The following is a 72,089-nucleotide window of genomic DNA, read 5'->3' as shown; positions in this document are numbered from 1 at the left end:
TTGAGAAGAGGTACGTCATACACATGGAAAACTATTCTCTCTCTATAAGAGATGCACACGGGAGACTTGTGGCTCAAGTCCATATGGCAAAGAATCGCATGTTTCCGGTCCATATTAACACAAAGGCCGAGAAGTGTCTCTATGGACTCGTGAAGAATGATTCATGGAGATGACATCTTCGCTTTGAGCATCTCCATTTCAGTGGCCTTAAACTCTTGTCCTCATCAAGTATGGTGCATGGCTTGCCGGCTATTGAAGTTCCAGAACATGTGTATGAGGCGTGCATACTCGGTAAGCAACAAAGGAACTCCTTTCCGAGTGGAGTATCCCGAAGAGTAAGAGAACCATTGCAGTTGGTTCACACTGACATCTGTGGACCATTAGAACCAATCTCTCTTGGAGGTAATAAATACTTTATTACTTTCATTGACGATTTCAGTAGAAAATTGTGGGTGTATGTAATCAAAGAAAAGTCTGCTGCTTTTACTATTTTTAAAAATTTTAAGGCCCTTGTTGAAAAAGAAAGTGGTCTTAAAATCAAAACCTTTAGATCTGACAGAGGTGGAGAGTACACCTCAAATGCCTTTCGAGAGTATTGCAGGGATCAAGGAATCAAGCAACAGCATACTGCAGCCTACACACCACAGCAGAATGGCATTGCGGAACGAAAGAACCGCACCATCCTCGACATGAAAAGAACCATGCTCAAAGAGAAAGGCCTACTAAAGAGCTTCTGGGCAGAGGCAGTTGCATGTACTACCTACTTGCTCAATCGGTGTCCAATTAAAAGCGTAAGAAACATGACACCACAGGAGGCATGGAGTGGCTACAAACCGAGCGTGGCGCACGTAAGGATCTTTGGGTGTGTCACCTGTGCTTAAGTTTCAAAAGCGAGAAGGAAAATACTTAATGATCATGGCGAGAAATGCATATTCATCGACTATAGTGCAGTATCGAATGCGTACAAGCTCTACAGCCCACTAACTAACAAGGTGGTGGTAAGTAGAGATATTGTATTTTGCGAGAAAGAAGCTTGGAAATGGAATGAGGAACATTCGGCCAAAGAAAATCAAGTCGAGGTTAAAGAACATGAAGAAGAGAAGCATGAGAACCAGGAACAGACACCTGCAACACCTCCTTCCACCGAACGGGGTGGATTATGAAGAAGTCTTCGTTCATGTTGCTCGCCTTGACACTGTAAGGATGATTATCTCCCTTGCAGCCCATCATAGTTGGATGATCTACCAACTAGATGTGAAATCTGCATTCCTTAATGGAATTCTAGAAGAAGAGGTCTATGTTGACCAGCCTGAAGGTTTTATTGTTCAAGGGGAGGAATACAAAGTGTATCAATTGAAGAAAGCCCTTTTATGGGTTGAAGCAGGCTCCTCATGCCTAGAATGCACGCATTGACAACTATCTTCAAGAGAACGGCTTCGCCCAATGTCCATATGAGCATGCAGTCTACAGCAAGAAAAATCCTCATGGCGACATCCTCATAGCATGCTTATATGTTGATGATCTGCTGTTCACAGGAAACAGTCAGGCGATGTTCGAAGAATTCAAGCATGCTATATTCAATGAATTTGAGATGACCGATGGTGGATTAATGTCCTTCTTCTTGGGCATCGAAGTAAAACAACAAGTCAGCAGCATTTATATATCACAGAAAAAATATGCTAAGGAGCTGCTTAAAAAGTTCAAGATGGCAAATTGTAATGCCGTGAACACGCCTGTAGCTGACAAAAGAAGGAGAAGGAAGAAGTGTGGACTCGACTCTATTCAAGAGTTTGATTGGAAGCTTAAGGTATCTCACAATCACAAGGCCGGATATTGTTTACAGTGTTGGGCTTCTAAGCAGGTACATGGAAGCGCCAAAAGAATCACATTGGCTAGCCGCAAAAAGAATCCTCAGGTACGTCAAAGAAACAATGGAATTTGGTCTTTTCTATCCATACAAAGATGAAGCAATACTATATGGATACTCAGACAGTGATTGGGGAGATGACCAAGATGAAAGGAAAAACACCACAAGATATGCTTTCTATCTTGGATCGACTGCTTTCACATGGAACTCAAAAAAGCAAAGTGTTGTTGCTTTGTCCATATGTGAAGCAGAGTACGTGGCAGCATCGTCCACAGTCTGTGAAGCGATATGGTTGAAGAACATGCTAAAAGAGCTGAAACATCCACAAGTGGAATCTACCGTTATATATGTGGATAACAAGTCGGCAATCAAACTTGCCAAAAATCTGGTGCAGCATGGAAGGAGCAAGCACATTGATACTAGGTATCATTTCTTAAGAAATCAAGTAAAGCAGAAAATGGTGAAATTGGAGTACTGTCACACCACTGAACAGATTGCGGACATATTCACCAAGGCATTACCAACTGATACATTCAGATGACTAAGATCGGTACTTAGAATGAAGCCTGTTTTGGTTTGAAGGGGAGTGTTGGAATGTCCAAACCAAATGGACAGTTCAGATGCTCTAGCAACTTCTAGAAGCTTTCATGGCATTTGAAACGCCACATGTTGTGGTTATTGGAATTTCCACATTTTGCACGTGTTGTGGCTGGTGGATTTCCAAACGTATGAAACTGGTAGAATAAATATAGTTAATGAGGGCATATTAGGTATTTCAAAAGGTAGCAAGTTACTATATAAACAGTTGGGTGCTGTACGTTCTAAGCAAGCAAAGTGAATAGAAAATAGAAAACAAAAAAAAAAAAAAAAGCTTGATTTTTTTTTGTTTTTGTTTTTTTTACAAGTGTTTGAATCATCTCCTTAGGCTTTGTAAAGCCAACAAGAGAGAGAGATAACAAGACTACATTTAGAGAGAGATAACAAGACTACATTTTGAGGAGTTAGTTGTAGGATGCATCAAGAATACGAAAGACAGAGTGGGCTGTTGGAGGATGCATCAAGGACATCAAGGGCAGAGTGCTTCTGTGGTGGGCTTTGTGGATTAACGTGGAGATTGAGGACACTGGTCTGGCAAAGTGATGGCTTCTTACAATTTTTTAATGCCTTGCCCTGCGTGTCATTTTCACTTCCAAATAGGCATAAAATTAGTTTAAAAAATAAAGGATATTAAAATTGATTTAGTGATTAAATTTAAATTCTTATAAATATATTACATAATATAATGGCATAGTTATTTTTAATTAAAAGGGATTCTAAACCCAGGGTGCCAAACACAATCGCAGAATAACGAATTCAGATTATTCTAAATTCAAGGGATTCCCAAACCAGGTATTTCAAATACAGGGCCTGAAACACATTCCATACTTGATAGGTGACTGTTATAAACACTAGTCGCCGAATTTTTGTTGTCAAATGGTTATTGTAAACATTCCATTATAACATGGTTATCACCAGCAACACACCCGGCGCTACATGCTATATTTCGCAGGCTTTAATATGTCATGAAACGGGTAGGGAGGCAGGGGCACGGATTAGGTACTTCCCCGCCTGGAGACAGGCTGAGGCTGTAAGGGGCTATTGTGATGTATGTATTTTCACATGATTCATCAATTTTTTCATATCGTATTAAGTTATGAGCTAAAATACAGGTAGATCCAAGGTTCAAGTGGGCCACACCACAGGAAGAAGTGGTGCTCATGATGCTCACCGTTGAAAGCTTTCTAGGGCCCATTATGAAGTTAATTTACAAGCAACCTGTTAACGAAGGGAAAAAACAAATATCAGCGCAATCCAAAACTTCTATGGCCTTCATAAGTTTTTCAATGATAAGAGTTAATCCCTATTTTATGGTCTCCTTGAGCTTTAGATCCGTGTCATTTTCTGGTTAGAAACTTAAAATGACATGGAAAAATGAATGGACGGTGTGGATAAAACCCATACATCATGTGGCCCTTAGAACCCCAACCTGTCCCATAGTGGGATGACAAGTGGGGGAGTACTAACCGCGCCCTAGAAAAAAGGATTAGGTGTAACTTGGGTAACACATTAGTGGTTCTTACCTTGAGTAGATGGGCCCCACTTTAAGGGCCTATTTGGGATCGTGGATTTGGAACCCCCTGGATTCAAAACCCCCGGGAATAGAAACCCCCTGGATTTGCAATCCTCCCATTGTGTTTGAGCATCCTAAAGTGTGAATCAACTTTTAATCCAAAAGTACCTATCCATAGTGTATTTAGAGGGGTTTGAATTTAATTACTAAATCAATTTTAATGTCTCTAATTAGTGAGACATGTAATTTTTTACACAGTGGTTGTAATAAGCCCGCTGAAATATATGTTTTGCCCGAAAATGATGAAATTCCAAGTCTTGGATGGGCCACAAGCACAAGATCATGTTTGAGTGACTAACTAACAATTTTTAATCGTTGATTTACATGGACGATGTTTGGATGATGCTGGACAATGTTTGGACAGTGCTGATCATCATTAGTGGGCCATGTGCCCAATAAAATGATAGTGTGTAGTGACCACATGTTACACCTAATGAATATATTATATATTCATGCTGTACATCCGGTTTTTCATTTGACTTAGATCCCAAAACTTAAGCATATCCGAATCTCACGTGGATCAACACTATTGGAAACTTATTATTGATCATAAAAAAATTATTGTGCGCGGTAAAAGTTTTTAATGCGGGGGCATTTTCACACCGGGCTCAAGTGGGGTGGCTTGTGAGATGCGGAGGCACGCTCGGGGCAGGCGGCCCTTTTGAGGCAGGTGGCTCGTGAGATGTGGGCCCCATCTGTGTGAATTGGGTGGCTCGTGTGTGGTGATACTCATGTGATTTGGGGCCCACGAGGAGGGTTCGACCGAGGGCCTAACCCATGAGACGTGGGGCCTGGGCAATGAGATAAAATGATTAATTCTTCATACTCTAATAGTTCAAGCTTTTAGAGCAAGTGGTTAATTGTCCTATATCAAATTAGTATCAGAGCAGGAGATCTCGTGTTGGAGACTCCTCACCGGGGGTAATTAATGCCGGAGCATTTTCCATGAGACGTGCGGCTTAGGCAATGAGATAAAGGGATTAATTCTCCATACTCTAACAGTTCAAGTTTTAAGAGCTAGTGGTTAATTGTCCTACATCAGTTTTGGATCAAGGTAATCTTGGTATTTTCCATCATGGCACCTATACGGCCCTAGGTAGTTTTTAATGGTGGACATTCAACCACCACGGTTTCCTATGGTGTGATCCTCCTAAGATTTGGATCTGCTTAAGTTTTGAGACCACATCCTAAAATGATATGGAAAAAAGGATGGGTGGCGTGGATATATAACACATTGATAAAGGTGGGCCCCACGGTCAGGATAACATGCACTAACGTGTTTTGTTACTCGGGTAACACCTAAGCCACTCCCGTACAGAGAAGGCTAGATTTTCGCCTTTTTCCTTCTGTCGTGGCTTTGTGTAGGCATCCTGGAGTGGTTTTAAACCGTTTGATTGATCTCAAATGCAATGAAAGATGGATTAGAGAGCTAATCTTTTATGTGGTAGGAGATGCTTTGGCCCTTCATTGGAGATCTAACTTATTTACGATGGTTTTAACTTCTTCAATCCCCATCAAACTTATGCTCTGGGATGTAGTTCTTGGTGTGATGCCCAACCATTGCATTGAATATCTGAGTTTTGGTCATTGTCGGGGCCAATATATAAAGCTTACTATAGAACCTAATGCAACGGAATAATTTAGAAGAATGATATGGACATTATGAGTGGTCCAAAACAAGTTTTCGTGAAATTTCACCCGTGAATGAAAAAACGGACATGAGCGTCTACAAATATCTTTAAAAGGGAAGTGTGCATGGAACACAAGGACGGTTCAGGTGGACAAGTGCATTGCATGTGCCATACATACAAGCATCTTTAGAAGGGAAGTGTCAAATACTAGATGGGAACCAAACCATTCATCTCATATTTCCAACAGTGAGCATGGCTCAAACACCACAATGTTTGGAAGATTAATTCTAACCCTTCAATCCACCTCATGTAAGTGAACACTAAGGGCCTGTTTGGATCTTAAGTTGCTTAAGATGAGCTACTTATTCCATGAGTTGCTTATTTTAATTTTTACTTGTTAAAAAGATGAATATGTTTGGCCAACAACATACTTATCAGCTTCTCCTTTTTTTGGTCTGTCCTTATGCCTCTCTTTCACTATGTACTTTCAAGTATAAAAGTTACATATAACTAATCATAAACCAAACATACTTATCTAAAATAAGTCATTTATCTACTGTTATAAGTAAAAATAAAAATAAAAAATAAAAATAACTTATTTACTTGTAACACTAGTCATTTTTTAAAAGGTGGTTTCACTATTCCCTATGATGTGGCCCACTTGAGCATTGAATTGCCCTCATTTTTAGGCCCTTGTCCTAACTTCACCCGACAAGACTGATGAACGGTGTGGATCTGTCACATCATTCCTGTGGGGCCCATTCTCTATAAACAAAAAAACAACAACAAATGACGTGTGCACGTCACCCCTCTCACCAGCAACTGACTCCCGACTCCCACTCCTCTCTCCCTTCTTCGGCTATTACCCGTATGACCCCGAGATACAATCATCAACAGTCCATCATGGTGGGACCTACCCATTAATCTGATCCATCCATCAACACCAAAGGTTGGCAAGACCCCAACTGTCAAAGTCTCACCCCAAAATCTTCGCTACACAACCCACCCTAATCATTTGATCAGACCCATTTTCAAGCTCCTATCCTAGCTTGAATTGTTGAAATTGATGCGTAGCTTAGATCTTTCTCTAAGTCATCTCCATGGACCCTACCTATCATCCTGAGTTCTGCATGCATGAGAAAGTCTTACGTTTTTTTAATAACACGCATTCTCTTCCCAATACATGTAAGGTCTTTCCATACAATCTCAACCATTCAAATTCCTTCATCCAATGGCCATTAGCCCTCCAACAGTCCTCCTCGTGACAACCAATCAGAAGCTTGTATATGCCCATGTTCTTCTCCTCTTTACAATTCCTCGAACGTGCAGAAGCCACAACTTCCAAACTTGAAACCCATTGTAAAAACCTCGTTGTACCTCTAATTCTAGGATTCCTGAAGCTTCCTACAATAGATCCAAACGACATCAGAATAAAAAGGAAACTAAAATATGAAGATTTCCCATTAACGTCGTCATCATGCTTACCAACAAGAGCTCGGCCACTGCTTCTCAATCTATCACCAATCCAAGATCGATTCAATAGTTGAAAGGCCCGCCCTAGTAGCAGTAATCACAACCGCCAACCAAGATTAAATCTGGCATATGAAAGTGGAATTCCAACGAAAGTTGTTACATAATGAAACTATGCACCACACCTCGCCAGTGTTTCCTATCACAAGCACGACTCTAGATCGATTACAGGAGTGATTTACACATGTTTTTGTGCACCGAGCATCGGTTCTAAAGAGAAAACAACGAGAAAGAGAGACAACATATATCTTAGTATTAGAAGACATCAACAGATACACCGAGTCGGCTCTTGTAGAAGTATATTGAACTTTATATAACTAGAACTGAATCAGACTGTCTACACGTAATTTCTAGCCATCATACATGGGATCTGTCACACTAAATCAGGTAGGTGATCTTCCTTGTTGAAAATTTTAAGTTAATAGATTGATTGATTTTATTAGTTATCATGTATTAAGTTTATTTAATCATTGTCATTAGTTGCATATTATTTCATTTGATTTATTGGTTGCAGATTGTGGAGATAATTTATTTGAGTTATTAATTGACTTCATTTTATTTATTATGGCGTATTTAAATTACAGTTATTTCCTTTATTATTACATGAAGAAGAATGTATTTCAATTTATGGGTGCTCTGTCCCAAAAGGATCACCATTTTATTTGTTTATGGGTGCTCTGCCCTAACAAGATGATTGTATTTTTATGGGTGGTTTGCCCAGGGTAATTTTCAAAATGATTGGCACGATACGGGTGCTCTGCCCAGGGTCATACCCGAAAGGATCGGTACAGGTGCTCTGCCCTGGGCAATTCTCTAAAACGATAAACACACACGAGTGCTCTGCCTTGGGTATTTACCCTAAAAGTTTATTCATCAGGTTCTCTACCGAGGGTCATTCTCTAAAAGGATCAACACACATAGGTGCTCTGTCTTGAATTGAACCAAAAAGGTTTTTAGATGACTATATTATCTTAATTTGTTATTATGAAAAATAATTTATTTTTTTTTGTTATGAAAAATGTTGATTCAATATTCGTAATTAATCCTATTCATTTTATTGAGTTGTATTGATGTTAAAGTAAAATTTTCAATTTTGGGAATGATTTGTCCGCATGAGCTGTCGCGCTTACACCCATATATACTGTTTTGCAGGATTTGTATAAGAGGAACCGGTTAGGAAAATTTGAAGACTTTTATCTTCGTTTATTTAGAAATTAATTAAAATTCAATGTATGTTCTTATTATTATTATTATTTTGAATGTCAATGTAATTAAAAATTCAATGATTGATTAGTGGACAATATCTAATGACAATAATTAGTATCCTTTTAGTGCTCTGATTGCCTTAAAAATGCATAAAAATAATGAGTTGTGTCGTATATTTTATTTAAATATAACTCACAGTCCTGGAATTCGGGTTCGGGTCTGGCCAACTCGAGTACCGAATTTCGAAGCGTGACATTAGTGGTATCCAAACATGTCCTAAAAGACAAAAGCCAGCAATGGCACTTATCATTAAGCTAAATTTGTCCCTCATTTAGATAGTAAGCAAAAATTGATTGTGATCAATCCACCTGTCGAGATAAAGGATGCCTGGTTTCAATCATCATATGCGTTTTCCATGTGCATGGTACACTTATGTAAAAAACCATCCCCATCCACTCATTGAGGCAGACCATACTTGTATTTTAGAAGTTATCCACTAGCTAGGTGGACCGGAAGCAGACTCTGCTCATGGCTTAGTGGCAAACTCACAAGAGTTTCAACCCAGAGTTCATGGGTTCAAGTACCCAATGTGGTTATATATATAACCTTAACCTCTATTTGGAGTAAGCATTTTTCAATTATAATTTTCTCTTATTATTAACCGTTCCATCTTTGTGGTAACAAAGCTTGGAGGTGAAACAGACAGCACACAGGCCCATCCAATATTTTTTTTTTCCATAAAAAGTAAGTTGACATGACAGCTTGAGACATCTTAATGTGTGCAGGGCATCCCTGCGGTCCCATACACAACTACAAGACACTAGCTAGGAAAAGCAGAGTAAAATCAACCACAGATTGTCGACTAATACGAATCAGGTTGAACTCGGTCAAGTTCAATCCTGTTAGGGGCTACGGTTCATGATTGAAAATAGGGGGAACGGTGCCTGATACCTGGGCAAGTCGCAACTCGACTCAGGACTGAACGAGTCAGTCCGAGTCACCGAGTCTTGGAACCTTTTAAATCAAACCCTTTATTACTGAAGCTGGCACTCGTATCTAAGCAATCCAATCGGCCTTGATAAGGTCGATGTGGACCCCACCAATGCTGACATCACCGACAATTGGGACCAAGCTCACCACCACCTTCTCCGCTCCTTCAGCATTAATCTCCTCCAACAAGTGGGATATACCCAACTTGAGGCTGAATTTCTTTTTCTCCGAATCACCCTTATTACGGATGTGGAAGTGAGGCAGTTTCATGAAGTTTCCTGCGGACTCTCCTAGGTCAGGTCCCACAAAATTCCCTTCGTAAGGCGCTGCCACGTACACCTCAAACGTGACGCGTCCATTGTGGGGGATCTCTATGCCGTTGATCACCAGGACCTCTACCTCATCCTCTTTCTCGCTCTTGGTTCGGGACTTCTTGGGCCTCTGCACCAGAGCCCGGATGGTCGAATCCAGGGGTCTCGGATCGGGTCCGAACTCGGATACTTGGACCATCGAGACTCTGGATCTGGGTTTGGCACCCGACTTAGTCTTCCCCGCCTTTTTCTTGATATTGCGATCAGCCCATGGGAGTTCCACGTCTTCGAAGGTGTACCGGAGTTTCTGCGGATTGAGACAGTCTCTCACCTGTTGCAGTCATATTTCTTAGTCAACGCATGAATGACACATACAGCTAGTTGGACGGTAGCGTATAAACGTAAATATATCAAGTGGGTACAACTTGGGTCACAATGAATATCTTATGTAAATATCAGTGATAAGTTCACTCACCATGTGGGCCACACCTTGTCAAATAATGGGCAACTGTCAATCGGTTCGAAATTACATTTTTGGACCAACACAAGTGAGATGGTTTTATTTTCACCCAATATTGCCTTTATGATGGGACAAACTTGTTGGACGGTTTGGATGTCGTACACACATGTCACATCAGAAATTACACGCTAATTATGTTTTTAGACCCGATTAAATTTTGTGTTTTTGCTGGACAAAGAGGTAGATTCATGGCCCTTAACCTAACTCGTGGCTGATCAGGAAGTTAATCTGATCCGTCCATAGAGTGGTGTCCTATTCAAAGATTGATGGTGGTTGAAAATCTGAACTGTATATGAAGCATCCTAGTCGTCAGATTCTCCTGTCGCATCCAATTTCATCCCGACCGTCTATTTTAAGGCCATTGTAGACAGAGACACGATTGCCCAGGCCATTCATGATAAGCACACAGAAATGGACAGTTGTGGTAAGTACCTATTAAATGGACAATCTGGATCCACCGCACCACATGCCACTTGGCAGTCATTTGCAACAAGCTACCCTAACGCAGCAGCTCTAAGGCGGGTCCTTACCCTTGTTCGGGTGGTAGACTCTCAGGAGTTTCAACTCCCGGTCAAGGGTTCGAATACCCATAAGTGGTGAAATTCGCCTAGCGTGAGTGTGCGGGGTGTGTGTGCGTGTGTAAATAAATAAAAAGCCGCTCTAAGGCACGAAGTAGGGAGGATCAGGGACTAAAGCCATGAAAATACCACTCCAAACCATCGTCAGTACGGCGAACATTTACCACGTAAGGGCCGTTCGCAAATCAGACGGGTAAACATGGCCGTCGCAGAGCCACCGGGATGTAAGGGTTTTATCCACACCGTCTATCCATTTTGTCTTATCATTTTAAGCTAGGCCTGAAAAGTAGACAGATCCAAGGCTCGAACAGACCACATCATACGAAGCATTGGTGATACCGTTGAAACTTTCCTAGGCCATCGAATCTATTTATAAGGTCACATGACCTGGATGAAGGAAAACACAAATACAGGCTTGCTCCAAAAACTACCACGGCCCATGAAGTTTTAATGAGTGTTTAATCCCCACAGTGCGGTACACTTGAGCTTTGGATCTTCCTCATTTTTAATCATATATACTCAAATAAAATGAAAAACTGGATGGACGGTATGGATAAAACTCACACATCACTGTGGCCCCACAAAGGCTCTGCCTGTGAGGGAACGTGCGCGGTACTACCCATGAAAATTATCAGACAATACAGCTCACGTAATAAACAGGCGTTGATATGGGGTCACCAATGGCCACTAGCTAGACGAATGGCCTAGATCTGTGGAAAACCGCATGGGATGTAATACATTACCCACAGCACCCTAGCTCCATGGGGCCCTCCATCTTGTGTGTGTGAATGTGACATCCACTCCGTCCATCGTGTTAGCCCTTATATTTTATATCTAGGACTAAAAATCAGCTCCATCCATAGGTAGTCTGCATCACAAATAACAATGGAAAGAGAGGCAAAAACTAGGGTTTTGTATGAGGCCTACCATAGTGTTTATATTCGATCCAACCTTTCAATCGGGCGGATACCCCAAAAATTAACCTGATCTAGACCTTGAACTGGTCTCAGCGCGGGATCTTACAGGTTTTAAGCATAATCTCACATTTTTTGCCATCCAGTGGCCCACCTGAGTTTCAGATCAGGCTGAATTTTTGGATGTGCTGTGAAATTGAGAAGGTGCACCTGATGGACAGAGTCGATGTAACATTCACAGAAATATGGGTCCCACTGGGCACAGTTGTTTGTCCAACGTAGTGTCGATTTGTTCTAAGTACTCCAGGTGATTGACTAGCTGGACTTTGTTGAATTGATTACTGAAAACCAGTATTTAAAGATTAGAGCCTCAGTGAGCAGCGTCGAGAGTGTTGCCGAGTTATAACGAGTTTTTTCGAGTTTAATTCAAGATTTGCCAAGTTGAGCCGAGCAAACCGAGACTTGAACGAGTCATGACTCAATATGGTTATTTCGAGCAGAGTAGACGGTTATTATTATTATTATTATTTATTATTAAGTTTTCGAATATAGAATGCGCGGGAGAGAAAGGGGGGGATGGGGTTAGTACCTTTACTCGCACCAACTGTTTGTTCTCGTCGTAGAAAACAAAGGATGCGTCGAGCCAGTCGTTATCGTTGAAGTCAACCTTGTTTCCTCGCATCTGCCTGTAGATGTGCCACATCCGGTCCACGTTCGAATGGTGGCTGTAGAAAAGCGGGTCGTAGCCCGACGAGTAGAAGTTGCCCATGTCCCGGTTTGGTGCGTCGGGCAGCCCCACAAACTGGTGTGCAGCGTTATGGATCGACTCAATCCGCCCCATCGTCTTATCGCTGTCAGGCTCCTCACCGGCCCTGATCGCATCTCCCAAGAACAGCTCCGGCAACGGCAGAGACTCCTTATATGTCTTGTTCATCTCATACAGGTTCTTCACCCTTATCTCATCGTCGGTGAGCGTTGTCGGGACTTCGGGGTTGTATTGGTAGTCCAGCACCTTCGATAGGTTAGCCGGATTGCGCAACTCGTCCTTGAGAGACCCCTCTTGAAGATAAATGGGCGGGATCGTCATTCCCTCCGGCGAGTCCCAGTTCCAGAATGGTAGGGCCAATGTCTCGTCACCGATCAGCTTCCCGAGGATCCTTTCATGGAAGTGGATGTAGTAGCGGTGCCACGGCAGGAATATCCAGTTGAAGTGGACTTGCACCGGGACGTTGAACCCCAGCTGGTCGTACGCGCCATTACAGTACTGGCAGTGCACCTTTGCCTGCTGCTCTAAGCTCCAAGGATCCTCTTTGTCAAGCGCTCTCATAAGTCTATAGGCTTCCTTGTACTTGGCCAGGTCCTCAGCATTCAACTTGTGTGCGGGTTTCCGAACACGCAGTGGCGTGGAAGATGTCGGGAATTTGTAATCGACGATCTTGCTGTTGTCGGTGTAAGGCGGGCAACACTCGACCCATAAAGGTTCTGTTGTTGATCCAGCATTGGCGGTTTTGCACTTGGATAGGTCCGGTGGTAGCATCGGAGAAGCGACGGCCATATTCTCACGGCCGAGGGCGGCAGCGCCATACAGACCTCCCAACGTGCCAAGGAGAACATTTCTTCTGTCCAACCTCAGAATGGATTCTTTATCACCATTATCATTTGCGCTAGTATTAGTAGCATTAGTGCCAGAGGCTGAGGGAGAAAAGTGAGTGGGTGCCCGAGCAGCTTTTTGAGGGTGGCGGGAATTGTGGCGGTGGAAGGGAGAGGCTGTGGTTCCAAGAAATGAGAGGGACGACGACATGATTGTGGTCTTAGCACTTGTGTTGATTTCTGGAGGGGAAGGGTGACCGACTCCTCTCTTATATAGAGAGAAAGGTCGAGAGGGGTTTATTACTTGGCATGTGTGCATGCATGACCGTTCTTACACATACGCGAGAAGCTTACACGTGTGTGAGAATCTTGCACATGCACAGTCATCATACACTTGTTGAGGGAGCGGATTAGGTGGGCCCCATCCTCACCTAAGACGGTTCGGCCCTTACCGTTGGGACCACCTTGAAGTATGTATTCTATATCCTTGCCGTTAATTATCTGTACTTGCAAAATGACACACTGATGTATGTATTACATTTACGTAGATCTGTGCCGTTCATCTTTTTTAACAGATCATTTTTAGGCATATTGACGTATGCATTCTATATTCACCCTACTCATCGATTTTACCCATTAAGATATAACACAAAAATAAATCCTATGTGGTGATTGACCATTAATGGACCAAAAATGTTTTTGATCATTTTATCCTTGTTTTTTCCCTTCATCCAAGTTTAGATGACCTTATCAAGGGAGCGGATTAGGCGCAGCCCCCCCTCACCCAAGACCATGTGGCCCTTGCCTTGGGAGCCAACTTGATGCATGTATGTATTCTATATCCACACCGTCCATCCGTTTTTCCATATCATTTTAGTTCATGTGCCCAGAAATGAAGCAGATCAAAATCTCGGGTGGCGCATTCTATAGGAAAAAGTGGTGATTGACTACCCCACCATTAAAAGCTTCCTAGGGCCACCATTATGTATCCATATTGTTTATTTACCATCAAGCCTGTTGATAAGGTCACGTAAACCTAGATGAACGATAAAGAACAGATATCAGATTGATCCAAAGTTTTGTGGTATGGCCAATTACCACTCTTTCCTACGGTATGGTCCACCTAAGACTTGGATTTAATTTATTTTTTGGCTCATGTCCTAAAATGATATGATAAAATGGATGGACGGTGTGGATATAGAATACATGTATCAAGGTGGGCCCCACAGTAAGGGATGCACCGTCTCGGCTGAGGCCGGGCCGCACCTAATCCGCTGCAACACGTTGGATGGAAATAAACATCACGGAAATATCGTTTCTGGTGGGCGGCTCAATCACCACTGTTTCCATCAGTATGGTCCACATGAGTTTTGGATCTTACTGATTTGTAAGAACGGATGGATAGGGTGGATATACTATGATATAGAATAAATACGGAAGAGGAGTGGCTGGTGTACCACATATCACCGAACTGGCTTGTCTGTTTATGTCACCAAGTTTTCTCCGTCCATTTGGCTAGCTCGCTGTAAGGTTCGAGCCGAAAAATAAGATAGATCCATAGATCAAGTGGACCGCACTTTAAAAAGCAGTGGGAATTGCACGTCTACCATTGAATGCCTTTTCGGGTCACAAAAGTTTATAGGATCAATATAATAGTTATTTTTCTTCTTCCATTGAACTTATGAAGAGATTAGATTGGATGGGAAATAAACGTTATGGTGAGTCCTACCGAATGTTTTAGCGTTGAGAATCACTCTCTCCGCTGCTTTTTGTGGTGTGGTCCACTTAAACTTACATGGCTATTTTTTAGATCATGTTCTAAAATGATCTCCAAAAATGAATGAATGGTATAAATATAATAAATACATCATTTTCGGACCCCTATAACTTTAATATGCTTTGAGCCGTTCGTTTGGTTCGGAGCTCGGGGAGAGCCTGCGCTCGTCTTCGCACGAACATGTACACGGTGGAGTACCCGCTTCCAATAAATAAGTCAAGGTGGTCCCACGGTATGGGCCGTACCGTCTTTGGTGAGGAAGTGGATTGGCTGATGTACCGCACACCAGCGATATGGCTGGTGTCGGTACGTGTCGTGAGAAGACGAGCTTTGTAGTGGAAAAGCATTGGCTAATCCCCTGCCACCAGCCACCGGGCTGGTGGCCGGTGCTTTTTGGGCTCACCATGATATATATGTTTCATCCATTTTGTTTATACATTTTTACAGATTATTTTAGAGCTTTATCCCAGAATTGAGAGGGATATAAATCTCAATTGGACCACACCACAGGAACACAATAGTGATTGTATATCCACTATTAAAATCCTCCAAAGGAACTGTACTGTTTATTTGACATCCAATTTATTGTTTTGGTTATAAAGACGTAGATGAAGGGAAAAAAAAAAAAACAAAGTTAAGCTTGATCCAAAACTTTTATGGCCTTAAAAATGTTTTTAATGGTCGACATTCATTCAACATTGTTTCTTGTAGTGCCGTTCATTTGATACTGGTGTATAACTCATTTAAGGTCTCATGCCATAATATGATCTAGAAAAATAGATGGATTGCATGGATAAAACATATACATCATGGTGGGGCCCACATACCACTGACTATCAGCCATCGGCAGGTGTCAGGGAATTAGCACGGCAGAAATAGTAACGGGAACAATGATTCTAAAAAAACATTAGTAGGACTCATTATAGAGTTTATTTTCCATCCAACCTGTTCATAAGAACACACGTATCAGGATGAAGAGGATAAATAAATATCATCTTGATCCAAAACTTGTGTGATACACTTAGATCTTTGGACATGTCTTATTTTTAAGTTCAAGCCTTAAGATGAGCTAGCCAAATGAAAAGACAGTTAGGATATAACGCATACCTCACGGTGGAACTATAGAACTTGGTGGCGTCAACACACCAGCCATATCACCGGTGTTCGGATCACCAGCCAATCCGCTTCCCATGGTGAAGTAGTAGCCGGCCGGACGCGTACTGCGTTCTACCTCCGCCCGTCCCTAACTCTGAACGGGCAGTTCAGTGGGTGGCCCACCTTGATTTATCAGTATATCCAACCATCAAAGATTATTTTGAGGCATGGAAAAAACAAATGAGGTATATCCAACGCTCAAGTGGACCACACTAAATAATAAGCTTGGTTGCCTTAAAATGCATACAGCATTAAATGTCAGTTACATTAAATGCAAGAGTAATACGTGGTGTAGCTCATCTAAGCGTTGGATCTGCCTATTTTTCTTTTTGTGCCTTAAAATAATCTGACAAAAGGAATAGACGGTTCGGATGTACAGATAAAACACACCACCCACAGCACTGCTCGTTCGGAGCTAAGGACGGGCGGGGGTAGCACGCAATCCGCGGCCGTAGGAGCCACACCTAATTCGACGCGGTTTCCTTCGAAAGCCTTTTGGATGAACTTCCTGCAACTGTAACTCAGGTGGAGCCCACCGTGATGTCTACGGAAAATTCACCGTTCATCACTTTTACAAGATCATTTAAGACAATGGGCCATAAAATAATCTCAATCCAAAACTCAAGTAGGCTGTATGTTAGAAAAAACGTGTGCAGGTAAATTCCTACCGTTCATAAGATCATTCCTGCTAGGATTAACTGAAAAAATAAAAATCAGCCTGATTCAAAAATTAAAATTAGCCTAATTCAAAAATTCTGTGGTCCCACGTATGTTTCAACTGTAGATGTTCAATCTCCAATTTTGTGGCCCACTTGAGTTTTGGATTTGCATCATTTTTTAGTTTAATTTTTAAAATTTTCCGAGAAAACGGATGGAAGGGATGGATTTCTCAAAAACAATACGGTGGATCGCACATAACTTCCTACCGCAGGAAGTTCCTGCAGAAGGCTTTCCAAGGAAATGCGCGTCCCGCCTAATCCGCCCTCGTTTTCACATCATGATAATGTATATTATTTGTATATTAATGTTTGTATTTCCCAGGATAATTGTTTTTTTTATGATTTACCTATGTCCTGTCACCTGCTCCTGACACTTGGAGATATGGTATACATGTGCAAGATCCAATCGATTGGTGGGCAGCCTTTATTATACTACAGGTGCGTTGTATTGGAAATTAAGTTGATTTAATCATCTCATGCCCCAACGGTACTACAGACACGTGAACGGATGTCACAAGTTCGGTGGGCCTCACAATAATGTATGTGTTATATCCACACCGTCCTTACATTTGGAGAGATCATTTTAAAGCATAATCCAAAGAATGAGTTAGATCCATTGCTAAAGTGGACCCTACGGTATAATAACAGTGGGGAGAGTGACGCCCACCGTTAAAACCTTACTAATGCATACCAATATATTTATTTGAGATCCAACTTGTCCATGTGTTAGCGCACATTATGGGAAAACACAAGCTTGATCGAAAACTTGTGTCCCTTGGAAGTTTTTAATGGTAGGTGTCACTCTCCCAACGGTTTTCTATGGTGGGTCCACTGGTGCTTTTTATCCGACTCATTCTTTAGCTCATGCGTTAACGTGATCTCTCCAAATGGATGGATGGTATGGGTACAAAACATACATTATGATGGGCCCAGATAACTTGGGTGACATCAACCTGTCAATAGCCAGTCCGATCTCTCTGAATGGATGAACGGTGCGGATGTAACACATACATGTCTGTGAGGCCCGCAGAACTTGGTGACGCAACTTCAGTGGCGAGTCTCGCTACTCAACCTGACAGTAGCATTCGCACACATGTACATGCCTGGACACGTAAACATACATGTGTAGGCATACGTGTGAAATAAAAGTGTGTTGTTATGTGAGTGGAGAGAATGGATGGGGAATAGACAGTAATTGCTGTAGTTAGGAAGCTGTGTGGGGCCACAGATATGCCTATCAGAAATCCACTCCGTCCATCAGTTTTGGAAGACCAAATAATATAGGAGTTTAACAATTAGCAAATTCAAAACTCATGCGGCCAATACCATACTAAACAGAGGGTATTGAACGCCCACCATTGGAAGCTTTTTGGAGGTGACAAGAGTTTTGTGTCAGGATGATATTTATGCTGCAGTTTATCTCAGTGGTACAAACCGATGAACGGTTTGGATGGCATATAAATATCATGATCGGCTCTATTAAGATTGTTTGTATGACCCTACCTAAGTTGTGAATCTTTCTCACTTTTAGATTCCCGAGTGAATTTGGCAGGAAGCGGATTAGCCATCATCTGGTAATACACTTACTAACCTCCCTTGATGAATTTATTATATATCAGTTTTCGCAGCGCATTTTAAGATGTCGTCCCAAAATTTAAGTAGATCCAAATCTAAGTGATCTATACCACAAGAAGCAGTGGTGATTGAACCCTCGCCATTAAAAACTTCTTAGGGTGCATTCTACGAAAATATATAATGTTTATTTGCCAGCCAAGCCATTCATAGGTTCAAACACACGATGAAGGGAGAATATAAATAACAACTTGATCCATAACTTCTTAAACACATAAATATATAGTACAGTCATCAAAGTGTGCTCCACATAGTAAGAGTAATGTGTTAACCATGTAACAGCTAATCACAGGGCATTACCAGGACAGATTAGGTGCAGCCCTTACAAAGGGCCAACCTTAATGTATATATTATCAATCCATATGCCATCCATTGATATTTTTGGCATGAATTCAAAATTGAAACAAATCCAAATCTCAAATAGTTGTGATTGGCCACTCAAAACTTCACATGGGCCACAAAAGCCTTTAACAAGCTGTTATTTGTTTTGTTTTTTCCCTTCATCCATGTTAGTGTGACCTCATTGACAAGTTAGATATATGGCAAATAAATATTATGGAAACATTAAAGTGGGACCAAAGAAATTTTTAATGGTGGGATGTTCAATCACCGCTGTTTAGCATGGTCTGCTTGAGATTTGTATTATTGCATTTTTTTCACCTCATGTCCTAAAATGATTTTCCAACTTGGATGTATAGCCAAAATGTAAAATACATATTGTTGGTTGTTACATTTGTTTTTAATTATGTGGGCATGCTAGAATCGATAAACGGCTCCATCTAAATCGATCAACTTTGACCTCAAGTGTTAAAATAAATAGATACGTTCACATACATGACCAGATTTTGAGAAGATCAATCACTTATTCGACCATTTGTATAAGTTTTTGATGATCAGGCAATAATCGGAGGATAAGTTCTTCCTTTGAAGATGGATTATTTTGTACCTTTCAAAAGAAAGGACTTTCAAAATACTAATGCAAATCAAATAAAAAAGAAAACTTACAATTAGCCACTAAAAGTGATTACAGGAATGCGTCTCTTTAAAGAACTACTTGATCATATTAGATAGAAAAATAGATCCAACGTATGAGTGTAGACTTGGATTATAACTAAATATTATATCTAAGAATTACTATTAATGAATTTACGTTACTCTTATGATAAATTAAGATAAATGAAATTGATAAATAAATTTAATTATTGATTTGTTGGTTTTGAGATTTGATGTTGATTGGATTGGGATTTTATCTCTTGGATTCCTCTACTTTTTATAGAGTTTAGTTGCACTTCTTAGCCACTCATTTTGCTTTTGGACATGTCTCAGCCGCCCCTCCTGGATGTCTTTCGTCTACTCGTTTCGCTTCTAAACACTTCTCGCTCACTTTACTTTTGTCAACTAAGGTTTTGTTTTTGTTGCCCTCTATCGCATTTTATATCTTAAACAGCTCGATCGTGCTTCTTATATATCGACTGTAATACTTCACTAATCGTCCATGTCATTAACATGTAAAACTAAACTTATTTCAGTTGTAATCTCGTAAAAAGCATTCCGAATATCTTTAAAGATCTTTAATATCCTATATCTTTCCCTTACTGCAAGACTTATCCTTTCCAATTAGGTTTCCTAAGAATAGTAAAAAATATGGTAAAACACATACATCAAGGTAGGCCCCACAGTAACTTGGTGGAGGTCCAATCCGCACTGAATCCACTCAAAGGCAAGTTGAGTCCCCACGGAATGGGGGGTTACCCAGGAAGTGGATTAGATCCTACCCTTGCCCATCCCATCTCTAGCCGGTAATGGAATCCGTGTGGGGGGCCATGATGATGTATCCGTTTATCCAGGCATCCATTCTTTTTCTTAAATCATTTTAAGGTATTAACCCAAAAATGAAGGAATTCTAATAGCCAAGGGGACTACACAGGATATGAATCTTGCATTTAATTCCACGCAAGATGACTTGTGGTTAATGTTTTGTGCATTTAATGCAATTCAATCTTACCATTTGTGGTCACTTCTGCGTTGGATCTGCCTCAATTTTGAGCTCATAACTTAAAATTTTATGAGAAAAAGGACGGATGGCTGGCGTGGAGAAATAGATGTTAGCCCCCACATAAATCTGCCATTCAAAGACGGGCTGGGCAAGACCCAGTCCCCTTCCAGTTATCCTCGGGAGAGGATTAGGCCGGGTCCAATGTGGTGTATGTATGCTATATCCACTTTGTATATCTATTTGACCTATCATAATCCAAAAAATGAAAAAGATCCAAATCTTAGATGTATCAAATCATAAAAAACAATAGTTATTGACGATTAACAACTTATATTGGGCTACAAAAGTTTTGATTCAATATGGTATTTCTTTTTAACTTCATCCAGATTAACAGGACCTTATCAACTAGTTGAATGGAAAACAAACATCATGGAAAATTAAGTGGGCCCTAGGAAATTTTTACCGGTGGTATGTTCAATCACCCCTTCATTTATGAGCTAATTTCCTAAAATGATTTGGAAAAACGGTTGGACAGCACGGATATAGAATACGTGAATAAGGTAGTCCCCACATAAGGGCCGCACGGTATTGGCCATACTAGGGCACACCCAACCCCTCCGTTACATGCGGGGAGGGGGATTGCCTGAGTTGGCAAAGCTAGGTCGGGCCACCATGATGTTAATGAGAAATCCACTCCATCCATCCACTTTGACATATTATCAGAACATAGGCTTGAAAATGACACAAATTCAAAACTCAAGTGGGCTGCACCACAGAGGATTGAGCTTTTACCATTGAAATATTCGTGAGCCATTATAAGGTCTGGATCGGGCTCATTTATTGTGTTTTCAGTTTATCCCAGTAGGAATAACCTTATGAACAGTATGGATGGCTTATGAACATCACGGTGGACCTAAGGAGATTTCAATGGTGAGCATTTACCTACCTACTTTCTCCTGTCGTGCAGCCCAATTTTATTTTGGAATTGTATCACTTTTTAGCCCATGTCCTCACGTGATCTGAAAAAAATGGATGAACTAATAAACATGACGTTGGTCCCAACCAGTTTACCGCAGCAGGTAGTCTACCGGTCGGAGGAATGCGCCTCACCTGCCCGCATAGAATTGACCACGTGATCCATGTGTGCGGATTTGGTGCGCCGCACTCTTACAGAAGACGGTGCTGCACTTACCATAGTTCCTACCTAAATTTATGTATTCTATATCTATGCCGTCCATCCGTTTTCAGATATGAACCAGAAAACGAAGCAAATCTAAATCTCAGGTGAACCATAATATAACAAACAGTGGTCATTGAATGCTCCATTATTAAAAAGTTCCTAAGACCACTGCAATATTAATGGAATGTGTATTTGCTATCCAACCTTTTATAGGGTCACATAAAGTTGGATGAAGGGAAAAAAAAAAAAAAAAAAAACAAATAGTGGCTTGATCCAAATCTTTTGTAGCTCATTAATAGCCAGTCACCACTATTTTCTATGTTATGGTCCACAGTAGAATTGAATCTCCTCCATTTTTGCCCATGACCTAAAATAATCTAAAAATAAATAAATAGACGGTGTCGGTTTAGAATAAATAAATCTAGGTTGAGCCATGGTAATGGACGTACGCAGAGTCTTGGGTGAGGCTGTGGCCGCACCGTATCCGCTTCCCATCAAAGGTTATCCCATTACCAACATATAAAATTTCTGGATAGCTGATTATTGACCAATGCCATCATACCCGCAACCCAACCATCACATTAATATATGTAAATTGGGCACGTGGAATCAGTTGATTTAAAAAACCACCGCGTGATCCATTGGGTCAGGTCAAGAGCAAGTTGGCGTTGCCAAGGCAGCAGCAGGTGGGCGGATCCTGTGGGACCTACACTGATACATGGGCGTTGATTGCGTCCTACTCCCGCCCGGCTCCAGCTGGGAACGGGCAGGAGCTTTTTAAGTGGCCACCGTGATGTATGGGTCTTATCCGCACCGTCCATCTTTTTTTTTTTTTTATTATCATTTTAGGATTTAAGTTTAAAATTGAGGTACATCCAAGACAGATGTGTACTACACGAAGGGGATTAATATCTTACCGTTGAAAACTTGTGCTGATATTTTTGTTTTCTCTTCCTACATGTCTATTTAACTTTATGAATAGGTTGGATGGCAAATAAATGTCACGGTGGCCCTAGAAAAATTTCAACGGTGAGAATCATTATCACCGATGCTTCCTGTGGTGTGGTCCACTTGACCCTTGGATCTGACTTATTTTTGGGTTTTTACCCTAAAATGATATGAAAAAATATGGATGAATGGTGTGGATAAGACCGATACATCACGGTTACCACTCAAATCTTCAGCCCGTTCCCAGCGGGGAAGACGTGGTAGGACGCAATCCGCGTTCATCTTACACTCATCCGTTCGTTTGTTTTAACATCTCATTTTAGAGCATGATACCAAATGGAAGCAGATTAAAATATCGGGTGGGCTACACCACAAGAAATCCAAGCATGATACAAAAGCTGATATTTGTATAGTCCCTTCATACAGGCCTTTATGACCTTATTAATAGGATGGATGACAGATAAACATTCCGGTGCCCCAGTAAGTTTTTAACGGTGGGTATTCAATCATAACTGTTTCACATGATGTGGTCCTCCTAAGATTTGAATCTTCTTCATTTTTTCTAAATGTCTTTAAATGAGCTGTCAAAACGGATTGGGCAGTGTGGATGTAAGTCATGTACATCGTGGTGATCGGGCCCACAGTCAGGGATCCACCAATGAGTGCCACTTGGCTCCAATCCGCTCCCGGTGTTGCCATGTAACAACTAATCCGCTCCCCTCAGTTGTGCTTATCTTCCATTCACCGACTCAACGAACTGAATTGCATGTGACCCCGCAACAGCAAGTTCATGTGGTCTGAAGCTATGCGGGGCAGAGAAATGCCGGTGAGAAATCCACTCGGTCCATCAGTTTCTGAGATCACAAGAGGAAATGAGTACAAAAATCAGGTAGAGAAATGCCGGTGAGAAATCCACTCGGTCCATCAGTTTCTGAGATCACAAGAGGAAATGAGTACAAAAATCAGGTAGATTCACAAGAGTTTTCAACACCAGGTTAAGTATGTGAAAACGGAAACCTTTTCAAAGCAGACCATGATGTTTATACACCCTCTAAACTGTTAACAGGGCTGTCACCACTCATAGGGTTACACCCAAATCCAACGGACTATAATATTGCAACAAGCTATATTTTATACGAGTGCCCATGTGGGCTATGTGTGTGGATGCGTGTCTAAAATATTGCAATTTGCCGTGCTATATTTGATGGCCCATGTGGGGGGCGTGAGTGGATGGGTATGCGTGTAAGAAAAAAAAAATCTAACGTGCCATTTTTTTTTTTTATTGGAGTGACCACGTGGGTGTGTGTGAGTGAGTGTGGGTGAGTGTGTATATAATAAATAAATAAATAAATAAAGATTAAGGTCTAAAATATTACAATAAATGCCATGTTTTATTGGAGTGCCCACGTGGGGGTGTGTAAAAGAATAAGAATAAAAAAACAAAAACAAATGTCTAAAATATTGCAATATGCCATGTTTTATTCGTGTAAAGCTCATTAACAGATTGATCCTTTAGTTAGTAGTAATTATGTATTAGTTAATAACAACTATATTAAAGATCATGGGGGTCTTTACTCTTGCTCCAGTGGTAGACTCAAAGGAGTTTCAACACTTGATCAAGCGTTCGAGTACCCATAGATGGTGAAATCCCACTACAGCATGAGTGTGTGGTGGTGTTATATATATATATATATATAGGGAAATGGCTCCATGCAGTCTAGTTCATGGGAATTTCCCATGAGTCAAGTTGTGTGGGCCCCACCGTGATATGTTTTAGGAGGTATTCACATGATTTTAGATGGTATGGCCCACATGAGTTCTGTATATGGCTGTTTTTTAGGATATCCCATCATTTAAAGGGGATCCATCAAATACAATGTTAATGTTTGACACGCATCATGGTGGGGCCCACATAGCTCAACCTCATGGGAAGTTCTGATGAGCTCGACTGCATAAAACCATTTCCTACACACATATATATGGAACCATTTCGTGTGGGAAATTGTTTTATGCAGTCGAGCTCATGGGAACTTCTCACGAGGTCATGCTGTGTGGGCCCTATCATGATGTATGTCGAACATCAACACTGTGCATTTGATGGGTCTCCTTTAAATTATGAGATATCTCAAAATTAGCTGTATACGGAACTCAGGCGGGCCATACCATCTAAAATCATGTGAAGACATGCCTAAAACATACAAAAGCACTTGGTGGTGCCCACCTAAAATTTGGATGCGTATGAAACTTGGTCTAACCCCTCATCCAAGTGGGACACACATAATGGATGAGCTAGATTTGTGAAACACATCTCAGTAGGCTTAAAAAATAATTATGAATGTTTTAATGGAGGATAACCCCTCTCAACTTTTGTATGTGGTGTGGCCCCATAAAAGTCCTAGATTGACGTGAATTTTAAGCTCTAGGCCCACTATGGAATGGTGCATCTAACTGATGGGGTAGATATTCGACATACATCATGGTGGGGCCCACATAGCTCGACTTCATTGGGAGTTCCCATGAGCTCGAGAAATTGACTACTGTAAATGCCACCTTTTAACCAGTGTTTTTTTTTAACCATCTCAAACTAACATTCTCAATCTAAATCTCTCATGTACGGACAGACTAATAGAAGACGAAAATACTCCTGTTACTTTGAAAAGCAGGGGTATTTTCGTTCTCAATTAGTCTGTTCGTACGAAAGGTTTAGACACGGATGGTAAGTTAGGGAGCGTTTGGAAAAGACGCTAGGAAGGTAGAGTTTACGGTGGTCAATCTCTCTCTCTCTATATATACATGTGTGTGGGCCCCACCATGATATATGTCGAACAGGGAGGAGGGGTATTAGTTGAACACTTATAGCCTTTGTTTCATGGATGCTCGTTTGTGGAAATATGATTTTCAGATATTTTTCATTTTTAACCAATAAAAGTCTCTCAATTCGATAATTGTTGGACCACCACGCCACGCCACAAGAAACAAATCTAAGGAGGACCACCACGCTACGCACATGAAACAACGGTGATTGCTATTGAAAACTTCCATCCCATCCACCCAGCTCTAGCGAGGTGGGTAGATCTCTGATTGTGGAGCCCACCTTGATCTATGTGCCTTAAATCCATGCCTTCCATCCATTTCTTCATAAGCATGAGTCAAAGAATGAAGCAAATCCAAATTTAAGGTGGACCATGCCCCCAAAAGTTTTTAATCAAGTTGATATTTGCGGGGTTCCTTCAGGTGACCTTCTCAACGGGTTGGGATGGCAAATAAACATTCTGGTGGCCAGTAGGTAATTTTTAATCCACTATTTCCTATGGCTCGTTCGATTTTAAATTTGGAATCCACCCACCTCGCATTCTCTGGACACATATTTCCTGCCAAAGCCATTTTATAACACGAGTCCATACTCAAGTGGGCCGAAAACGAAAACATGAGAATTAAACACTCACAGTTAAAATGTTTGTGGGCCATGGAAGTTTTGAATCAGGCTAATATTTGTGTTTTCAGTTCATCCCAGTAGGAATGACATTATAAACGGTATAGATGGCATGTACACATCACTATAGGGGAGGTTTCAATGATAGAAATTTCCCTTTCCACCTTTTCCTTTAGCGCGGCCCACTTGAGTCTTGTATGCTTCTCAATTATGGTCTCGAGCCCTGAAATGATCTCACAAAACGAATGAACGAAGTGGATTTCTTACAAATATCACGGTGAGCGCCACCTAAGTTTAGGTAACTTCATGTTAAAGGCTTTTTCCGCGTCCGCTGGATCCGGTTGTCCATGGCAACGAAGACTCAGTCCTGTCGCGGCGGACTCGGTCCATGCAGGGCCTCTGTTGCGCCCACGCGCAGCTCTGTTGCGCCCACCTTAACGTATGTTTTATCCACATTGTCTATCTATTTTGTCCGACCATTTTAGAGAATGATTTTTATTTTTTTTTATTTTTTTTTAAAAGCAGATTTAAGGCTCAAGTTGACCAGACATAAGGGATTGAATGCTCACCATTAAAAACTTCTTCAAGGCCATAAGTTTTGAATCAAGCTGATATTTATATTTTTCCCTTTGTCTAACTTGGGGCCCAGATGTTAGCATCAAATCAGACTTTAAAAAAAAAAAAAATACAAAAAAAAAATACATACAAGACGCAGCTAACTTGATTGATGGATTAGATCCAGTGCTGGTGTGTGTGTGTGTATTTAGGGAAAAGGTACTATGCGCTCGACCTCACGAGTCCGTCCCATGAGGTCGAGCTGTGTGGGTCCCACCGTGATGCGTTTCGCACATCTACCCCATCAGTCAGATGCACCATTCCCTCGTAGGCCTAGGTCTCAAAAATCAACTCAATCCGTGACTTTTGTGGACCACACCACATACAGAAGTGGGGAGGGGCCGTGCACCATTAAAACATTTATAATCATTTTTTGGGCCCACCGAGATGTTTTTTGTAAATCCATCCCATCCATTATGTGTTTCTCACTTGTATGAGGGTTCAGACCAAGTTTTAGCAACATTCAACACTCAGGTAGGCCCCAACAAGTGCTTTTATATGTTTTAATAGTGTCTTCACATGATTTTAGATGGTATGGCCCACCTGAGTTCCATATATGGCTGATTTTTTGGATATCCTATAAATTAGAGGGGACCTATCAAATGCACGGTGTTGATGGTCGACATGCATCACGGTGGGGCCCACACAGCTCGACCTCACGTGAGCTGATCATGAGGTCGAGCGCATAGTACCTTTTCCCATATATATATATGTGTGTGTGTGGTGCGTTCGTGAGTTTTATTACATAAGTACGCGTGTGTGTGGTGCGTTCGTGAGTTTTATTGCATAAGTACATGCATCATAGGTGTTACGGCTTCCCACGCAAGACTTAGAAGTTAAATTAGAAATTTTGACCCAAAATAAAAACAAAACAACAAAGCACCGTGGCATTTCCGAAAAAGGTTGGGACAAAATTACCCCTGGATGTCTTTTGCATTGCGGGTAACATGTGAGGGGGATTCGGATGGGATGGCCCATCACGGCGTTTGTTAGAAATCCACATCGCTCATATGTTTTGCCAAATCATTTTATTATCGTAGCCTAAAAAGAAAAAGGTAGATTCAAAGTTCAAGTGGGCCACACAACAGAAAATAGTGAAGATTGTATGCCCGCATTTAAAACATTCATAGGGCTGCAAAGGCTTTGGATTAGGCTAATATTTTTATTCTTTCATTCCATTCCCATAATAAGTAGTTTATGACCATTTGGGCCACTTTATGAATAATTTGGATTGCATATAAACATCACGGTGGTGCTTAGAAGAGTTTGAATGGTAGGCAATTCATTTCCACTATTTCCAAATGTATGGTTTGCCTGAGTTTCAAATCTGTTCAATTTTTTTCCCATGTCTTGACATGATCATCCAAAATGAATGGATAGAGTGGATTTCCCACAATCATAATGGTGAGCCCAACATGAGGTAAAAATGTCCTCAAGAAACTTTTCTCACAAATGGGGTAACCAAACCTATCTAGAAACGAATGGGCTTCTGCAATCCACCGTGATGTATATGTTTTATCCATGTTGTCCATCCATTTTGAAAGATCATTTAAAGGCATGAGCCCAAAAATGAGGCATATCAAAGACTCATGTGAACCACGCCATAGAAAGCAGTGAGATTAAAGACCTACCGTTGAAAACCTTTTGGGTGCTATAAATTTTTTAGATGTAAGTCTTTTTTTAGCCCATGACATTAAATTAAATTCTAAATTTAATTTATGGAGTCAATTCGATACATAAACCATAGTACGACCCACAACCCTTAATATATGACAACCTCAACCCTTACTAAATTACAACCATGATCGATCCTTGCTCTTGCTCCAGTGGTAGACTCTTAGGAGTTTCAACACCTGTCAAGGGTTCGAGCACCCATAGGTGGTGAAATCCCACTAAGGCGTGAGTGTGTGGTGGTGTGTGTGCATGTTTATTTATTTATTTATTTAAGTTACAACCATGATCTCACATCTTATAACATTAACATCAACCACAGTTCTGACCCTTAACACACAATATCAACCCTTAAAAATGATATATATGTGTGTGTGTGTGCGCGCGCGCGCGCCCGTGTGTGTGGGTGTGTGTGTGTGCGTGTGTGTTCATTGTCTTCCAAGGTAATACATTACAAATTTTAAAATTTATCTCCTTTATTATTTTCCACATGATAGCCCCAACTATCCTCGTGTACCTTAAATCCTTTCTAACAATTACTTATCCCCGTGATAACAACAACAACACGATTATCATCTTTATTCATAATTAAAAGTGACTTCCACCGATAGGAAAATGTTATTTTAAAAAATTAATAATAATAAAGAATTCATTTAAAATGTCTTCCATGTATCAGTGACTTACCCATATGCTGGAGAAGTTGATAAACATTTTTGAAAATGAAGAAAAAGCCTCAGAAAAACTCAAAAAAAAAAAAAAAAAAAAAAAAAAAAAAAGTTCTGAACTGATACCCCGTTCAAAGGACAGAGGTAATTTGATCCAAAATAGATAAATTAAAAACTCATCAGATGGCTACCCTCAGGAAAGATTTTTTTGCCAGCTTACCAACACAATAGGCTACATCATGCACGGATCAGATATCAGGTGTACACGAGAGGCTTCCAGATTGTTGTTGCATGGAATCTGGTCGCCTTGAAGGTGTGTACAGGGCATGAGGATCGTGTCCTCCTCTGACTGGATGGACTCCGTTCTGACCAGTAGATTTTATTTTATCCATGTCATCCATCAATTTTTAACATATCATTTTAAGCCAAGAGTGCAAAAAGGAGGCAAATACAAGGCTCCAGTGGACCACTCCACAGGAAGCAGTGACAGATCATTTTAAGTCATGGGTAAAAAAGGAGGCAGATCCAAGGCTCCAATGGACCACACCACGGTAGGCAGTGGTGATAATAACTCCCACCGTTGAAACTTTCCCAAGGCCCATCATTTTATTTACCATCAACCTGTGAGCAGGATGAAGGGAATATTTTAAAAAAATCAAAATAATAATAATAATAATAAAAATTGTCAGTTTATCAAACTTTTGTAGCTCCCAAGAATTTTTTTTTTAGTGGTAGTCGTTCAATTTCCACTCTATAGCCCACTTGATCCTTGGATCTGCCTATTTTTGGGCTCATACCCTAAAATGGTAAGACAAAATGGATGGACGTATAAAACACATACATCACAGTGGCCTCCCAGAGACCCTGCTTAGGCCGATTCTGTCCGGGGAAAGAACCCAATCCGCATCCGTGTAAAAGAGGTGAGGGAGAAGGGACGCGAGGCATAGGATTCCCAGGCATTTTGCTCACAAGACAGTGTATGAACTAAAAAGTCAGTGTAAAAAAGGCTGATCTATTTTCAAAATGACTTTCTCACAAGCAAAGTACGAGTCCCAGGCACGGAACCCAAACTAACACACAAAATCGAAATTGCAGTGGTGTAAAAGCCTGCCGACTTTCTATTTCGCATGTGTGGGACCTCGCACCCTTGCTTTTGTGGGGTTGGATATACGGGCATCTTTCAGGTACGATGTCTACCCGCATGTGAGATGGATGGGTGACACGTGTCAACATGCCACATGTGTGAAAGATCTGGACGCTTCATGAGGCACGGCCTGTTACAGGCACGTTCTGCCCAGAAAATTAGTCTGGTACGCACATCAAGCGGCCTGCACTTGTACCAGGAAAATGACCAACGGTCCTTGTCCGTCCACCTTGGGTGGCTTACCAGACGAGTAGACTGGCCTGATTGTTCTCACACTTCAGTCAAACATTAGGCTACATGTATTAATGAAGTCATGTATTCTGTCAGGATATTGCGGGTGTGCTAGAGTCAGATTCTACCCAAGTTTGATTAAACTTCGGTGCTCGCGTCGAGATAGACGGATTAAGACTGAATTCATGGGATTAGCCGTCCTCTCAACTACCCATGGTTACATGGTTACAGTGCTGGAAGATTTTAGAAGGCTATGACTTAGTCATTTGAATGTATTTTTTTTACCATGCATTCATGACTTTTCTTTTACTAATGATAGTAAACCTTATCTTTCGTGATAAAACATTGATGAATAAATTCAAAACTAAATGCTAAAAATACTGGTCGGATTGATGTCTATATTGAACTCAATATAATTAGCAAATAAACAAAATAAAGTAGAAAAATAAACAAAAGATAAATATCTATGATCGCATATGCGGATAAACAATCGAAGCGGATTGGTCAACAGAATATTATCGAGGTGTGATCTTCCAAGTAAGGACTTGATTGATTAGGGATCCAATGATAGTAGGTCGCGGATATTTATACTCCTCTTAAGCGTAATGCAACAATGGCACTGGAAAGCAACAATCTAAAGCTAACCCAAATTCTGAACATTCTGCAACGTGACTGGACAGAAGTGGAGGAACTGGAAACTAAGATAAAAGCAGAGTTGCGCGTGTTTGCCATAGGCCCCAGACGCTTCATCAGATGCCCATTTTATAACTTCATGAGGTGACAAAATCCTCGCTGGATTTCCTTACTGGTACAAGATCTTTAGCGATCACAATGCTCAATTGTACTTCGTGGATTTATAAAAAATAAAATTTAAAAAAATTAAAATATATATATATATATATATATATATATATATATATATATATATATATATATATATATATATATATATATATATATATATATATATATATATAACATTCTTAAATCTCTTGTTAGCGTGACTGCATAAATCTATCAATCTTACAAGATCAGTATCACTAGACCCGGATCAATCACAATACCCTTAGTTCATATCCACTCTAAGAAGAATCTGCTTCTTAAACCTCCATAATCATCACGAAAGCACTGATTGTCTCTAAGAGGATCCCTCATTTCGAAAGGATTGTATGAGACATGAGACAACCTTGCCAAGCATATTCAAAATTGTGATAAGATCTTTGTCTCCACTAGTCTTTATAGCCTTGTTGAGCACACTACACATGTGCCACAAGTATTAGGGCTACATTGTATTTGTCGCTGTATTTTATCTATAGGTATGCATACAATTTTGCGTTGTTTTGTTTTTGACAGGTGATGTGCCACTAAATGAGGTGGGACAAAAGATATTCTTGGCGTGCGAATAAGATTTTGTTCATCATTAAGTGCAGTGTCGACACATGGCGACATTTCATTGGTCCGAGTGATTGCATAAAAAATGAGTGTAGACATTGGGCAACGCTCACATGCACCCTACCAAATGGATGGCCAGAATGGGCGGCATGACACCTATTACATAGCCCTTACATCCATCACACATTAGTAACTACACATTGGGTTACCTTCTTTTCATGTCAACACCATAATATATCCAAGATACAAGTATCTTTGGCAAACAACATACTTAACATTAAAAATAAAAAATAATAAGATTGCTTAATTTTCAATATCACATAAGTAATTTTTAAATATTTTTCATATATATATATATATATATATATATATATACACTTTCCATTTTTCTTTAAAATTTTTCATTAAAAACTTTTACTAATTTTACTTATTCATTCATGTGGGATCCACCTTTAATATCTACTATCCATCATATGGGTTCATCCGTTGAAGTAGATCGTTCATGATTGGTCCCACCTTAGTCCTATCTTTAATGTGAATTGTCCATCATATGGGGCTTTCCTTCAATATGAACTATCCACCTTGCAAGGCCCACCTTTAATGTGGGCTATCCCTCACGTAAGGCCACCTTGGATATGAGTTGTCCATAATGCCAAACATTGAATGTTGATAGTCCATCGTGCAGGTCTACATTTAATTTGGACCATCCATCATGCGGGGCCACCTTAGATGTGGGTTGTCCATGGTGTTGGCCATTGGATGTGGATCATCCATCATGCAAGTTAGACCATCCATCATGTATTGCTCAACTTTGAAGTGGGTATCATCACGTGGGCCCACCTTAGATGTAGCTCATTCATCATCAGGTTCAGCCTTAGATGTAGATAGTCCATTATGTGGTGCCCACCTTGATGTGGGTCATCTACTACATAGGGTCCATCACTAATGTTAATTGTCCATCGACCCACCTTCAATATCAACTACCCATCATGTGGAGCCTACCTTTCATGTGGACTGTCCATTGTGTGGGCCCCTCCTTTGAGGTAGGTCATCAAGGCTCGCCTTGGATGCAAGCCATTCATCGTTAGGTGTTGATCTTTGATGTGAACCATCCAATATGAGGCCCACCTTGATGTGGGTCATCCATTATGTAGGACCCACATTCAATGTCCATTGCCATCATGTGGAGATAACCTTTAATGCGGATGCTCAATCTTGTAGGCCTTACCTTCAAAGTGGGTTGTCCATCGTCTGGGGCCCACTTTGGATGTGGGTCATTCAACATTAGGGGCCGACCTTTGATGCAGACTGTCCATTATGTGGGCTCACCTTGATATGGGACATCCATCATGTGGATCCCACTGTTTTGTAAACCGTCCACATGTGGGACCAGGGCCACCTTTAATATGAACTGTTCATCGCATGAAAAGATGAGCAAGAAAGAGATGAGAAAAGATGAGAGAATGATAATTGTCCACCACCCCAGAGAGAAACAGGAGAGTAAAAAGCTATAAAGCAAATTTTTAATTAAAAGAAATGGCTTAGTTAATACTATAAGTTAGAAAAAGGATTTTTCATATAGCCACCAATGTTGTATGTTATTTACGAATAAATGCATGCTTTCAAAATATTTAAAGTAAAACACATAAGGTTTGCACAATTAGACATTCAATCGCTTACCATCATATACCCTTAGGGTTACATGAGATCAGTCAATCCCTACCTGTTGGGCCGCTGTGATGTATGTATTTTTCAGCCACAACGTTCATCCACTTTGATAGCTTATTTTAGGGCATGATCCAAAAAATGAAGCAAATCCAAATCTCATACGAATCACACCACAAGAAATTGTTGCTATTGAATCCTCACCATTAAAAATATTATGGAGGGCCACCGTGAAATTGTGTGGATTGTCTATCACACATGCGGAAGCTTGGCATGGCTAAGACCTAAGGGGACGAATACAACCACTTAAAATTTATAGCCTACTTAAAAAAATTATCAATTAACACTGCAACTAAATGGGGGAACCGCTGGTAAAAGATTTACCGGCGGCCACGTTCTTTTACCGGCGGTTTTGAGGGCCGCCCCTAATACAAAGTTTTGAGCGGAAATCAGAAATAGGTACGGATAAAACCGTAGCGAAAGATATTTAGCTACGAATTTTATCCGTAGCTATAAGTAGCCTTTTGGTATTGATCCGCAGCCACAAAACAGTGGCCACATTATATCCCCCAATTAACCATACAAATGGCACTGGAAAAAATCAGAAAAAGTAATGCCGTCCAAATTTTAGATTGAATTAATATTGATGTCCTCAACGAGAGGCATACTGCATCTGGAACCAATCCATAAAAATGCACCCATTGATTCACAAAACCAATATACTGTAAATAGTGGCCACATTATATCCCCCAATTAACCATACAAATGGCACTGATCCATGAATCAAAATCAGCAAAAAAGTAATGCCATGAGGTGAGTCCAAATGAAAGCATTTTAGTTGATTGCCCTTCCCAATTAATATTGATGTCATAGTAAAACTCACTACGAGAGCTGGCATGCCCTTCCTACTGCGAGGATCTGACATAACAAATTAAATATACCATTATATCTAAGCCAAACTGTAAGTTACTTAACTGTTGTAAGTAGGACCATCGATAAAAATGCGATATTACGTATCATTGATCCCGGAAGATCACAAAACCAGATATACAATATTATGTAGTTTGTAAGATTTGATATCACCAATACAACCCACCCCGATCTAACAGTTCGAGCTTCTTTTTTTAGACTCAGATTACGTGATTGGAGGTCGAATTTGGTGGGTTTCGATTTCCCTCTTTCTTTTTCTTTGAACAATGGAGATGCATCGCAACGCAACGGAGATTTCGACGTTGGGCCTATTGAGGTGAAGATTTGAGATTTTTAAGTTGCTGAATCCCTTAGATATCCGATTGCGTACTGAGTAAAAACTCGGTGGGCCCACCGTGAATGTATGTGGTTCATCCATTATAATAAAGAAAGCTCAAGTGGACCATACCTAAGGAAACAGTTGATTTGTCATCCAACTTATTTATAGAGTCCATGAAGGGAAAACATAAATATAAGCTTGATGGCCACAACCCAACCTGTTCTATCCTGTTTACCGTAGTGCGGTCCATTTAAAACTTGGATTAATTATGAGTAACAACTTAGTTGGTGTTACGCTTGTTGTAGGGCCAACTTTGATGATATGTTGTAGATCCCATCCGTTCGTTTTTAACGGAAGAAGATTAATGCAAAATGGATTTGAGTAAAATTCATATGCTTAAACTATATGAAAAAATAAATGGACGGCCTAGATAAAATATATACAGCAAGTTGGACTCCACAAATCCTGTGACAAGTCCGGCTGCTATACCACATAGGTTGTGTGGTGCGAAGACGAGCATTGACGCTCCAAGTTGTACCATTGGTTCAAAGGAGATCAAAGTTACATGGGCCACACAAAGCTTATGTGATCCCAAAATGGTTTCAATGGTAGACTTTCAATCCTCCATTACATTTTGCAGTGTGGTCCACTTAATAATTGGATTTGCCTTATTTTTCGGCTCAAGCATTACAACTAGCTTGCCAAATTAATGGGCGGTTTGGATATAAAACATACCTCATGAGGACCCACATAACTTGTTGACGTCAACACAACCATATTGGTGGTGTGTGGTACACATAGTAAAACTCGCTAACTACGGTAGTGAAGAAGATGAAAGCTGCCCCAGCTCCAAAGATGCCCTTCCTCAGTGTCTGGCAAGGAGGTTCTCCTACCTACAGACATAACATATTAAATATGCCAAGCATTCAATTTAAATATAGTTATATTAGTTCAGTTAAAAATCGTATAACTTAGGACAATTTACAAAGGAAATTTATTATGTGCACTTTTTTTTTGAGATGTTATGATTTAAAATTGTGTATTAAGGTCTTTTTCTCTGAAGTTTCATAAAAAAATTCAACCATTTTGCTAATGTTTCCCATGTTTCCCAAAAAGTGCGATAAATTATGCGATACAAACGATATATCCCATGCGATAACCGATACATATCTGTATCCCAAGGGTGCGATACATAGCGCGATACCGATATTTCGAACACTGGTCGCAACAACTTCCCTTTAGATTATTTTATATTGGTGACCCACTTATAATGATGCGATGAATGCTTGGTTTCACAATCAAAATTTTGGCTCTGTATTAGGTTTCCTTATGATATGTCACTGATATGATAAAGAAGCCATCAGAAAATCACTTCATTGACGTGAAGAATATTAACAGAAATCTATTAAATTAGAGCAAACACAAAACGTAAGTTCATAATATAATGGATATAGACTAGAAATGGTGCACTAAAATGTTTTTGGGACCAATATCCATAAAGATCATTGAACAAGAATCTTAAAGAATTTGTTCAACCTAGCAATCATTGGTAAAGGCAACAAATTGTCCTGCTTTTCAGCCTACCTCAACAGAACATTTCACGGATAGTTATTTTTCACGATACAAAGTGTATAAACTTTGGGGTTGTGCTCTAGGCAAAGACAAATGAAACAGAGCATGCACTAAAGAATCAGCCTACCAGAATCTTGCCATATATAATCAACAAGAAATTACAGACATAAGAAATAACGCAAAAGCTAGCATAACCTCTGATGGCTGCATGAACCCAGCCGTCCCAACCGAGGAATCCTGATCATCAGATATGGGCACTATCTCATTTTCATTTCAGCATAAGCTACCATGCGATACTTGGAATTTCTCCATCATTACAATTTTCACTGCCCATAAATTTAAAAAGAAAAAAAGAAGAAGAAAAAAAAAAAAGTCGTCTGTCAGGCCTTGAGCAAGGGGAGTCGAGTGCTAGTTCTGCACCATTTAGAAAATGGTGAAGAGACTTTAGACATACACATGGCATGCTTGTATGGCAATCCAGACTATCCAAATCTATGGATGGAGCACAAGTGCATAATAAAAAATCTTCACTGAGAAGATAACATTAACCATCATATTTGTCCTTCCAAATTAGGACCATTCACTTTTATTTTTAACCATCTATCCATATGATATCCATTAACAGGATGGTTAGGATTGCTTGATCAGTGTGATTTAGAAATGTCTGATTTTAGAAATGCTCCATCAACAATGAGATCCACAATCTGGATGGTGTGTATAGCTGTAAATCAATCTGATATGTAAGGTGGATGAGTCACTGCCAATTTTTAAATGGTGCCCAAATTAAAAATAAAAAATAAATAAAAAATAAAAAGATGCAATAGCTCTATTGAAATTACCATTTTATCCTAGAAAGTGAATTGTCTATCAGTGGAAGGAGAGTAATAAATATGAATTCCCTTTCTATTTTCAAATCAGGTGGAGAAAGAAAATGAAGAAAAAGAAAAGTTGGGAGAGAAAAGTACAGAAAGAGAAGAGGGGAGTCTAACAACATAGAAAATCTGCTACACAAGAAAGAAATGCATCCACAACAGTCCTTGAAAATTCTGATTCAAGCTAAATTGTTGGATGTAGCTCGATGAGGCTGTTACCTGACTCTGGTTTCTGAACTCCTCTGTTTCTCATTGCCTCTCTCACTCTTGTCACTCTATTCCATTGGCTAGCACTTGCATACATGTTCGCTAGAAGAACATAATCCCCACTTTGAAAGAAGTCTCTCGTCTTTGAAAGAAGCGAATCCAACCGTCTGCAGATCAAACTATGTATGAAGAAGTTGGACAAAGCAAAAACTTTCAAGGAAAAAAATCAGAAAAGAAAACAAATAGAAGAGAACTGCTGTAGGGTACAAACCTCAACTGTTTGAGAGCTAATGTTGACTTTTCACATCTATATAAAGGGTGGGAAACTTTTCAAGGAAATTGTTGACGATGGTGCTTAGAAATTTCTCATGTAGGTGTTCTATTAGGCGTTAATTGTTTGACTTCTTTGGTTAGTCGGAAAGAACCCAGGCAGGTTCATTGCAACTCTCCACCGTACAGTCGATTGCAACCTGTAAGATGATATAAGTACATATCCACCTCATTACAACAAAAATGGCCTTGTGGCTAGAAATGAACAATCAACCAAACCATATACAAGAATTCCAGGACATGACAGTATATTCATATATATTTACAGATTTTAATGCATGGATTGTGACATCTTTGGAAGAATAATAGAAAGGTACTTTGTGTATAAAGCTACTTTGTGTGTGCGTGTGCGTTTGGAAATTCATGAGAACCTATTTTCCTCACCCATGAGAATGTGTTGATGTCGGCGGTTTCATGGCGGCTTGTTAATCTTTGCTCTTTGCCCTCCCCATATGCAGAAATGTGCTCCTTGTGGCGCAGGCGCAGCTTCTCAATGGCCTTAATGATAATATCGATTCCACCGTTGGCTCTCAAGGACTTGGTGCTGACAGAAGTGAATGAACATATGATTTTATTCAGAATTTTCAACTTGGGACACATGAAACGCAAGATTTGCAACCATAGAGCAAATATCGAATTTCTCACAGAAACTCACCTGTAGTTTGTGTGGGCACCAGCACCATATCAGTCACCCTGATTTTCATTGAAGTAAACAGACGATGTGAGAGAGAGCTAAACGAAAGGCTAGATTACTTTGTTTCACCACATTATATTCATGGTGACCCATCCAATGTACACAGGCATGCAAGAATCCGGACAGTTCAAATCATGTACCCGGTGTGAATAGATAATATCACAAAAATCACACCAACCAGACAATCTTAACCATCTGATTCCACCATTGGATTTGGAAAACCAACCATTTTCATCCTAACCAATCGTATTTTAAAGCCACCGATTGGATGGCTAGGATCACTTGATAAGTGATTGTTTCTTTTCTTTTCTTTTTTTTTCCTTTCTTTCTTTCAAGTTGGAAATACTCATCATTTTCTTTTTTCGATTTGCCAATCAATTTCTCTACGTCTTTTTAATAGATCTTGACCTTATCTTCATTGAGATGAGTTGCCTCATCGAGTCTTGAAGTATTTTGTTTGGTAATGCTGTGTTTGGATGCACAAGTTACTTGAATTGCAGATATGCACTTCTCTATCTCTATCTCCAAGTGCCTGTGCATCATGCATCAAACTCTACCAAAGTATGAAATAACTTCCAATGCCCCAAACAGGGATGAATATTTTTGAAGATGTGCTCTTCTTTATTATGATTATAAGAGAATGCTATCTTACAGACATTTGAAGAATCTCACTTCCATAAAGCAGGATTTCCACAAAGAATATTATTATTTAATCAACATAAACAAAATTCAATAAACCATTCCAGATTAATATAAACATGTGAGGTTGTTCCCTACCGCAGCAATTGCCATCATTTCAAATGCTTGAATCCCTGAAACACAGCCAGTATCCAGATTGGAGACAAGGATGGTGCACCTGTCATTTGTACCACTTATTCCAGGAGCAAGCCTCCAGCAAATGCAGCTGCAGCATTTCCCTTCTACAGATTAAAAAGAAAGAAAGGAAAGAAAGAAAAAGAAGAAAATCATAAATGCATAAAAGTGAAATCAGACTTTCCCATGAAAAAAAAAAAAGGATAAAAAGTGAGCAAGCATGCTGGGTATTCAAAACAAGATAAGCTGGAGATCATTCAAAGTTCAGACACATTGCCTAAGCAACCCTACCTGAGGAAATGCCACTGAAACAGAATAAAATGTGGATCAGTGAGTGAGATGACAAAGAACCATACAAAAGTAAGAGGAAATAAAATGTGCAACACTAAGACAAAGGGATACTATGAAACTCAATCCATTCCAAGGATTTAGTTGGATTGGATGGCATCTCCAGAGCATTTGATTCCTTTCCAGCTCTCTCCACAGGGGTCACCACCGACAAAATTCCATCCAGTGAGTTGGGGTGGGAACTTCAGGGAGATGTAAAGGCCCTACAGAGCTGCGACTGCAATGAGAAAAGAGAAGGGGTAACACAGGAATTCCATTTGATCTACTGAGTGGAAGTGTTAGAATTTCTGTACTAAGAAAAAGAAAGTGTGAGAATTCCATTTGGTCTTTAGGCATTATTATGCACAGTATTCTCTGGGATTTCAGTTTCTACAAATGGAGCCCATGCACAGAAACTTTAACAGTTTCACCAAAAATGAATGATTTCAATACACAATTTTCACTTTAACATGTTGACATTGATTCATTGGAGTGAAATGGTGGACAAGCCACAAGCATTTCATACATGATTTATTGTATTCCTTGACTTTGCCCATTACTCACTGCTTCATCTATTGTACCCCAAAGCAAAGGACCGATCTTCAATTGTATTTTAAGATGGTAAAATATCCATAGCCTACTTGCACCCCTAATCTGAACCTCATAAGGATGGATGCTTCTTGAATGTATCATTTGCAAGAACTGAAGCTTCAATGTCATATTGTGGGCAGATGCCGATTCTTCCAAAATGGTTCTTTTACAGCTTTTGCATCTACATTCTAACGCTAGTTTTCTAGACATTTAGAAAGTGATCTGTATGGAACAAGGCGGGCTGGAATCGTGCCAGCAACTGATTTAGAAAGGGATTAGAAGTTGGCAACAGAAGCAATCCACATCAAGAAAATCAGAAAATGCAACAAAAACAGATGGTCTGCTCCATCATTGAGATCAAGAAAATCAAGATATTGATGGAAATTCAGTATGAAGAACCCTAACGGGTCCAGATTTTATGATTTTAATGAAGCATAGATTGGACTCATGAGATCCATGAAAGTGGGTTTGGATCTTCCTAAAGAATAGTATCCTTGGCTCAGTCATAATTTTGTGATTTCTGGGGCAAGTAGGCTTCTAAAATGGTAATCCAACCAGATTAACAGTGTTCAAAATGAAAAGAGCTGTAGAACCAACAAAATCTTCACAATTCAAAGATACCAATTTGTGTAAAGACACCATACCTTGTCCACGTCAACTAGAGGAACATTCATCTGTAATGACGGATCCAACCAATCTCGTGGTGGGGAGTTAACCTATATAATAAAGGCAAAAAAGACAAATCAACTCCAGACAAATATGATATCACAATATCAAAAATTGTATCTAAAGAGTATTGCAAACCTTTGAAAAAATCCAAAGAGTAGCAACAAGAGCATCACCATACACCCACAACGAACTTTGAGGACCATACAACCACAATAAGATGATGATGACCACAACAACAACAAGAGTGAAATACACAAAAGAAAAATAAACAATAAAAAAGAATGATTATTAATCACTATTGTCAAACACAACACATTCAGCAGTGTGACATTTTGCATGTCATTAACCAATTATGATTCTCCAATAGTACTAGTACTTGAAATTCAGAATGGAAACTACACAAACAAAATGTTTCTAAACGACCATATGATTGCTGATTCTTTTGAGATTGAAAAACGATTCACTACAAGAATTTACAGAACTAGGAAAAAAGAGAAATTGGCAACTTTCAAATAGGTTCTGTATGCCACAGGGCAACAACAGAATCTTCACATCCTTAAACTAGCCATCTCTAGCTACAGACAGACCCATTCAATACGGATGATATTTTCTAAAAATCTCTGCATCTCTGATACCCATGTCAAAAGCATGTGCAGGAAAGAGATCAACACAGCCACTGCAAATACTATTTACCTTTTATAATTTTATTTAGTAGTAAATGCAAACACATGCACACAAGCGTGTGAGTGATACGTTTTTTAATGCATTTCTAGTTATACAGATACATTTTTCTGTATCCTGCGCCTATCACCGATCATTACAAGAAAAAAAGAAAAAGAAAAAAAGAGAGAGGTCTCGAGTCCAACCAGTTGGACTATTAAGTTAAAGTCCACCCATTGGACAACTTCCAACCTTTCAAGTGTCGGACATCCAACTTGTCCAATAGAATGGCCCTGGCCCTATCATGAGGACCACCTTATGCAAAAATTAGCCATATCCACTAATCAAGTGGACCACACATGTATTTTGCTATTTATCAATGGCTAGATATTGTTTTCTATGACATGACCCCACCTGATGAGTAGATAGGGCCAATTTTTGCACTAGGTGATCCGCATATTGGGGACAACCTATTGGAAGGGTTAGATTTCACATGCACTTAGTAGGTTGGAAGCTATCCATTCCACTGGGTGGACCGTACCTTGTGGTCCAACCAGTTGGACTTGAGATCTTCTCTTAAGAAATAACTGGCATTTATGAACTATAGTTTACAAAGCAAGAATTTTCAATTGGGGCCCACAATTTATATGCAACCTTTTTGGTATATATGCCCTCTGTTTTTACTTTCTTTTATCAGAAACTAAAGTTCATTAAGAAACAAAGCCCAGAGGCAAATGGCTACCCCATTACAACATCAACACCGACCAATCTCCAAGAAATACATCTGTTCTTGACCTGAAAATTCCTTTAATCATCTCTGCTCTTTTATTGTTGGTAATACAACAGTGCAAGCTTGTTATGTCTGTCAAAAGAACAGTCCAAGCTCTACAACTATCCTATTTACCAATTTAGAAAAAAAAAAAAAGGAGAGGAAAAAACAAAAACACAAAAAAAAATGGAAAAAAAAAAAAAAAAAACAAAACAAAAACAAAAACAATGTATCTATCAAGTCAAGGTGGGAAAGGTATAGATATCCATTCTGTTTCAGTATCATACTATCGTTATATGTCTCTCAGTATCTAGAAATCTGCTTGTCAGGTTTTCCAGGGTCCCCATGCTTGACACATATCATTGTCCAATACCAAATGCAAATGCCAAAGTCCAGGTTATCTAGCTACTACTAAACTAATGTGGCTGACTGGACTAAGTACATGATCAGAGTATATTGAGTAGAACCAAACCCCTGCAGCATATTTTTTCCACCAATATGGGTGAGTATCGTTTAATAGATTAACAGGTATAAATGAACCCAAAAAACAATAAAAAGGGGGAAAAAACATACATTTCCATTGGCAGTAGAAACAGAACAAGGTCCATCCTTATCATTGACAACCTTGACACCATCATCCCCTCCAGCACTATGTATTGCTGCATTGAACTCAAAGCTTAGGGACCAGCTTCCTAGATGAAGATTTTGCTCAATCTACAACCAAAAATGTCGAAAATCATTCAGAAGATGTCATTCAATTTAAACCCAATCACTGCCATTGGGAGAAAACCTCATCCTAAAACCCTAATTTCCAGCAGAAGCATGGGAAAAGAGCGTGAATCAGACCAAAATCCCTGAGCCTAGGAGGGAGAGAGAGAGAGAGGGAAGGGAAGGGAAGGGAAGGGAAGGGAACAGAATCCAAAAGCCCTAAACCGCAGAGGGGTTTAGATCTGTACCTGTTTGCAGTAAGTAAAAGGACCAGATCTAGCCGGACTTGGTGCTCTAATTGTGCAGGATGGACAAGCAGTACAACAACTGCGGTCTTCGCTTCGTGCCGGAGGATGGAAGACAGAGAGAGAGAGATGAAGATTCTCAAGCCGGGAGGGCAGGGACAGCGGCAGAGAGAGAGAGAGAGAGAGTGAGGGAATGGGCCGAAAATTGAGATTAGGGCATCTTGCAATTTTGATTTAATAGGAACCCTTTGCTGGCTGCCGGCTTTGGTTCTTGCCGGCAAAGGGTTCCACCAACTGCCGGTTATGCCATCCTTTCCTGTAGTGTAAAACAATTAAAGCAAATTAACCCTTAGGCTTCCAAGCTAAAGTGGGTCCAATTAGATAGACTATAATAAATATGACATTATAAGCAACTAGTCCATAAAGGAAGATAGTGATCTCATGTGTGTGATGTACTAACTAATTAACCCTTAGTATATATCTAATTATGCATTTATAATTAAACAAAGTAAACTCACAATCATAAATAAAAATGTGCACAAATAACAATAACAAACACGAGTATGTATAATGGTTCGATTTCCTTACTCCACTTTCAGCGGACGAATTATTCTCGACTATACCGGTATTCACTATCTTAAGAGTTTTCAATATGTTCACGCTTAACCTTTACGATCCTACACAATAACCTAAATGCATGTATACTCCCATGTCGAATGAATACATTTTCACTTGTGTCTGTGGATCCGGCAAGTGACTTTAAATGGTTTTCAATCGGTTAACTAACAACCACTAATGGTCCTAATCAAATGACATACGTACACTTCCACTAGAGGCTATTTAAGAATACTAACACATACACACTCGTGTTTGGTAAATTTGGCCCTACACAAGAGCTTAGGTCTTACAAAAGAACCTATTCGAACTTGAGTCACAAACTCTTACTCTTAATCCTACACAAAAAAAATTTATGTATGAACTCAACAATTGACAACCTTGTCAAATTGAACCCCGTTGATACGGATTGCTTGAGATGATTGATCGGTGCTCTCTTATGCTTCAACCAGCTTATCTTATGTTCCCCCAATTTTTTAAACCAATTTTCTTCCACTTCCTTGAATCGGCTATCTTTCACTTGACGTTCCAATAAGACTATCAAGGTAATGAGAGTGGTTTGGATGAATCTTCTACAACTAAAGGCTTAGTTTCGAAATGGAGATTCACTTAAATGGGCATTTTAGAGGTTTAAAAGACAAAATTTACCTATTAAATTGGTGTCTATAATCTAAAGAATGCAAGAAAATAATATCATTTTCATAAGGAGCTTGTGATGCTCATAAGAGTGATTAATTACATGTAAGATGACTTGGATCTCTATGTGAGAGCGTAGAAGTGTTAGAAAGTATTTGGATACACTATGGCTTCAAACTCACTAAAAAATTATCCCTTATTCATTTTGAGACTTCGACACATATAGGTCTTTCTCCACATCTCTCGGGAAGATTACTCATCCAAAACGTTGTACATGACCTTGTTCGATAAACATAAACAGATGGTACTCACAACCTTCTCCCTAAGATCGCTCAAGTCATCATCCGACATCTTCTTCGGTTTGGTCCCCAACTACTACCAAAAAACAAGGCAACGCCGATGGTCGACATTGACCTTATCCAATAGCTTTTAGCTATCGAAAGGTTTGTCGGGAAAGGGGGTGTTGGCATTGCTTGCCGATAGTTTAAAGCCCTTGGTGTTTCCAACAGCTAACATCGACAGCCTAAGCCATTGGCGTTGCACGGCTAGAAAGCCATTCATCAACAGTTTTAGCCGTCGGCGTTTCTCATTAAATAAAAATACAAGTGGATTGCCTAATCAGTGCACATCCAAAACTAGCTTAATACCCATTTCAGAAACATGTTCTCAAAAGCCCGAAACCAACCAACCTATCTGAAAAGATGAGTCAAAACAAAAGAAAATAAAGAAATCATAATTGAAATTAAAATCAGATCTAGCATCCAAATTCCAAACATATAAAATCTGTATTTCCAAAAAAAAAAAAAAATGATTGCATATATGATACCCATTCCCATGTTGGCACCTGGCCATGACGGATCACAAACTTCATCTAAAAGCAATCTTCGAAAGAACATTGATACAAAAATTAAATTTATGCTAATAAAAAATATATATCCAAAATCTCATAAATCATATGAGGTAAATCTTTAAAACCGTAAGCTAATTAATTCTCACTTTCTTAGTGAAGATAATGATTACATTCAAACTAATGTATAAACCAAAGTTTGATCAAGAAATAAACTTTGGGTAGTTTGGATTAAACCACCTGAAATGATTAATTTAGTTGAATGCTAAGCTTCGAAATCCCTCCGAGTTTTCAATGAATTACCTAAAATAAGATTTAGATTTAGTCTCCAAAAAAATCAAGGATGAGATGAGAGGAAAGATAAAATCAAAGTAAATCAATAAACTTTAAAAATATATATATATCAAGATTTCTATACTTAACAAGGTGGTAGAGGTTTGGATGATGACCTTCATAAATGCATTGATTGCTGGAATTGGTCTTATGTTCTTATGGTTTTTTTCACCAAGAGTGAAAAAATCATATCGGAAAGAATCAATGCATGTTGATATTGTCTTTAAATCAATACCACATGTCACTGCACAAGTTGCCAAAAACTCAGGATCGTGTACACACTGTGCTCCTGAAATGATCTCCTCACCTTCAAGAAAAGCCAAAACAAGTTAACAGTAAACAACAAAGAGAATACAACGTTAATTTCCTTTTCTCCTAAGAAAACATTACCAACATTTCCCTTACTAAAAAAATGATTAGATGGTCTAACAATGTTAAAAAAAAAAAAAAAGGATTTGTTGGGAAGCTCCCGGTTCCTAACACGATTCAATAGCGCCACAAAGTGTGGGTGGGGCATTCCTGTCAAGGTAGAGGACTGTGAAAGCATGCAAAAGCTGGTCTCTAAAGAAAGGGTGTTGTAATGGTTATGCATTTGTATTCAGTCATTGTAATTGATGGAGAACCCATGTTCATTTGGATCTCCATCAGGATTTTCGTTGAGGGAAGTAGCTCTTAGAATGGAGGAATGGAGATGGTAAAGTAATGGAAAGAAGCTTTCGTTTGTTACCAAGGAAACACACATTCCAACTCCTACAATGTGGAAAAAAGTGGCATCTTCCATCAAAGAGACTTGTAATTGGAACTAAATTTCCACGGAAAATTGAATTTCCAAACAACATAAGCTCACATTTCCATAGTAATGGCCAAGATTTCTATGTACCAAAAAACACCCTTAAGGAAGCTATCCTATATTGAAATGCCTTCAAGCTCTTGCATGCTGAAGCATCTTCATCCATCCAGTTTTGGGTGTGTAAAATTCCAAAAGGTCAGGCCAACAAACATCATTATTACCAAGGAATGGTCTGATACACAAATGCATAAAATAATAATAATAATAATAATAAACTGAAAGATTCATGTTCTTCCTGTTTTCCCTTTCCTTTTGGATATTTTCTTTTTCTTTCTGATATTTTCCTGCATTTTTTTATGCAAGATATCAAGGTGATATGGTCTGATATGCCTTGTATCATATTGTTATTCCGCCTAGCTGATACAACAGAACAGAACAATGTGACTTACCAAAAAAAAAAATGATAACAGTACAAACCCACAGGAATACCTTCTTTTGCAATACGATGATACCAACCATTATGAGAAGCGCGTCTGCTTTCATCCAACTCCTCAAACCTGACATCTAGAACACTGTCATCTCCCAGCACCCTTTGTAGGTGAGTTCTTATATTTTGCAGGTATGGGCCCTGGAAAGGTTAATGAGCATGTTATTTAATGTGACAACAAATTACATAAGTGGGACTACAGTTGATAAGATATGATAAGATGGTAAACATAGTTTTCCTCTCTTACTTTTCTTTCCTTCTTTTTTTTGGCTATAATTTATAAGATAATGAGAATACAGATATATTGATGAGAAAAGAAATCCAAGTAATTTTATTTTCATTGTACATGCTAAATAGTATTTGGAGTAGATGATGCTAGCTTAGTAATTATGTAAGAATCAACTTGATACACAACTTAATACATTGTGGCCCACTTGATCAGTAGAATGGCCATATTTTTTGACCAAGGCATGTACAAGGTGGACCCCATCTGATTATGTTTACTAATTTTCCATCCCAAAAGATACCGTGTTGAAATACCTCGCTGCATAGTTGCCTCTGATGTGTTCAGGAAGAGTACATGTAAAGGTGACAGGTGGTCATGCCAACATGAATACAAATTGGATGAAGTTGGAATTGTATGTCAGCTATGCAATGTTGTAAAAACTGAAATAAGATACGTCTCACCACCTTTTGTAAGTGAGGCATGAAAGAGTGTAAGCTGGGTCATCATAACATGGCATGGTGTAAAATGGCCTGACAGCCAATGGATAGCGGTGAAGTATATAGAACTCGGTATCCTACCTATGTTGATAAGTAAAAATCAGCTCTTCAGCTTACGCAAATATGATTATCATTGCTTTATTTATTTATTTATTTTAAATGGATATTACCAAAAAGAGAGAGAGAGAGAGAGAGAGAGAGAGAGAGAGAGAGAGAGAGAGTTTACTTCTCTAGAACAAGCTGCCCCAATTTTCTTTCCGACTCTATATCTAGATCCCCCAACAGATCAACTTTGACGCCAGCTTCCTATACATACCAGTTATATCTGCATTGTTAGCATAAAAGATGTGCAGACCACAAATGGAATGTCAATGAACTATTTGTATGGGTGTGTTTGGATGCAATATTGAATTGAACTGCATTTTCTAATCTAACAAAATGGAAATAAACAAATCAGTGTCCTTCCCATTCATATTGAGAGTCTCTACTCCAAATGCATTTACGTTACTTTCGAGTTGGACATGAGAGAAACATACGTGCTTTACAAGGCCTATTTTTGCATATATGGTAAATATGGAAAGATTTTTTTTTTTTTTCCTCTTGATTCAATTGAAATTCTGCAATTTAACTCATTTGTCCTTCCAAATACATGTAGCATTAGGCTATGGGACACCCATCAGTGAAAATTTTGGGCATGTTCTCTAGTTTAACATGGTTGCGATGTCCAACACCAACATGCATCAATCTCCAAGTAACATTATAAGACCCGAGGCCCCGAAATATGGTTCGCACACTAGATAGCAGTTGGCTGTAAGTCCATTAGCCCCGAGAATGTTTTGACTTGACCACAATGTTGTTCTATTATTGATCTGTAAGCCGTATTTCAACCCGATGTCCGAATTTTAAGATACGGACTTAAAATTAAACAATCTAAGAAATGACAATTATGTCTTTATTTTATCTGGCGGAGCCCCACCATCGAGTTTTCAAAATCCGTTAGGTCCGAGAGCCTAACCGTTGTGTCCGTAGTCAAGTTACGGAGTTTCTCATAGGAGTCTCATGTAATGCATCCTGTATTTAGACGGTTCACATACTAATCATAGACACATCGTTTGTCGCAACACAACCCACTATGATCACCATACCATGATATGAATCATTCACTCTCAATCATACAATGATACATCAACTATGAACCATGCATATGATATGCACATGACTTGGCCAATCTAACTCCAATCCGAGATTCATTTCGCTATAAGACTTCATGCCACAAGCATGCTTTTTCTCAAGAATTAGCTACATCAAAAGGAGGAAGGATAATTCTTTTAAACATTTTGTTAAACAGGTAGCGAGCGGACTTTGCAAGGGACAGAGAGAAACCGATGGCAATATGTATGAATTTAAACAAAACTAAATCATCTCTATTAGCCAACCTAACCCTAGATTAGTAAATTCAGTAATCACCTAATCCTAAATCAGAAAATCCAGCAATAACCTAACCTTAAATTAGAAAATTCAACAATCACCTAACCCTACACGAAAATCCAGCAATAACCTAACCCTAAAGCAGAAAATCCAGCAATAACCTAACCCTAAAACAAAATCTAGCAATCACCTAACCCTAGATGAAAATCCAGCAATAACCTAACCCTAAAACAGAAAATCCAGCAATAACCTATTCCGAAATTAGAAAATTCAGCAATAGGGTTTTCAAGAAAACCCCAACGTACATATATGCGTGCTCCTAATCTATGCACTCACCTGTAACTATCAGAGGATTGGTTATCAAGCTCAGCTTCTATTTCCTTTTCTTCTTCTTCTTCTTCTCAACTTCACACTCAACAAGAAAGAGAGTGTTGGAAATGGGATATTGAAAGAGTGTTTTTATATTTTTATGTTTATGTTTATGTTTGAGAGGTGTTTTGTGATGTTTTTGAAAAGTGTAAGCTTATGGTACCAATACAACAATGTTATTTAAGTAATTTGAACTAACATATTCCAAGGAGTTTAAAAACATCAAGGTCATTTGAATATATTTTCTCAAAATATACATGTGCATATCTATATCAACAGGACATGATTAGAGGGTCCGTGGGTGAAAGTCCCTAAACCCCAATTGGTACCATTGGGAGCAACCAATGCCTAGACCGGGTGGAAGAACAAAGCGCTGAAATGCCAAAATACCAAAGTAGGCAGCGACTCCCACCAACGCGTGTCGATTGGTTGAGAGGTTTGACCTGACCTACTTATGGGCAAACAAAGATAGGTTGTGTATGACGAGCTTGTAAATTGTCCGCTATCGTTTTGCCAGGCGACTTATGACTTCTCGCTGTTAGGCAAATAGTGAGGTTCAACACAAGTGCATTAGACTAGTTCGGCCCGTGAACTATGTACTTCCACCTCTGTAGTTGACCACGGTGGAAAAGTCTATACAAGTGGGTAGTAATCATATGCGAGTCCCACCTCTATTTCAGACCTTGGTGATCCAATTGAAAATTGTGGAAAGTTGTAAAAACGTTGAAAGAGTATATATGTTACATGTGGGTAGAAGTCCCACCTCTGTATATAAACATTATTTGGAACAGAAAAAGTGGCATAATGCATTGTATCTTTATTTTATTGTTATCGGTCTGCAGGCCTGTGCATTATATGAGCATGACATGAAACATGCATTTTCACTGCACACACGCACTCACGAGGCTTAGCAGCTCAAGCTTTCCTTTCTATTTTTTTTTTTTTACAGGTGAGAGTAGGGAGCTGCAGAAGTAGAGGCTATAGACTCCAATTGTCCTTTTTGTTTTGTACATATCAGTGTATATATTTTTTAGTAATACCCTGAATATGTACATCAGGTATAGTAAATATGATATGGTTTATGTTTTGGCTTTGCCTTGATGTGCTTAGTTGTACACAGTAACATATGTTGAATATGATGAAATTTTGAGAAATGATACATGTTTGTCATCTTTATTTTCAGAAATCCTCCTTGTGGAGCCCCGCTTACGGGACTTATCATGTGATAGTTGGAAGTCCCAAAATCGGAGTTCTACGGAGGCTGTCAACCAAATTTAGTGTATAGTAATCATGGATTACCAACACTAGATTTACGGTCGTGACAAACATAGACCCAAGTTTCATACCATGTCATAAGGCATGCACCTATCAACCAATACAATTAATATTTTGCAATTCTCAATTCCTCAAATGTTTCTCTTCATTAAAACAACAATTTGTTAGAATATTAGCATTTTTCCCCTTATTTATTACTTTCAGAAATTATCAAGATACCCTTTTCCTAAAACAGATGACAGAATTTCCTGCTCTTTTCTATCATTCCTCTTTGATGTCTTCCAGCATTTTGCTGTAACAGATCTAGAGAAGGAAAAGAAAAAATTCCATTGTGATACAAAACTCTTCTTTCTCCTTTTGTGCAATAAGCAAGAAAAATATTAATATATGTTCAAAATCTACTTTCACAGTAATTCTGATGTGGTGACGTTGTTTCTTTTCAACTGACTTTGTGCTCTTTTCGGTGATGGGCAGATGGACATTTACATTGGTTTCTATGACATGTGATAGTCATACAACACTCCAGAGGTCTGAAAAATATTAAAATGCTCTACAACATAACAAGATATGAAGGTCCTCGTGAGTGAAAATTGTGACCATTAACCACTTGACAAAATGCATGTGTCAATGTGTTGCATCTGCATGACAAAAGTTCACAAAACGAGCTAATGTTTTCGCCAGTAATGTCTTCCCTGTTCTTGCAGTCAACATTTACAATATGTATGTCAGAAGCAGCCTCAACAGAATCAACACATCTAAGGGACAAATTCATTAAATTAGTTTCACACTAACAGAACATGTAATGAAATATAGAAAATTAAATTCAGTAGATACAACATTTTCCTCACATGCCACAATAAATAGCTGAAATTATAAAAGAAAGGCCATACCAGAGCTGGTTGGACCCATCAAGAGTACATTGCTTTTCTCTAGCTCCACAGAATCATTGTCATCAATTTCTGCCTCAGGATTCCCCGATTCTGCCCCAGACCTGGGATTTGAATCACCACATATCAGCATATAACAACACCAGAAAACACATATATCAACAGTTTACAAATGTTTGACAACTCAAGGAATTAACGGCAGGCTGATAAGAACTAACCTGTTCAAGGATGCATGGTAGATCCTTTTATAGTGGTTATACACAGCCACAGAGAGCACGTGAGACATGTAGTGCAAATATCTAAAAGACCATCCAGATAAAATTCTTCAAAATTGTTGGAGCATGTTACAAGCACAAATAAGGAAGTTTTAAGACAAAATATGGTGTTGACTGTCCTAATTGGAACCGGCCAAAAATAAAGAACCATACACAAAAACAAATGCAAGCTTGATGATGCTTTTGTATGCATGATTAGAGATATGTGAAGGACACTGGCATGAACGAGAACTACCTGGTGACATCATGTCATCCTAGCTTGATGATGCTTTTTCAAGTTTGACTTTTTAATTATACAAAAATTATTACCTTTATAACTTGCAAATATAAGTTTATAGATGAGGAAAATGAAATCTAGAGTCTAAAGGCCTGTTTGGTAGATGCCTCAAAATAAATTAATCTCATTCTAGTTAATAATTATGCATTAGAATCATGCATTTTGAGGCATCTCCCAAACAGGCCTTAAGTCTATATGTGAAGCGGCTTGACAACTATTACATTAGTCAAGACCTGTGACACTGAACTCTCTTTTGGCTCTTTTGCAAGTGCCCTGTTAAGAGTTTGAGACTATATTTTTAATCTTTTGTTGTCTTTCATTAAGAAATAACCTAAAGTAGGTTTAGAAACTAGTTTGTGTGATTGATTTTGGCTTTAACATATGTCGGTTTAGCTTTTGCTACTTTGTCTTGAATGTGGTTTTACTAGAAAATCAAGCATTTTTTTCTAGAATTTTTTTTATAACTTATTGCTAATTTTTCTTTATTTTAATATTTGCCTACTTTTCCTATCAATTTAATTAAAAATATAGATGCTTCACGGTTCATAGGGGTGAACACTGCAATCCACATTATTTGCTATTCAAAACACTATACCCTTTTGTCCCAAGTGTCGCATAATGCCTGATTTTCAAGTCCTGATATTTAATAGGAAAAAAGTATTGGTCGAACAATAATGGCTTTCCATACAAGATTATTCAACACCTATTCCTCTAGAGATTACACAACATTCCTAGCAGATTGAAATGATGATATTGTTCAACGAATCCTGTTTTGCCAATCAATTCTCATAATTGGTGAAGCGGGATTTGTAAGCTCGCTCCAAATGACTGTTACAAGGCTATGATGATGATGATGATTTATACCTTGCAACCTATTTTCAATTTCTTCTTTTGCCTGACTCATAACCTTCAATCTTATTTATTATGGAGGAAGCATATGGTCCGCACATCAGCCCACGCCGGATTGGCCCCCAAATGTTCATGATATTACAGAAACCACATGTACAGGATTGTGTACACATGGAAGCCATCATTCGGTGGTCCTGACTGTTGATATGCTTGAACTTCTGATTCTATCCAATAACTTAACAAAGAGTTGAGAGGAAAATATGGCAAAGGTCCACACTGAGCAGAAAGTTGTCCAAATATCAAAGAGTTAGTACCTATCAATCTTGGATATTTTTGGGGCTTACCTCATCATCTATTGAGGCATCATGAGAACAATAGATATGGATCAATTGAATTGTGGGACCCAGATGTACAGAATACTGATAATGTGCAGGACTTCCTCATTATTATTAGCCATCTAGCTGACTAGGTTCACAAGATCTACATGGCCAACACTGAGATAAGTTTTCATGTCCAAATAAATTAGATCAAGGTGGCATTTAACCAGTTAGAGAGACCGGGTAACCATCCATATGTCCTAAAATGGAATGCATGCAATTCATATAAAAAGCAGTGGCATTTAACCATGTAAATAGTATGGAGAAACACAGCATCAAGCTAACAAAACTATGACACGGCAAACACAAACCCGAAAAACATAATCTGAGAACTCAATTTTCTATTTCAAACAAAAACACTTAATGAAAAAGAAGTTCTATTATCCACTAACCAAACCAAGAGAAATGTCGTGATATAGTAGACAGTATTCAACGGCCTGTACGATAATACTCCAGCAATTCCATAACTCTTCAGTCTTTCCATTGGCATGAGAAAATAACTGAATAGAATACAAAACAACTAGGGGCACTTTAGGATGAGATTAATTTATTTTAATACTAGAATTACTTGTGCCAAAACACCAGTGAGGTATGTTCGGGACCTTCCTGTACATACCCACTCGTGATTTGGGGTGGGAAAAGCAGGAAAGTAGATGCCCACTTATTGCGGGTTCCATTTCTGCTCTGCCCCAAATGCAAATCGCACCTAGTTAGATTGGAAGCCCACCAATCAAATGTTGCCTACTATCTTGTCCAACAAACATAAAACCGACTTAGCTCTAAAATCAAAAATAGGCATGCAAACAATATAACATGAGTAACAAGTCCACTATGGGTGAATTACTAGAAGAAATAAGCAAGTTTACAGCAGATACTGCAAATTTCCAGAAGAATTCTGATTTACCAAACAATGACTCAGACCTATAAACACACTTTTTGGTGAGTGTCTATCATTTTTCTATAATTGAAAAAAAAAAAAAAAAAAAAAAGAAGAAGAAGAAGAAGAAGAAGAAAGAAAAGAAAGAAAGAAAGAAAGAAGAAGAAGAAGAAGAAGTGACAGAGTTAAGTATTTTGGGGCCCACTTGGTGTGTTTATGACATCCAACCCATCCGACAAGTGCATCAAACTGTTATGAGCATATGAACCAACAATCAGGTGGATCCAACCATAAGGTGGGCCTTACGTTGTAGAATAAGCTCATTCTAATAAACAACAAGAAATCTGCTATTAAATATGAAAGGAGAAAATTATTGGAGGGGTGGAAAGATCGATTACCTAAAAATAATCAAAATTAGTGAAAAATATAGGTGTAAAACCTGGTAGAAAGGGAGCGATTCCAGCTAACTCTCTTGCTTGCTGCTAGACTCAAACGATTCCCTCTCTCATCTCGAATCCTCAAAAAGAAAAAAAAAAACTGAGTATTAGCTTAAAAACTAGAATGTTTTAGGAAGATCAGATCTTTGATTTTTGTGAGGATTTTTTTCCTCTTTAGAACATTTTGTATCTCTGGTGATGCTTTCGGGTCGTCTTCTTCTGTAAATTATACCAATTTGGTTCCGGAAATCTTCAGTCACCGTACCATAGGAAGCAGCGGTGACTGTATTATTTACCTGCTGGACAATGATGCTTACCATTAAAATCTTTTGATGGCGCACCGTATTAGCTATTTCTCATCTAATCCGTTCATAAAGGTTACGTAGACTTGGATGAACGGAAATCACAACTATCAGATCGATCCAAAACTTGTCTCCCGATAAACTTTTAATGGTGAGTGTCATGGGAGATTATGAGCTGATTATAATTATAGCCAGCTCGGCTCGGCCACATAATCGGATGGTTCTACCGAGCTCCATTCGAGGTCGGCTCGACCAGAAGAGCAGCCACATCAGATACTTCATCAGGCGAGACCACAGAGTTATGTAGGACCAACCAGCAACGAGATATGGGTTCGGAATATCTATTCCTAACCAATTGCAAGTGATCGGGGCATATTTGTCTACAATCGATCGGATGTGATCCGATCCTAATTAGTGATAATTGGGCTCGGCTCATCCAGACGATCAACTGAGATTGAGCCAGACTTAATCCAGTAACACACGATGGCATTAACAGATTGCGTCACGTTTATAGAATAATTGACGGCATTCAGCGCATGCACAGTTCTCACCTAATGGCAGAGATCGTGCCGAGATTGATGGACACGTTCATTGTGACCAACTAGTATAAGTAAAGGACTCACCTACAAGAACAGGTACGTAAAATCTCTCACCCGAAACCCATCCACAACTTAAGACCCGGATTCCTAGCCTGACTTTGGCATCGGAGGGTCTCATGTCCTAACCAGGGTTTCCTTCGTCCTTCTCCTGTGCAAGCTCAAAGCTCGGTGAGGGTGAGTCAGATTTTTGCAACAACAGTGAGCATTCAATCTCCACTGTTTCTTATATTGTGGTGGATATAATTTTGGATCTGCCTAATTTTTGGGACCATATCCTAAAATGGGCTGAAAAAAATGGATGGATGGCATGGATATACATTAAATCATCAATGTAAGTCTTATGAGTCTTAAGAGGCTTATTGTGATTGGCTGATGGCTTTTAGCCGTCGGGAAAACTACCACACGACCATCGGCTTTGATTGAGTTTTTAGTAGTATGCCTTATCTAGAATGTCATTGACATTCCGCTGCCAAAACTAAAATTGTTCTTGAGAAATATACCACTGTGGACCCCACCTTTTATCCCGTGGTTTTAATGAAAAAAATGAAACTTAACTTACCAACCTAGACTTGCACGTATGGACAACCATTTGTAGGATGAAAATACCCCTCCTTTTCACTGCGGTTGCTTTCACTGTCATTTCTTTCACCCCCTTTCCTCACTTTGTTTCCAGTAAGAATGACAAAAAACCCATCTTCTGTGGCCCCCTTCCTTATCAGCATTGGATTGCATCCTCTCCATACATCAGCATTTTGTCATCTTTTTGAAAATGGTCGGTCCAGTGAAGAAAGCACGCACCACAGGTATTTTAATATATTACATGTTAGATGAAGCTTGCATCTGAGTTGTTGGTTCATCTATGTATACATCATCCGATGAACATGATGGATTACAAGTAAAACATCATTGTGGGGAGTAGCAAGCGAAATTGGATTGTGTACTGAGTTACTCGGTACGCTCCTATCGTACTGAGTAAACTCAGTCGGGCCTACCTTGAATGTATGTAGTATATCCACGCCGTCCATCCGTTTACCACAGGAAAAAGTGGGGATAATGATTTCCACCGTTGAAACCATAGTAGGCCCAGCAGTGATGTTTATTTGTTATTAAAACTGTTCATAAGATCATACAGACATGGATTAATAGAAAACACAATTATAAGCTTGACCCAAAACTTCTGTGGCCCCTAAGAAATTTTCAACAGTAGAAGTTCAATTCAAAATTTTTATGTGATATAGTCCATTTGAACATTGAATATATTTAGATTTTGGGGCTCAAGCCATGAAATTATCTGTTAATTTTGCCCCGCTCAATTTCATGTTTGCCCCGTAGATTTTCTAGTTTCCACCACTCAATTTTCAGTTTGCCCAGCTGAATTTAATGTTTGCCCCACTCAACTTCATGTTTGCCTCGCAGAAATTCAAGTTTGCCTCGCTGATTTTCATGTTTGTGTAACGTCTCGAAAAAATTCGTACAAAGACCCGAGTACCACCTCAGGCAAAAATCACTAAAGACCAAATCCTTTAAAAATTAGACGAGAATTAACTAGTGCTAAACTAGGTTATCTGTGAAATTAGCACTAATCACTTTAAATACGATCTGTATAACCCAAAATTTATAGGATCGCTAATGCTACATTGCCTAAAAGCTTAGGATCCATCTCAAAATCCAATTGCTCTTGGGAGCGCATCGAAGCTTCGTATCGAACCTGGACCGCACGTCGAAAGTCCGATTACCTCAAAAACTATACGGTTATGACTGCATTACTGGACTTAACAACCACATTGAAAATCAAGTCCAGATAGTATCCAGAAACGCACAACTTGAGCCGGAGCGAAGTGTGTGAGAAATGCGAATATCTTTAGAAAATGAATTGAAACTTAATTGAATTAAGTCGTTCACTTGCAGACTAAATCTAAGGATTCAGACCGTTGGAATCTGACCCAATTACACCCTTGAATTAAGAAAATTTTCCAATAAATGTCAGTGTACTTGTGGCCCTGATCGAGTACCGATGACCGTCGAACTAAAACTGGTCCTCCGTGGTCGATATGTAAATCCGATTGGACCGAAAATTTAGTTTGACCTAGATCCAACGTTAGGAAGCTTAAGTCCGATCGCATGAAAGGAGAGACTAGTTGTAACAAAAAAAAAAGTAAAAAGTGCTCCTCGATAATATCGAGCACCCATCGATAATATCGACACAAGTTCTTGATATTATCAACCTACCATTGATATTATCGATGACTTAAGTCATTTTCTCCAGTAAACCAAGGTCTCGAAACTCATATCGACATATATCAACCATACATCGATATTATCGAAATATACATCTTGATATTATTGACCATGGTTCGATAATTTCAAAGATGATGCCAAAATTGTCCAGCAACAAAACTTGAAAAATTGATGAATAATCGAAAATTTTGGTCATCGATATTATTGAGCTATCATAGATATTATCGAGCATAAGTCATCGATAATATCGAGCAATGATCGATATTATCGATGACTTATTAATTTGGTCCAGTGATGTTGTTGTAGAAGCTCATATTGACATATATCGACGCCCTCTCGATATTATCGAACACAGTAATTCGATAATATCGAGCATTGATCAATAATATCGAAGTTGATAGCCAAAATCATCCAGCAGCCAATGCAAAAAAAAAAAAAAAAAAATCCATATTTTGTTGATAAATCGATTGAGCCTCGATAATATCGAGATTCAAATCTCAATATATCGAGGATCAGTCGATAATCTCGAACGGGGCCTATTTTTTAAAAAACGCTTCATGTTCTGTGTTTACTATTTTTATTTCTACTTCCTTGGTTCATATGTTTCCCTTTTCATCTCCACTTTACATTGCTTCTTCTCTCAAGCCCTTACTCAAAGCCCTTCTTCCAAGCCGTTTGGAGCATCAGACACCGTCTATCAATTAAATAATAAAGGATCGAGACCTCGCTTTTCCCTTATAGACAAGAATGATACAAAGCTTAAGGAAATAAAGAGTAAGCAACGCGTTAAAATTTTAAGTAAACAACCTGAGCTTATATAGATTAGGCCTTCAAAGGTACGAATGATTTCATATGGTATTTTATTAAATTAAGCGAGGCTATCTATCATAACATTGAGTGGGGCAAACTGGAAAAATGAGCAAGGCAACCTAGAAATTGAGCAGGTTAAACATGAAATGGAGCGGGGTAAACTAGAAATTGAGCGGGGCAAACTGAAAATTGAGTGGGGCAAACATGATATTGAGCTGGACAAACATGAAATTGAGCGGGGCAAACTAGAAATTGAGCGGGGTAAACATGAAAAGCTGGGCAAACATGAAATTGAGCGGGGCAAACTAGAAATTCAGTGGGGGCAAACATGAAATTCAGCGGAGGAAATTGGAAATTCAGCAGGGTAAACATGAAATTGAGCAAGGCAAACTAGAAATTCAGCGGGGCAAACATGAAATTCAGTGCAAACTAGAAATTGAGCTTGACAAACTAAAAATTAAGCGGGGTAAACATGAAATTCAGCAGGGCAAACTGAAAATAGAGCGAGCCTAGCATAAAATTGAGCTGGGCAAACATTAAATAGAGTGAGCCTAGCATGAAATTGAGCTGGGCAAACATGAAATTGAGCTGGGCAAACACTAAATTAAGTGATCCTAGCATGAAATTGAGTGAGCCCTAACATGAAATTGAGTGAGCTTCAAATGAAATTGAGCGAGTTTCACATGAATTTGAACGATCAATGCATAAAATCGACTAAACCTAGTTGAATTTCACAGTAGTCAGTGAATTGTCATTGTACTGTCGTTCAATACAATAAAGGGGAGTAACTACCCCACTAGTCTTATTTTTAAAGATCCATACCTTCAATAACCGTAGTACCGGTCAAATGCAAGTTGAGGAAGGGTGCTTTGGGGTGAGGGAATATTTTGAACCTTTTCAAATATTACAGCTGCAACCAGTTTAGAGGATTTCACGTAACCCTAGCCAAGATGGAAAATGGCAAATGTGGAATGATAATATGTAGATGATAAACAGAGTTTTAGTAAGGAAAATGGGAAGAAAAACTTGCTTACGAGTGTTTTTCTTTGAAATGGGGTGAGAAAGGCATGTGTTTTGAAGAGCAGAGGTATTTCATGTTTGCCCCGTTCAATTTCTAATTTGGCCCTCTCAATTTCCAGTTTCCCCTGCTCAATTTTATGTTTGGCCCGCTCAATTTCTAGTTTGGCCCACTCAATTTCATGTTTGCCCCGCTCAATTTTCAGTTTCCCCCGCTGAATTTCATGTTTGCTCTGCTGAATTTTATATTTGCCCCGCTTAATTTCATGTTTGCCCGCTCGAATTTCAGTTTGGCCCACTGAATTTCTAGTTTGCCCCGTTGAATTTCATGTTTCTCTCGCTCAATTTCAAGTTCGCCCCGTTCAATATCTAGTTTGGCCCTCTCAATTTTCAGTTTCCCCCGCTCAATTTCATGTTTGCCTCGCTCAATTTCTAGTTTGCCCGCTGAATTTCATGTTTGCCCCGCTCAATTTTCAGTTTTCCCCGCTGAATTTCATGTTTGCCCCGCTCAATTTCTAGTTTGCCTTGCTCAATTTCTAGTTTGCCCCGCTCAATTTCATGTTTACCCCGCTCAATTTCATGTTTGCCCCGCTCAATTTCAAGTTTGGCTCGCTGAATTTCATATTTGCCCCGCTCAATTTCCAGTTTGCCCCCTCAATTTCATGTTTTCCTAGCTCAATTTCTTTCTAACCTTATCGACAAGATAAATTGCAAATAAAAATTCTAGTGGCCCACAAGATGTTGTTAATGGTGGGTATTCAATCACACCATTGTTTCTTGTGGTGTGGTCCACCTAAGGTTTGGATCTACTTCATTTTTCAAAGCATGCCTTAAAATGAGCCATCAAAATAAATGGACAAGTGTGTGTGAAGAAAAGAAAAACAAAAAAACAAAAGAAAATATATAAAGGAAAATGGACAAGTGTGTGTGAAGAAAAGAAAAACAAAAAAACAAAAGAAAATATATAAAGGAGTGGGGGGAGGCTATTAGACTAGCCCAAGGTACCTATGCTTATGGTTATAATCCGTAGCCATAGACCGCCAAATCATCATAGACCAGCTTATAGTATCTATGGCTACGGTTATAATCCATAGCCATATGTCTACTTTAAAGACTAAGGATATTTTCATCCTCAAATTCACTATTTGTACGTGCAAGTCTAAGTAGGTAAGTTAAGTTTCATATATTTCATTAAAAAACGCTTGATAAAAGGTAGGGTCTACAATGGTAAATTTCTCATTATTCTTCTCATCAAATTTTTGTATATCAAATTTTGATCATGACATCTTGATTGAATTCTTGATCGTCCTTGGACTTACTCTTCAATACCACTTTGTTGGGATTCAAACTCCTAACAAACCCGCATCAACCCTAGATATTAGAAATTCGAATCTAATACCATCATCAATTTTCACGCTTTGTGAAAACAAGTACAATGAAGATCAAACAATAATAATAAAATAGATAGCCAATAAAACAATCACACAGAATACAGTGATATTTTACGTGAAAAATATTTGCAGGAAAAAACTATAGTCCAAAGCTATTAAAATTCATTATAATCAAAACTTTAGAGTTTATAAACTCATATTCTTCGATTATAAATATATTCGATCTCCCTTTGCAACATATAACCCCTTGAGAAAACCCTTCTAATTAAAACTCTTATAAGTGTTGGAAACCCCTCTCACCTTGCGAAAATTCCTATCATTTAAGAGAACACTCATAATCATGATAATATCAAAATCCTAATTATACTCGTGACTTAAATAGCTTAATTTGCACAACTCTATATAATAAATTCAACATTACAAATGATCAAAATATCATAGCATGCAAACTGAGAATAGGGCAAACTAAAATTCATGCCAGTCAAACTGAGAATGGATTTCCTTGCACCACATACTGGCATAATTCAATTCACTCTGCACACACAAACAAAGCGCGAATAGGAATCTGTTTGCACGTGTGCTCATGACTCGCACGTCCCATACTGGCACATGTATGATAGATCCAAACGGCTCATCAACCGGGACAAACCATGAAGATGCTATGGCCCAAAGTGTATAACATTCTTATCATTCACACGGCTACACTTGTATGCTGAACATGGACCATTTGTCAAAAATTATTCAAATTTCTAATATTTTATGCATTTATTGCCTGCCAGTTTAGCAGCTCAGACTGAGTTATGGCCTATGGGACATTTCATCTAAACTTTTATTGCTAGAAATAAAGAAAATTGCAAGTGGGTTTTAATTAGGAGGCTCTTTATTGCGCAAATGCAAACAAAACTAACTTTAATTGACCGCGGAATCAAAAATATATAGATTCGTACTTTACACTCTCCTGTACTTTGGGACAGAATTAAAGCAAAAAAAATAAAAAACAAAAAACAAAAACAAAAATAAAAAAATACAATTTGGGGCGTTGTTGTAGGATGCATCACGAACAGAGTGCTGCTGCCGTGCATGTGGTGTGGGTTAACCACGACGTTAAGGAGATAAATGACACAAGTGTGGCATAGTAATAGCTTCTTATAAGTTGGTGATGTGCCCTTAACATTTTATTTTCACCTCTATATATAGGCATTAAAGAAGGTTGGAAAAGATAAATATCGTGTTTACACATTCCATACTTTTATAGGAGAGGATTAAAACCACTGGCAGCACAACCTGCACAACATGTCATATTTCATGGACTTCAAGATGTCATGACATGTACAAAGAAGGGTAATCTTCTTCCATCTTTCATTGGCATACTTGATGTGTAAGCATTCTGCTGTGCTTTTAAACCATCCAACTTATGCTGGGGATTATGTAGTTCTTGGTGTGATGCCGAACCATTGGATTGACCATCTGAGTTCTTGGTTGATGTGGGTGACCAATCAAGCCTATAATATGCACTTAACCCATTGCAACAGTAGTAACTGCATTTGAAAAGAAATGATATGGACATTATGAGCGGTCCAAAACAAGTTTTAGTGAAATTTCAACAGTGAATAAAAAATGGATGGGAAACGTATGCAAGCATCTTTTAAAATGGAAGTGTGGGACACATGAACTGTCGACCAGGTGGTTCAGGTGCATTGCATTTGCCATTTATACAAATTATCTTTAGAAGGGAAATGTTCCACACAAGGATAGGATATATGGTTACTAAACCATCCGTCTCATATGTCCAACAGTGAGCTAGCCATGGCTCAAAAACCACAATGTTTGGAAGATTCTAACGCTCCAATCCGCCTCATGAAAGTGAACCCTGAAAGACAAAAACCAGCAACGGTTCCCATTAAGCTAAAATTGGAGCAAAAATTGATCATGCGCAATTCACCTGTCAAGACAAATAATGCCTCGTTTGGGTCACCGTAGGCGTTTTCCATGTGTGTGGTCCACTTTATGTGAAAATCATCCTCTGCCACTCATTGGGCAGACCATAGTTGTATTTTAGAAGTTATGAACCAGGTGGACCGTATAACTTATCATCCAGCCAGTTGGGGAGTAAGCATTTTTCTTTTATAATTTCCCCTGATCATGCATTAACCCTTCTGCTTTCTGTGGGCAGAAACACACGGCACACAGACTCTTCCAATATTTATTATTCATAACCGTAAACAGAAACGACAGCTTACATATCTTACTGTGGGCACATCCCTGTGATCCCATACACACTTACATGACACTAGTAAAAGCAGAGTTATATCAACCATGGATTGTCGATTCATCCAAATCAGCTTGAACTCAGTCAAGTTCAATCCTGTTCGGCGCCACGGTTCATGATTGAAAATAAAGGGCGACTGCGCCTGATGCTCAGCCAAGTCAGAACCGAACGAGTCAGTCCGAGTCACCCGAGTCCAGGAACCTTTAAATTAAACTCTCTAACATAACCTTGAATCTTATCATAATGATAACAATCAAAGGGAAGTGGGAGTGAGATGGTGGGCCCCACTTCCACTATCGGTCGCAAGTACTCTTATTAATTTAAGCCGTCCAATCGGTCTTGATAAGATCGATGTGGATCCCACCAATGTTGACTTCCCCGTCTTTTGGGACCAAGCTCACGACCAACTTCTCCGCTCCTTCAGCATCAATATCTTCCAACAGGCTAGATATCCCCAACTTCATGCTATATTTCTTTTTCTCCGCATCACCCTTTTTACGAATGTGGGAGTGTGGCAGTTTCACAAAGCTCCCCGCGGACTCTCCTAGGTCGGGTCCCACAAAATCCCCTCCGTAAGGCACTGCCACGTACACCTCAAAGTTGACGGGGCCATTGTGGGCGATCTCTATGCCGTCGATGAAGAGGACCTCCACCTCATCCTCTTTCTCGCTTTTGGTTCGGGACTTCTTGGGCCTCTGCACAAGGGCCCGGATGGTCGAATCCAGAGGTCTTGGGTCGGGTCCGAACTCGGATACCTGGACCAACGAGACTCTGGATCTGGGTTTGGCCTTGGCCTTCTGCTTTTTCTTGATGCTGCTGTCAGCCCATGGAAGTTCCACGTCTTCATAGGTGTACCGGAGTTTCTGCGGATTGAGACAGTCTTCTACCTGTTGCAATCATCTGTTAGTCGATGCATGAATGTCACATACAACTAGTTGGACAGGAGCCAACTATCATCTGTTAGTCGATGCATGAATGACACATACAACTAGTTGGACAGGAGCCAACTGTGTCTTGAACGAGTCATGACTCAATCTGGTAATTTCGAGCCGAGTCGGCGGTTTTTTTTTTTTTTTTTTTCCAGTTTTCAAATATAGACTTCACGGGAGAGAGAGGAGGAGAGTTGCACATTTTTACCTTGACTTTGACCAACTGTTTGTTCTCGTCGTAGAAGATGAAGGATGAGTTGAGCCAGTCTTTATCGTTGAAGTCGACTTTATTTCCTCGCTTCTGCCTGTAGATGTGCCACATCCTGTCCACGTTCGAATGGTGGCAGTAGAAAAGCGGGTCGTAACCCGCCGAGTAGAAGTTGCCCATGTCCCGGTACGGTGAATCGGGCAATCCCACAAACTGGTGCGCCGCGTTATGTATCGACTCAATCCGCCCCATCGTCTTTCCTATGGAGGCCTCCTCGCCTGCCCTGACCGGATCTCCTAAGAACAGCTCCGGCAGCGGCAGAGACTCCCGAAATGTCTTGTTCATTTGATACAGGTTCTTCGTCTTCAGTTCATCGTCGGTGTACGGATTCTCATAGTTTGTGAGGCTGTATTGGTAGTCCAGCACCTTCGGTAGGTTAGCCGGGTTGCGCTTTTCATCGTAGAGCGAGGACGTCGTATCTTTAAAAGAGGTCGGGATCGTCATTCCGTCCGGCGAGTCCCAGTTCCAGAATGGGAGGGCGAATTTCTCGTCACCGATCAGCTTCCCGAGGATCCTCTCATGGAAGTGAATGTAGTAGCGGTGCCACGGCAGGAATATCCAGTTGAAGTGGACTTGCACCGGGACGTCGTACCCCAGCTGGTCGTACGCTTCATTGCAGTACTGGCAGTGCACCTTGGCCTGCTGCTCCAAGCTCCATGGGTCGTTTGGATCGAGCGCTCTCATGAGTTTATAGGCTTCCTTGTACTTGGCCAGGTCATCATCATCCAACAGGTGTGCGGGTTTCCGAGTGCGCAGTGGCGTGGAAGATGTCGGGAACTTGTAATCGACGATCTTGCTGTTGTCGGTGTAAGGCGGGCAACACTCCACCCATATAGGTTTGGTTTCTGATCCAGCATTGGCGGTTTTGCACTTGGATAGGTCCGGTGGTACAACCGGAGAAGCGACGGCTGTATTCTCGCGGCCGAGGGCGGCAGCACCATACAGACCTCCGAACGTTCCAAGGAGAACGTTTCTTCTGTCCAACTTCAGAATGGATTCTTCGCCGCCACCATTATCATATGCACTAGCATTAGTAGCATTAGTACCAGCGCCAGAGGCTGAGGGAGAAAAGTAAGTGGGTGCCCGAGAAGCTTTTCGAGAGTGGCGGGAATGGTGGTGATGGAAGGGAGAGGCTGTGGTTGCAAGAAATGAGAGGGACGACGACATGATTGCGGTCTTAGCACTTGTGTTGCTTTGGTGAAAGGAAGGGTGACCGACTCCTCTCTTATAGAGAAAAGGTCGGTCGGGAAGCGGATTGCGTACTGAGTAAACTCTGTGGGCCACACTGTCATTCATGCATTGTATCCTCTCCATCCATCTTTTTTACCACATAATTTTGGTACTACATCCCAAAAATGGAGCATATCAAAACCTCAATTGAACCACACCACTGGAAACAGTGTGAATTGAACATCTACCATTGAAAAATTCTTGGGGGCAACTGAAGTTTTAGATGAAGCTGATATTTGTGTTTTCCCTTTATACATGTCTGTCTGCTCTTATAAACGGGTTGGATGACAAATAAACATCACTGGAGACCTTAGAAAGTTTTCAACGGTAGAAATCAATACTTCCTCTTTTTCTTGTGGTATGGTCCACTTGAACTTTGTATAAACCCTAAAATGATCAGGAAAAACGAATGGATGGCGTGGATAAACCACATGCATTCACGGTAGGCCCAAAAGAGTTTACTTAGTACGATAACTAAGAGGGTACTGAGTTACTCAATACGCAATCCTTGGGTCGAACCCCTAAAATGATCTGGAAAAACGAATGAACGGCGTGGATAAACCACGTGCATTCACGGTACGCCAAAAGAGTTTACTCAGTACGATAAAAGGGTACTGAGTTACTCAGTCCGCAATCCGATTTCGGTCGAGATGGGGTTTATCACTTCGAGTTAGTGCATGCAAGACCGCTCCCGCACGTGACTGCGTCCACACGCATGTGCACCTATGTGAGTGAGAGGTGTGCACCTGTGCGTAATGAAGTGCAATATGAAAACTATGTGATATACTAATGCACTAATCAGAGAAAAGATACGAGTTCAATATATTCATTTTTTATTTTTTATTTTTTCCATTTTTCAGTTAAAGCAAATATACCCTGGATATTCTTAAAGTGTGTACATCTTAACACCTAGTTTGTTATTTTTCCTATAGAACATAATTTTCCTTTGATTGATGATTTTGGCATTATTCTTTCAAATTCCTCCGCATCTTGTTAAACAATACATACACTCGACCATTTCTTGACCCAATATTATTTCTGCAGATCGACATTCTCACTCAGTTCATGCACATCAATGCCAACCCCATTATGATGTAATCATTCGAGTACTCCAATATCCCATGTCTTTTCTAGACAAGAATATGTTGTGCAGAGCCACCACATGTTGGGTGTAGAAACAACATTAGAACAAATCAAACACGCAACATTATAGAAAGGAAATTTTTGATCAATCACAAAGAACACAAATTTTACATGGAAAAAGCCATTTAGGGATAAAACCACAACACCAAGCGATAACGAATTCATTGTGAACAAAAAATTATAAGATATGGACAACTTACATATTTAAAACCCTCTCTTTTACGAGTGAATTCCTCCTTCAAAACCCTAGATCTCTCCACCTCTCACATATTGCACTCGCAAAGATAACCCTAATCTCGTATAAACACTATTTATATAACTCGTATACAGAATTAGAAATAAAACCACGTACTTACACAAAACCGATGCGGATCGTCGATTGAACCATTGATCGATTGACATTTCATTTTCAATCGAATCGAACACGCTAAAAAGTATCCAAAGAGCAAACTAATTTTATTTTATTTTTTTAATTATCTCGATCGATCGAGCCCTGATATTTGATCAAACAAACATGTCTAAAACTTTCTAGAGTCCAAACTAGAAACTTCAGTATTTTCTTGATTTGATTGAAGCTATTGTCGATTGATTGAAATATCCGTATTTGCATCAGATTGAAGGCACCCTGATCAATAATCACCACCATATCTTTAATCTTACATCTTCACCATTTCAAGTTGCTATCATCATCTCTAAATTTTTTTATATATCTGTCATTACTTCATGTGCATACTCCGTCTTCATTCCATCTTTGTCAAGCCCAGAGAAGTCAAAGAAAACTTGAACTTCTCTACAGGAACCACGTCAGTTAACAAATTTATTGGATTTTCACTGGTGTGAATATTTTCAAGAGTAGTACCGCATTCTTTTAGCATCTATCAAATAAAGTGATGACACACATTAATGTATTTAGTTTAGGAATAGTATACTGAGTTCTTTACCAAATTAATCATGTGTATGCTATCACAATATACAGGCACAATTTCCTACTGAAACCCCAAACCAAACTGCTTCCTTGAATGCTTCTGTCATCGTCATTTACTTAGCTTCGGTTGTAGAAAGAGAAATCATAGACTGAAGCTTCAATATCCAACTGATTGCCCCACCCGCTAGTACGAACGAGTAACCGGAAGTTGGTCTTCTATTGTCCGTGTTATCAGTATAATCGGCGTCAGCATAGTCTACTAGTTTATCCTCAAATTTACTGAATGTCAAGACGTAGTCTGTCATACCCCGTATGTAACAAAGTAGTCAATTCACTGCCTCCAAGTATTCCTTACAGGAGTTTGACATGTATCTACTCACAACACTCAATGCATATAAAATATTAGGACTGGTAAAGAGTAGGGCACACGAGACATATACTATTTTTCTTCATTTGACATAGGACATTGCTTCGAAGAAATTAGAAAGTAAGTAGCGTAGAGTGTGTTAACCCTTTTAGCCTTATTAAGTCCGAACTTGACTAAGACCTTCTCAAGATACTCTTCTCAAGATAATCATATCTTGCACCTTTACCTGTCTCTATGTAAGTCGATACTAAGAATCATTTTCGCAGCCCACAAATCTTTCATCTCAAATATCTTAAATAACTAAGCCTTCAATATGATAATTTCATACATGTTATGGCTGACTATAAACATATTATTAATATACAATACCAAATAATGAAATTCTCATCACTTAGTGATCTGAAGTAGACATAATGATTAATTCGCCTCTGATAAACTGCTGACTTAACATAAAAAAATCAAAATTTTTATACAACTGCCTAGGCAAATATTTGAAGTCGTACGACAACCTTCTTAACATGTAAATCTTACCCTCTACTCCATGTACCATGAACCCTTTAGGCTGCTTCATGTAAATCTGTTCTTTTATTTTCTCATGTAAAACGACGGTCTTCACATCTAACTATTCTAATTCCATATTATATTGGACAACTAACACTAACATGAATTTCATAGATACTTGCTTCACAACTAGTGTAAATATCTCAACAAAGTCGATGGCTTCTTTATGAGTATAAATTTTCGCAACCAATCTTGTCTTGTACCTATCCAGATTCTTTACAAAAGATTCAATTGCACCCAATCGCTTTTTACCCAATGAGTAAGTCCACCAACTCCCACATTTAGTTCTTGGACAAAGAGTTTATCTCATCATGCATTATCGTCATCTACTTCTCAGCATCTAAGTCATCTAGTTAATGCTTCCTGTAAGGTAGACGAATCCCCCTCATCCATAATGAGGGCAAACACAACATTTGAGTTATTCATGTATCTCAATGATAACTCATGATTTTTCGGTAGATTTCTCCTAACATGTGATGCTACCACCTCTTCCTGTGGTTCAGCTTCTTTAAGTGTTTTAAATTTATCTGTTTCATTGTCAATCATCATTTTTTTCCATTTTCTTATGCTTATCCTTCCAAAACAAGGAACCATTATCGAACTTGACGTCCCAGCTAAATATGATCTAGCATAAAACCCGATTATACAATTTATATCCTTTCATGCTATCATCATAGCTGACAAAAGTATACTTTTTTACCCTTTTGTTTAGTTTATCTCTCTCAACTGATGTTACATAAGAGTAAGAATCACAACCAAATATGCGTAGCCACGAGTAGTCAACTTTATGACTGCTCTATACTTCCTCTAAAATTTTATAATCAATCACATATACAGATATCGATTCACTAGATAACAAGTCATGTTAATAACTTAAGCTCATAGCTCCTTGCCTAACCCAACATTACTTAGCATACTTTAGGCTCTTTTCAAAAGAGTCTTATTCATACGCTCCGTCGCACCATTCTTCTCAGGTGGATGCCTTACTATGTTATGCTTCATAATCCTTTCATTATTACAAAATTAATTAAATTCTTTAAAAGTAAACTCTCTACCATTATTGGTCCTTAGAATTTTCAGTTTCTATACCGACTGTTTTTTTACCATTGCATTTTATACTTTAAAAGTGGTGAAAATATCAGATTTATTTTTCATGAAATAAACTCACATCTTTCTATAGAAGTCATCAATCAATGTGACAAATAATGATGACTCTCTTCTAGAAACAACGGGCGATGACCCCCACAAATTAGAGTGCACATAATTAAGTTATCATTTACTAACACGTTTTTCAATTTAAAATGACATTCTTGATTGTTAACCGTATATGCAATACTCGCATACATTTAAATTAAAAATTTTAAAAACAAAAATTAAACTACAATCGAGTAGTACCTTCATACTATGCTCGCTCACGTGACCTAGGTGCGCATACCACACACATGCAGACGTGGTTTCCGTTACAGCTCCATTGATACAGTTCTCCCGATAACCTGAAAGGGTTTCGGCTCGTCTGTGCCTTCATAACAATGAATGCCCCTTTTTAAAACTTTCGAGACACCTTCATACCTGGTGAACTTACATCTGAGTACCTCAAGAGCTTTCAGAGATATTGGATTTTTCTTTAGGTTTAAAACATGACTCACATCAATTAGAGTATACGCTCCACCCCATCGAATATTTTTATATAAATCGATCCAATTCCAATAATTTTACAAGCATGATCGTTGCCCATAAGAACCAGGCCACTATCGTACTTGTTGTATATGGTGAATCAACTCTGGTGAGGACACATGTAGTATGATGCTCCCGTCTTCAATATCCACTAGTTATACAAGTGTCCAACCTTAAGAACGGATAATACGTCATAGCCACCCGTCTCTTCTCTAGATTCCACTAAATTTTTCTCTTTTTGGTGTAGTATTTGAATTCTCATCTTTCTAGGTACTGAGATTTGTGTAATATTTTTTATATGTCATGTCCTGCCACAATTCTAGCACCTCAACTTCCCTTTACCCTTCAACTTAGACATCGATCGTGACTTTTTCTTCTCTCGCTCAGACGATCTTCTCCTAATAACCAGTGCACTCGTAAATGTACCTTCCCCACCATTATTCCTTCTCTGGTAATTCGACTGAAGGGCCGAGATAATGGTATATATTAAGGTCTAAGATATCCCTACCATGGCACAAAGTATATCCACTAGATTCTCATAGGAATTTGGAAGAAATGTCAACAAGATCAGAGATTTATCTTCTTCATCAATTTTCACCTCCATGCTTGTCTATTTACAAATTAATTTGTTGAAGACGCTAATGTGTTAAGAGAGATCTGACCCTTCTTCCATCTTCAAAGTATACAACTATGTCTTCAGATATAAATGATTGGAGAGCAACTTTGTCATGTAAATGATCTTCAACTTCGCCGACAATCCTGCGATGGTCCTCTCATTGATGGCATTATAAAGGACTTTGTCGGTTAAGCACAATTGAATTATGTTAATTGCCTTCTGATCAAGTTTATCACAATCATCTTCTTTCATTGATTAAGGACGTTTCGCTTGGACATGGAGAGCATACAACACCCGTTGTTAAATTAGGAGGACTTTCATCTTTAACCTCAATAATTTAAAGTTATTTTTACATGTAAACTTCTTTGTCTTAAACTTCACATTCGATCTATTGATCCCATGTCCCAGATTCAATTTAATAGTCCCAACGTAATGCCTACTCTCATATACCATATGTTGTGTGCAGTCGCTACATGTTAGATGTGGAAGTAACCTTAGATTGAATCAAACACATAACAGAGAAATGAAAATTTCAAGCAATCATATAGAATACAGAAATTTTACATGAAAAAATCTTTACAAAAAAAAAAAAAAAAAACCCATGGAACCAAGCAACAATGAATCTATTATGAATAGAAAGTTACATGAGATGGATAACTTACATATTCGAAACCCTCACTTTTATGAGTGAATTCCCCCTTCAAAATCCTATCTCTCTCCACCACACTTATTGCACTCACAAAGATAACGTTAACCCCACAAAAACACGGTTATATTACCCACATACAGAATTAAAAACAAAATGGCATACTTACGCAAAATCAATGAGGATTGTCAATTTAACCATCAATCGGTCGACTCTGATCGATGACCTTCGATCGATCGATGGTCCATGTTTGATCAAATCGAACATGCCGAAAAGTGTTGAAAGAGCAAATTGATTTTTTTTAATTATCTCGATCGATCGAGCCCTAATGTTCGATCAATCGAACATGTCCAAAACTATCCAAAGTCTAAACTGAAAAATTCAAG

General features: G+C 39.2%; 3 protein-coding genes and 1 long non-coding RNA gene across 11 annotated transcripts; all 4 read right to left on the bottom strand.

The window, feature by feature from the left end:
* Window positions 1-9,191: 9,191 nt before the first annotated feature.
* Window positions 9,192-13,531, bottom strand: LOC131242221 (polyphenol oxidase, chloroplastic-like). Its single transcript, XM_058240736.1, has 2 exons — window positions 12,307-13,531; window positions 9,192-10,036 (listed from the first exon to the last, which is right to left on the bottom strand). Exons 1-2 carry the CDS (start codon window positions 13,516-13,518, stop codon window positions 9,461-9,463), a joined length of 1,788 nt encoding a protein of 595 aa, XP_058096719.1. The 5' UTR covers window positions 13,519-13,531; the 3' UTR covers window positions 9,192-9,460.
* Window positions 13,532-37,447: 23,916 nt separating this feature from the next.
* LOC131242220 (uncharacterized) lies at window positions 37,448-43,416 on the bottom strand. 6 transcript variants are annotated; one of them, XR_009169543.1, is made up of 8 exons: window positions 43,240-43,416; window positions 42,857-42,997; window positions 40,830-40,901; window positions 39,670-39,832; window positions 39,232-39,572; window positions 38,416-38,453; window positions 38,145-38,304; window positions 37,448-37,597 (listed from the first exon to the last, which is right to left on the bottom strand). It is a non-coding gene; the product is annotated as an uncharacterized LOC131242220 (long non-coding RNA). The 6 variants fall into 6 exon arrangements; XR_009169544.1 differs by having other exon boundaries at window positions 37,448-37,609; window positions 39,232-39,832; XR_009169541.1 differs by having other exon boundaries at window positions 39,232-39,832.
* Window positions 43,417-46,010: 2,594 nt separating this feature from the next.
* LOC131242219 (CLP protease regulatory subunit CLPX1, mitochondrial-like) lies at window positions 46,011-54,996 on the bottom strand. Of its 3 annotated transcripts, XR_009169540.1 has the most exons (7): window positions 54,721-54,996; window positions 54,007-54,148; window positions 51,845-53,904; window positions 51,630-51,730; window positions 47,894-47,973; window positions 47,635-47,748; window positions 46,011-47,085 (listed from the first exon to the last, which is right to left on the bottom strand). XR_009169540.1 is itself a non-coding variant. In XM_058240734.1 (6 exons), coding segments are annotated over exons 1-5 (282 nt in total). In that variant the 5' UTR covers window positions 54,902-54,996; the 3' UTR covers window positions 46,020-47,085; window positions 47,894-47,953. The 3 variants fall into 3 exon arrangements, 1 of the variants encoding a protein (XP_058096717.1); XR_009169539.1 differs by lacking the exon at window positions 54,007-54,148 and having other exon boundaries at window positions 46,012-47,085; XM_058240734.1 differs by lacking the exons at window positions 47,635-47,748; window positions 54,007-54,148 and having other exon boundaries at window positions 46,020-47,085; window positions 51,845-51,925; window positions 54,721-54,798; window positions 54,900-54,996.
* Window positions 54,997-63,269: 8,273 nt separating this feature from the next.
* LOC131242218 (polyphenol oxidase, chloroplastic-like) lies at window positions 63,270-65,747 on the bottom strand. Its single transcript, XM_058240733.1, has 2 exons — window positions 64,482-65,747; window positions 63,270-64,231 (listed from the first exon to the last, which is right to left on the bottom strand). Exons 1-2 carry the CDS (start codon window positions 65,706-65,708, stop codon window positions 63,665-63,667), a joined length of 1,794 nt encoding a protein of 597 aa, XP_058096716.1. The 5' UTR covers window positions 65,709-65,747; the 3' UTR covers window positions 63,270-63,664.
* Between the last annotated feature and the right edge of the window lie 6,342 nt (window positions 65,748-72,089).

The sequence above is a fragment of the Magnolia sinica genome, chromosome 4 (genome assembly GCF_029962835.1).
Source record: "Magnolia sinica isolate HGM2019 chromosome 4, MsV1, whole genome shotgun sequence".
Classification (NCBI taxonomy): domain Eukaryota; kingdom Viridiplantae; phylum Streptophyta; class Magnoliopsida; order Magnoliales; family Magnoliaceae; genus Magnolia; species Magnolia sinica.
Note: the sequence above shows the minus strand (reverse complement) of the source record. Positions and strands in the feature narration are given on the sequence as shown.

Bases quoted from the DNA above. Each gene is read 5' to 3' on its own strand.
- LOC131242221 (XM_058240736.1), bottom strand. From the start codon at position 13,518: ATGTCGTCGTCCCTCTCATTTCTTGGAACCACAGCCTCTCCCTTCCAC. The intron at 10,037-12,306 runs GTACTAACCCCA...TGACTGCAACAG, and splicing joins AACAGTTGGTGCGAGTAAAG to GTGAGAGACTGTCTCAATCC.
- LOC131242219 (XM_058240734.1), bottom strand. The intron at 51,926-54,720 runs GTTTTACACCTA...ATGGTCTTTTAG, and splicing joins AATCGCTCCCTTTCTACCAG to ATATTTGCACTACATGTCTC. The intron at 47,974-51,629 runs GTATGGCCTTTC...TGGTATGTATAG, and splicing joins GATGGGTCCAACCAGCTCTG to GAAGCTGGCGTCAAAGTTGA.
- LOC131242218 (XM_058240733.1), bottom strand. From the start codon at position 65,708: ATGTCGTCGTCCCTCTCATTTCTTGCAACCACAGCCTCTCCCTTCCAT. The intron at 64,232-64,481 runs GTAAAAATGTGC...TGATTGCAACAG, and splicing joins AACAGTTGGTCAAAGTCAAG to GTAGAAGACTGTCTCAATCC.